At 43.8% G+C, this 60,948-nt stretch overlaps 1 protein-coding gene across 2 annotated transcripts; it reads right to left on the reverse strand.

Annotated features, from left to right (window-relative positions):
* Window positions 1–21,753: 21,753 nt before the first annotated feature.
* LOC147888064 (phosphoesterase) lies at window positions 21,754–60,318 on the reverse strand. Of its 2 annotated transcripts, none has more exons than XM_087393701.1 (12): window positions 60,159–60,318; window positions 59,847–60,028; window positions 56,934–57,018; window positions 56,704–56,799; window positions 56,508–56,585; window positions 55,420–55,473; window positions 55,026–55,102; window positions 54,763–54,844; window positions 39,820–39,936; window positions 22,201–22,316; window positions 22,031–22,110; window positions 21,754–21,931 (listed from the first exon to the last, which is right to left on the reverse strand). In XM_087393701.1, the coding sequence occupies exons 1-11, from the start codon at window positions 60,225–60,227 to the stop codon at window positions 22,056–22,058; spliced, it is 1,011 nt and encodes a 336-aa protein (XP_087249827.1). In that variant the 5' UTR covers window positions 60,228–60,318; the 3' UTR covers window positions 21,754–21,931; window positions 22,031–22,055. The 2 variants fall into 2 exon arrangements, with proteins under 2 accessions (XP_087249827.1, XP_087249825.1); XM_087393699.1 differs by having other exon boundaries at window positions 22,031–22,100; window positions 60,159–60,315.
* Between the last annotated feature and the right edge of the window lie 630 nt (window positions 60,319–60,948).

Consider the following 60,948-nt stretch of genomic DNA (forward strand, 5'->3'; position numbering starts at 1 on the left):
TAGTTGGCTCATGGTACCGGTTCTTGTTCCGTAGTGTATATTGAAGTCTCCTACTATGTATGTGTATGTTTGTGCTAGAACATGTTGTAGCATGTTTTGTAGGGTACAAAGGAGGCACATAGTTATTGTTTTTGGGGACTTGTATAGGTTCAAGATGGCCAGGTGTTGGTCCTCTTTGGCACAAAATATTGTTAGCATGCACTCGCAACTTTCCACCATGATTCTCTCAACTATTTTTAGTTGCGTTGTGTCCTTGCAGTATGTTGCAAGCTCGAGCCCGCCGTCGTCTGCTGCCGCTATTGCCATGAACCGTGGTAGTTGTAGTGGGCCTGCTCCGTTGCATCTTGTTTCTTGCAGGTAGAGTATAGTTGCATCTAGCATCTGGTCGCAGTGAAGGATATCCTCAGCGTGCAAGATAGTCGATCATGTGTTGAGGGACTGCAATGTGCCAACACAATTGTCTATTTTTTAAAGTCTGCCACTCAAAGCTCCAAGCACATTCTACTTGAAGGCATTGGACTTCTTCCTGCACCATTGGGTCGACCTTGATATGCTTTTTGTCAATACGTGCAAGCACGTATAGATGACTTGTGTCACCCTGGAGAGGGTTGTGTAGACAAGTCCGTGAGATTTGATTCCTGTTGGCTCGAATGCTAAGGCCTCCATGGTGAGACCCTGCGATCGATGTATTGTACGAGTGGCTGTTGGTTGGATCGAGAACTACGTTCAAGTCACTATGTTGAAGTGGTTCTTCCCTATCTGGAACTCATGTGTAACTTGCAGTATCAGTGTCCAGGATTGAGGTTGTCCATGTGTGTAAAGTCTTTTGTTTTCAAAATGGGATTTTGCCCCTGTCCGCGGGTCTGGAAATTAGAATCTAGATCCAAATGACTGGGTGTCGTTGGTCGTTGTTTCCATCCTTGAATGTGCCATATGCACTATTGACAATCTCATTAGCAACATCTAGGTTCCCTGAGCAGATCTTGACTATCATCCCTGGTTTCAAGTGAAGCTCCTTATGAAGCCCTGCTATGACCCTACTATCTAAGGGTATTTTTATGCCCTTGGAGCATGTCTTGTGTTTATTATCTGTGGCCGTGAAGATCAGTGGCTTTGTGTCGAGCTTGTTGAACACATACTCATTGTGTTTATCCTTTACAGCATTTGTGTAGAAGAGGTGAGGCACTTTGTGTTTCTGTGGTGGCTCTCGTAGGTTGGTTTTGTTTAGCATTTGCAGATCGTCTTCCGTCTGTGTCCCAGTCCTTATCTTATTTAGGAGTTGTAGAAAGTCTATATTTGTTTATCGCATGGGGGTGCATAGTTCATAGTACTTCATGTGCATTATCCAGAAATATCCTAGCAATGTGGTGCTTGTGCATCTTTCCAGAAACACCCAAGAGTCCTTCAAAAGAGAAAAAGAGAAAAATACAGGCTAAGTCAAACATAATATTGTGTAATACATTGAGATCAAGGTAAGACTAGCCTGTACTTCCATTTTGTTAGATCTTTTAAAAGGTTTCTCCCATCAATGGCCCCAATAGCAGGGAAAGGGTCCCTTGCCACACTAATGGCTATTTTCAAAGCTAAGCAATCCATGCTATGTTATAAAACATGTAAAGTAACTATCAGGCTTTTTGATGGTTACCAAATAATATGCGAACCGACAAGTCATGAGGGTCCTCCAGTGAGTGAGTGAGTGTGTGTGTGTGTGTGTGTGTGTGTGTGTTGCTACATGTTGACAGATTTGTGTAATCATCCTTAAAATAATATGACTTACACTCCTTGTAGAAAGTAATAAGCTCTTTCACTGGGGTCAATCATCATACATAACCCTATTACATGATTTCAATGGATGAATATTCTTAATTTCTAAATTTTACAAAAAATAATTCGTGTAAGGGAGTATAGTTCCTTGATGAAAATATTATATTTTACAAAGTCCCTTGAACACACATGATAGAGAGGGCTTATACATGGGATATATGATCTTTAATCATGTATCCCATGGCATACACATATGAGTCTCTACTGTAAACATTAGTGTTCTTAGGGTCATTTTTTTAAAAACTTGCCAAGGCTAGATTTTATTGTGTCTTATTGCCTTAGCCACACGTTATCCCTATCTAGAGTGCACTTCGCAAAATTAAAACCTTTCTTGTTTCACCAAATCAAAGCATCAGTACAAAAATGAATTATTTCCACTTGCAGGATAATGATCCTTGGTGAAAGCTAGCATTACAATGAAAGGATGTAGATCAAAAGGTCTAATGTCTGCTTGGTGTATAGTTTCTTAACAATAGTTGGGTAGCATAACAAGACATAAAAGTGTCCTTTTGATGTTTTGGGAAAAAAATCACAACTCGATATAGATGTTTTTTTTAATGATTCACTCTCCTGAGCTTAAGGTAGAACCACAGGACTATTTTTAAAAAATAGGAGGACAAAAAGCCATTACATGTGATTACAAAATGCTCACAAATGTATGGTAAGACATTTTTCACCCAAGTAGTGCTGAAATTTGACACTTTGTCTAGCATGCTTGAAAATAAAAAGGATTTTAGCATTTTTTACAAAGTGTTTATAAGTATATCAAAAACTAACAAAAGTTTTTACAGTGGATTTTGATAAAATTGCCAAAATTTGTTCTCTTTCCTTTTGTGCAGACCATTAAAGATTAAGATTGTAAGCAAGTAGGGAGTGCTTCAGCAAGTGAGCCCCAAGTATGTGAAGAAAAGCAGGGCCAAGTCAAGCTCCCCAACTGCTTAGTCCAAGTTATTCATTTGGAGTGGGCATCAAAGGGTTTCCCTAAATTACCTTTACAAAAGCTCTTCAAAATAGAGCAATTTCCATACGTGGACCCCCAACCCCAAAATACCCACTAGTACCCTTGTCATAGATGGTATTTGGAATTTATAGATCCAAGATCTTTCTCTTTTGTGTTGCTAGGAGTTCCATTTTTTAGGCAAACAAAAAGAATTACAAGTGTTGTGGCACCGTGAGGTTGGTCATTGACAATGAAGATGAAAGCTATTTTGTGACATTCATGTTTAACAAAATAAATATTCCACAAAAGCAAATTGCACTTCTTAAGATGAACTGTGACTTTGATAGCATCAAGCATCTTGCCTAATTACTTGTAAATATGTTAATTTCCTCTTGCTAGACGATGCTATAAGCTACTAATATAATCTATATATAAGGATTAGCAATTTACATAGCACCTTAGAAGAAAAAAGTAAACGTGAGATATCAACTAGCTCTTGTAATAGTAAGCATTGTATTACTGATGTAATTTTTCAACATCAACATCCACATTACCATCCCTATTTCAAAAGTTGTCAAGGGGCTTTGCTATTACAATTCTATGAATGTGCATGTGCGTGGACATCCAATTTCAATTGTTCTCTAAGCATGCATAACTATGTTGCAACGACCTATCAATTGAACAAGACTATCATAATGAAATAACTAGATGGATATTGACTATCAGTAGCCAGATAAAGACTATCATATTAAAAAAACACTAGAATGGGATGGACTAGATGTAGCAAAATAAAAGCCGAGTAATTGTATATTCACAGTTTTCCATCAAAATTCATGATCTTAGGGTGAAAATATGTAGTGTATATATGTGTGTGTGTGTGTGTGTACACACACACATCCAATTTCAATTGTTCTCTAAGCATGCATAACTATGTTGCAACAACCTATCAACTCAACAAGACTATCATAATGAAAAAACTAGATGGATATTGACTATCAGTAGGCTAGATAAAGACTATCGTATTAAAAAAACACTAGAATGGGATGGACTAGATGTACCAAATCAAAAGCCAAGTAATTGTATATTCACAGTTTCCCATCCAAATCCGTGATCTTAGGGTGAAAATATGTAGTGTATATATATGTGTGTGTGTGTGTGTGTGTGTGTGTGTAAACATCTAGCTTCACAGCGTCCTGCAATACTACATCAGCTCCCACCTACAACTATTGCTCCAGAAAATACTACCTCTCCAACTTATGGTCCAGGGCCTAAGGCAATGCCTAGCAAGTTGGGTGATGTGGCATCTAAATCTATTCTTCCCAAAGAAAGTGTGGTCCAGGTTTCAGCTAAGCAAAAGGATAAGGGAAAGGGCAAAATTTCAGGATCCCATGCCTCTCCTCAGGGTGCCTGGCAGCAACCCAAAAAGGTATTTGCGCTTAAGCCACGACCGTTACAATCTCAGCATTGGGATGCCTCTACTTCCACCCCTGGCAGGCCTCTACCCCTGCTAATAGCCTGACTTCTCGATTGTGGGTTGATGTGCTCAAGAAGGGCATTCCTGTATGTGACAATGATGCGGATGATAGAGATATTGATCCAAGAGGCCAGGTGGACATCGATGTCATGGCTGAGGCCTGACAACTTATACCTTTACTATGTCTCTTGGCTCGACTATACATATCTTCTATGTCTGCTTCAATTACTTGCATTACATACAATGTTCAAGGTCTTTGCAATGTCAATAAGTGGAGACTTTTTTGGCACTATGTACATAGAATGCACCCCGATGTAATTTCCTTACAGGAACACAACCAACACTTCTTGGCTGGCCAGCAAGGCCACTTTGCTAGTTATGACATCTTTTATGCTGGTACAATGCACTTTTCCGGGGTATGCATGCTGGTAAAACATGATATGCAGCCCACAATTGCTCACAACAACCCCCAGGGTCGATGGATGGTAATCAGATGCATCTGTCATGCTGATCTTTATGAAATAGCATCGGTTTATGCCTCTCAAACTTCTGCGACAAGAGCTCAAATGTGGGACTCCCTCAAGCAATATCCATGGCTATCTAATGCTTTTTTGTATGGAGACTTTAATAACTCGCCTGCCATGCAAGACAACACCACTCATCGTTCTCACATGATCCCCACTGAGAGCTTCGATATTGGGAGGATATGCTTTCTTTTTTGCATGCAGAAGATTTATGGCTCTCAACAAGGGATAGAGATATGGGTTATACATACCATTACAATGCTTTTACTCATTACTGGGCTCAACTTGACAGAAGGTATTTGTTGCAGGCTTAGCAGTATGCTAGTTTCACGTGTGCATTATGGTTGATCATTCCCTCTTGCTATCTGATCACTTTCCAGTATGCCTGACATTATCTATAGCACATTTGACAGATGATATGCCTTTTTTTGGTCGTCGCCTACTCCATGTTAATAGTGCTTATTTGCTTCATCAACAATTTCGGGACATGGTGAGAGTGGCTGTCCGCCCCCTCCTCTTACATGCTCAGGAGGACATGGATTTTGCTTGGATCAGGTCTTGCCCATCACTTGCAGGCTGTTATTCAAGATTATGGATGGAGTCACATGGAAAACCTCAGACTTAAGCTGAAATGGGCTCAATCTCACAAGCAACAGATGGATGCAATCAGCTCTTATAGGCAGCCACCTCTTCTGAACAGGATTCTTGCGCTTATGCAGTTCATATCATCCATCAAAATGATATTCGTAAATTAAAGAAGTGGCAAATCCGAGCTCGCATGAAACCCCTTTTGGATAAGGGCTGCTCCTCCAAGGCCTTCTTTAAAAGCCTGCATGTGGATAGGCGAAAGGAGGATATTTGCAGGATCAGGCAGGATGATGGCACCTGGACCACCTCTAAATCAGAACTGGAATCGCAATGCTCTAGTCATTTCCAGCATCTCTTTTCTCCTCAGCCTGATTCTTCGATGCAAGTGAACTCAGCTAGGTCTCAATTTCTTATGCATGTTCAGTCTATATTGTCTCGGGAACAGGCTCATGCATTGGAGCAGCCATTTATGCTTAAGGAACTAGATGATGCTTTGAGTCATTTACGTAAAGGCAGCTCTCCTGGTTGGGATGGATTGAATGTTGAATTCTTCCATGCATTTTGGGGTGATCTCAAGCACACTCTTCTTCTTATGATCAATCATGCTTGGGCAGAACAATCTCTTCCCCCTTCTTGGAAACATGGACTTGTCAAATTGATCCCCAAAAAAAGATTGTGTGAGACAATGGCTGATAGGCGGCCCATATTTCTTATGCCAGTCATCTACAAACTCATTGCATTGCCAAGATGATCGTTCTTAGGATTCGATTTATCTTGCAAGCCGGACTTCGTCCCAGGCAGTATGGGTTTGTTCCCAGAAGGCAGATTACTGACAATATCTCCAATGTTTTGCTTGCAATTGAGTATGCCAAATATTCTAAACCAGATGTTCTCATTCTCTGCAAGTGGACATTGCGAAAGCATTTGATACTGTCCATTGGGATTTTATTTCTCAGACAATGCATAAATTGGGATTTGGCCCTCGGCTCATTCATGTTATTTACTGGTTGTATTCTCGTGCCACTGCACAGTGTTTGCTTGGTAGTGGGTTGTCAAGGACATGGACTATGACCCGTTCAGTGAGACAGGGATGCCCTCTTAGCTCCCTACTGTATGCTATTGCTACTCATCCGTTATTGTTGCATATGGACCATCTTGCAAATACAGGACAGCTTCATGGCTTGCAAATTCTAGGGGCACAGCCGTTTCTTGCACAGGCATATGCTGATGATTCATATCTCATGCCCAGGAATTCTCAAAGTGACCTCTCTCATTTGATGCATACTTTGAATGATTTTGGCACAGCTGCTGGACTGCATATCAACTTTCAGAAATCAAATCTTCTAGCATTGAAAGAAGCTAATTGGCATGGACTTCTCTGGCCAGGCCACATTATTTCTTCCCATACCATTGTGAGGCATTTAGGGTATCCCATTGGCTGGAATATTACCCCTCAACAATAGCTTAAATGGGTGCTTCAAAAGATTAATAAGAAGCTGGAATACTGGCACTTGTCAACTTGGCCTCTACATGTTCCCAGTCTATCATTATGGCATATGTGCAATTTTACTTGCCTCTTCTTCACTGGTCTTTTAAGCATTTGGCTTCCTATATGTCCCAGGCTATCGAGATATTTTGGAAAAGCAAATCTCACAAAAAGGCTTTGCGACTACTTCCCATGCAGTCTGTTTGTTCTCCTAAGACTCATGGCAGACTGAATATTCTCAATCTTCAGTTTCATATGTTGGCAAGAAAGAGCATTATGATTGCTGATTTCTTTCAGCAAAAACAGCCATGGGCTATTATGCTAGCAGCTATGTTGACAAAACATGTGTGCCTCAGGATCTATGGAGCACTCTAAGGTGGATGAAACCTGTGTGGAAACATGATGAAGAGAGTGCTCATAACATGTATCTCAAGTCAATTAGGTTCCAAGATAGATTAGCTTGGACTCATAAAGAGAATCTTGAGATAGTGCAAAGTGCTTGATTGATTTACTTCAAATGAACCTCCCTTTTATAGGTGAGGGTACTTACATCCATTTGCTTGCTCACATGTGGGATATCTCCTCCATGCCATGTGGCAGCTTACCCTTTGCTCATACCTTTGCTCTACATGTGCTCATGGCACCACAACTCTCAACACCTCCCCTTGGTGCCATAATCCTTTGGCTACTGCAAGGTGGTCAGATGTGAGTTACAAATCCATCACCTCCCCTTAGTGCATACATTGCTACTTAAGGTGGTAAAGTGTGGTTTTTACATGTCAATACCTCCCCTGGGTGCTTTCATAGCTACTCTCAGGTGGTCAGGTTTGATTACAAAACATAATAGGCAAGGTTGGCAAGGTTTTTGCTTTTCAATACATTCCATTGATGTCACCTTTTGGCTCATGGCTTGATGACGACTCGTTTGCTTCTTTGTTTGGTGTAGCTACCTGCATGATGCTTTGTTCTTCCATGTGCCTTGATGCTTTATGTGTGGATGCCATGCTTCCTGCTATGGTCATCTCATGCACTTGTGCTTTTGGCATGCTTATGACAATAATGTGTGCATTCATGCTTTGATTTGTCATTTGTTGCAAAGGTCTTACCAATTGATTTCTTTCAATATTGGCAGTGTCTAATTGCATACAATGATTCTGACTTGACAGGCGCGTAGAGCTCGGAAAGACGATCACTTTTCCTTTTTGGAGCGTGTCCAAATTCTTCTTGGATTGAAAGTTACGGCTTGTTGAAGCTTTTGTGAAGAACAGGGGCCTTGATGATGTGGCTTGGCTGTTCACATGTTGCTTGCAGGACTGTGCTTGGCAAGGGGTTACTGTGCTGAGGTGGCCCTATGCCATGTGGCAATCTTTTGACCCAAATAAGATAACCCAAGGTTACTTTAACTTTATCTTGGTCCGCCTAAACCATGCAATTCAACCTAACCATAAACTAATCTTGGCTGCTTTCAATAACCCTAGTCATTTCTTATCTGCCACGTGGCATTTTGTGGGAAACCTTAAGCAATGTAGACTATTTCTAAGACCTGAAGCGTGATGGCAACGGAGCTTCTGTCGACCGTGATGGCGACGACGATGCGGCCTGCTGATTGGAGAAGAGACGAGCTACGATGTGAAGATTTGCTGCGTAGCTCGTTTTTTTATTTCCCGCAGCTGTATAGCTAGGCAAGGCTTGCTGGGTCGACGGTCACGGAGCTGTAGATGCGTTGTTGTGTCGTAGGCCGTATGGAGTAGGCTATCGAGTGGTCTGTCGAGCCTGAGTGCTAGTGAAGAGCCGCCACTATGAGGAGCCGTCTCTGGCGGTTCTGCATGCGCCTTGGATGAGCTTGGCCATTGTGGCTGAGAGCCGGACGACGTTCTATCTTCTCCGATTTGCAGCGTCTGGAGCAAAGGCGTCATTGTGCCTGAAGTCCTACTAGCGCTGCTGCTGGCTGAGTCACGCGTTGGCACGGTGAAGGCTTAGAGTCATTGCAATCAAATCGCGCTGAGAGCTTGCACTGGAAAGCGTCGTTTGATCGGTGTGCAAGAGCTTGGAAGACTTTGTGGCAGCCCGCACTGTTTGGAGGCTGGCTGGTGAGCAGTCTAGCCGAGTCAAGGGAGCTTTATGAAGTCTACCGTGGAGCGTGGGTGAGGCTTCACTTCAGAGGTCATCGCTGCTCGTTGTTGAAGGTGGTCGATGGCATTGGAGCAGTGCTGGCGAGGGCGCTGTTCATCAGGATTCGACTGTGGCAACTATGGAGCTTTGTTGCGTGCGGATGGAGCGTGGCTATCGTCGTTTGGAGCCAAGAGATCGCTGTCGATGCACAGATTTGTGCGGCTGTTGTTAACTCCACAAGCTATAAGCCTTGTGCGCCTCGACCCCCCTGTCAAAAGAGCTGCTCTTCCAACCGCGGCTGGTTGTAGAAGGCTGGGAGTCTCAAGGGAGCTCTCTTTGTGGGATGGTTGGTGCTGCAGCGAAGCTCGTAGTGAGTCGCATTGCTGGGTGTCATTTGTGTGTAGCTAAGTCAGTGGATGGAAGCCTTTGTGTCTCTTTGGAGCACCTTGGTCTAGGTGGCAGACTTTTCTCAAAGCTCTCAATAAACTGAACAATTAGAGACTCTCTTTCTCTCTAGCTCTCTCTAAGAAGAAGAACAACTCTTCACAGATCTATCTTACAAAATAGATCTCTAAAAAGAATAAACTTTCTCTCTCTCTCTCTCTCATTGACGGAATTCCCTCAATGCAATGGAAGGAATCAATGGACGGAAATTTTCTCTCAATCTAAATCTAAAACTAACCTAGGAGAAAAACATGAGCTCCTAAGGCATGCCTACAACTAATCTAGGAATGGAAGCAATCCTAGTGAACTACTAATGAGCTAAACTAGGAGAGCTAAACCTATGCTCTGATACCATGACAAAACATGTGTGCCTCAGGATCTATGGAGCACTCTAAGGTGGATGAAACCTGTGTGGAAACATGATGAAGAGAGTGCTCATAACATGTATCTCAAGTCAATTAGGTTCCAAGATAGATTAGCTTGGACTCATAAAGAGAATCTTGAGATAGTGCAAAGTGCTTGATTGATTTACTTCAAATGAACCTCCCTTTTATAGGTGAGGGTACTTACATCCATTTGCTTGCTCACATGTGGGATATCTCCTCCATGCCATGTGGCAGCTTACCCTTTGCTCATACCTTTGCTCTACATGTGCTCATGGCACCACAACTCTCAACATATGTGTGGAAACATGAAGTCCCATGCATATGGGCATTGGATTACAGATCACTGGGAAGCAGTCATGACCACATTTCAGGGGAAAATTCCTGGCTGTCCTATTTCTACTGCTTTTATTCATGACTAGAAGAGAATTCTCTCTTATGCTAAATGGTCAGGTGCTTCCTCCCATCATGGTAACTCTCTTCGTTTGGAAAGCATCCATTGGAGCAAGGTGTTTGAATCACCTCTTGCTTTACAGGCACCAATTAAAGCATATAATCTTATGAAATTGGGCATAAGATTTGTCGGAGATGTGGTGGATCAACATGGTTATGTGCTCTCATTTCCACAAGCTTGCAGGACATTCCCCTTGGGTCTGCATCATAGGCCCATTTGGAGAATACTTACAACTATGTTGCAGCCATTTGTTCCTGTTCCTCCGTTTTTTGTTCAGGACAAATTACTGGACTGGAATCTGATTTCCTTGTCTCCTGCTACCTGTTCACTTTCAATGCATAATTTGACATCTTCGATGGTCTACATATTTCTTCTTCCACCGCCATGGATTGATAAGCATGCCAACACTCTTTGGAATTTGGATAGGCCTTTATCTTGGTGGCAATCAAAACTCAAGAAAATTTGGAAAGCTAAATTGCCATTGAAACAGAGGCTTTTCCTTTAGAGATGTATAGTGGGAGCTTTTTCCATTGGGGTGAAATTGGAAGCATGTCGTATTGCTTCCTCTTCCTGCCCCCGTTGCTCTCATCACCATGAGATAGTTCCCCATTTGTTATGGTCTTGCCCGCACTCTCGAATATTGATCACTCATGTCTCTCATTTGCTACGGCTCCGGTTTCCCTCTATCAGATTCGGGAAACTCTTCTGGATGTTTGGATGCTTCTCACCTCAGATGTCTCCATTCCTCCTTTTCTTTCACTGGGCTCGCTTTTGGGTACTATGGACTATTTGGACACAAAGATTGCATTTTAGGATGGGACAACAGTTTCCTCAGGCATATGCTTTCTTCAGAATGTCCCTCAAGCAATCTTTATATGATAGTTATGCTACGAGGGACTTGGATGCTACTAGCCTTAAAGTGTTTTCTCACTGTTTTTGAGTTCTTTCATTAGGCTCTCCTTTGGAGTCTAATGTCATGTACATTGATTTCATGTTAATTTTATAGTCACTGGTTTCACCAAAAAAAAAAAGTGTGTGTGTGTAAACACACACACACATATATGCCTATTCATATCTTAAAAGCAACAAAGATATCATCATCATCTAGTTTATACCTACTAGTTTATATCCAAGGCATAACATTTCCTTGATAAGTAGGAAGGATAATGTACGTAGTTACAAAGAAAGAGGGGAGAAGCCACCTATGCATTTAGAGATATATTTGGGGATACTTTTTTACCCAAAAATTTTCCTATCATGTAATTCACAAGTATTGTGAAAAATATATAATTGAGGTACAGGCTCCAATTGTACTATAGAAGAAGGCTAGAATAAACACCTAAGAAAGTAGTAGTACATGCAGGACAATAAAAGAAAAACCATGACGTATCATGGCAAGCTTATGTGAGTAATTTGACATGAGACGGTTATTTGAATCACATTTTGGGCATTGACATAAATAGGAATGAAGCTAGGCTCTTTCTTTAACTAGAGAAGATGAATTGATGAAATGCTCAAATATTTTGATATATTATATTGAAAACTTGTTAGCACTCTTTAATTAAAATAGTTCATAATACTTTTGAAATTGTGAGCGAATAGTTCCGAGATGCCACCTTATATTGCCAAGCAATCGGCAAACTAATTTATTTGATGATAGCAACTAGACCACATATATGTTATTTAATTGACTTGGCTATTCAGTTATAACCCTATCTCATGAGAGTTTGTGATGCAAATTGGGTCGAATGTTTCTCCTCATGTAGCTCTCCATTTAGAAAGGCATACTTCATGTCCATCTAAAAAATTGGCCACTAATGGTCGGTAGCCAAATCTATGATGGTGCATATGGTAGTCATCCTAGCTATAGGAGCAAATTTCTCCCCATAATCGGCTCCCTCGGCTTGTGCATAGCCTTTGATGATGATGACAAGCCTTGTTTGGTACTTAGCCAAGGTCCCATCAAATGCATACTTGGCACAATAAACCCACATCAATGATCTTTCTCTTTGGACACGTATGGTTCTTCAAAATGGTCTCCATTTCTACTTCTATGGTAGCATGCTACCCTTTGCTTTCTTAAAGATCCTTGGTTCCACAACTTGCTGAATTTTTACCATCAAAGCGTAGCTCATGGTTGGAGATTTCTGATGCCTTTGAGATCTCCTTGCCTTTGAACTACTCTACGCAATATTTGTGATTCTTGATTCCTTCAAGTTCTTCAAGCATCACCTTGTTAACATCCTTTCCTTCCTAAGGTCCATTTGGATGGCTTAGTACTTTTGACTCTGATTCCAAATCTCTTGCATAATAAAAAGCTCACGTCTTTGAGGAGGAATAATTGGAGCCTCTAGTACAATTGCTGGTGGCTTGGACTATTTTTCTTGGAAAACTACATCTTTGTTCACCACGAGCTTCTTTGTCTTTGGGTCATATAGCCAATAATCCTTTGACTCCTTGCTACAAAGATGCACTTCTTGCTCTTGGGATTTATATTTCTTCTATATACATCCTATTCTTTGTAATATGACTAACAAAAAAGTACATAAATAACATTTTAAAGTACCTTTCTCTCACCTGATCCAATGGTGAATGGAATTCTCCCAATCCCTTCATGACTGAGCACTTCTTGAATACTCCGACAGTAACTACTGAATCTGGATATGTAGTCTACAATATCCGTCCCCATCCAATATCCTCAAACAATTGATTCTAGAGGCAAAGGGTGCATGATGTGTTGTTTGTTTTATAAATATCCTACAATATCTTATAGGCCTTCACTATCTTATCCACAAGTTGGATTTGAGGTATGACTGTATTTGTAGTGATACCAATTATCATGAGAGTGTCTCCGCATCTCTCTTTGTCCAATCTTGCACTTCTACTAGATCTATTGGTGTCACAACTCATCACAGATCCATCATGTCCTTGGGCTTCACCTCAACTCCTATAGTGATCTTCCAGATAAGCCTTGTAGCCAAATGACTACATAGCTTCACCTTTTATATAGGATAGTTAGTCCGAGATAATTTTCGACTTTCTTCAAAGTTGGGAATAGGTTTGTAAGAAGCCATTGCAATCACTTGAGAATGACTTGACAAATACTAAACTGAGTACAGCATACAAACAATAAATTGAAATTAAGCACCTTTCTAAATCAAAGTCCTTCCTTGGAGGGATGCCTTCCTTCAATTCATTGGAGCATATCATTGAAAGTGTCACCTTCAGCTCTGGTGCCATGTTAGACTTGAGGGACTATTGAAGAAATAACCCTACATAATGGAACAACTCAACACCTCTCTAATTTGTCTTACCTTGTTTGTGCACACACACGATGAACCCAATGATGGAACTGAAGTAGAAAATAGAGGAACTAAGACTTCATTCATCCACAACATGTGGAAAAAACTGCTTGGAATGAGCTAGAACATCTAGGTAAATGGAAATATGCTTCAATGGCATGAACTAAAGTGTGCCAAAAGACCCCTATTTTCCAGGGGTGGAGGGATTGGAAAACCCCCCAAACAGGGCTAATTCTTCAATCGACCCAATAACAAGTCAACAAAACTCGTTACAAACTGATAGGTCTAATACAAATGCATACATGTTTATAGCCCTTGCCAAGCCTATAAACAAGTCCTAGTCCTTTTGTCAGAACATTGTGTTGCACTCTTATAGCATTGCCACAACATTGTTTTTACCTGTATTCCTCCTCAGTGATAGCGGAAGTGAGAGAGGGAGAGAGAGAGGAGTGCACACGATATAGCTACTTGTACACTAAGTGTAGTGACAATGAACATGAAGATATACATGTGAATCCCTTAGGGTTAGGGTTAGGGTTAGGGTTTGCCCCTATGCCCTATGTGGATAGTGCAATTTACACTATCTTTAACACCCCCTCTTAAATTGCACTGGGTAAGTAGAGGGTGCATGAACAAGACCTTTTTGTGGATTTCGTTTGGTGCGTATGCTAGGATCCAAAACTGAAAAGAAATTATAGTATGTGTGTATGTGAGCACAGTGACTACGTAGCAGAAGCATGTACAATGAGTACATAATGTGGATTTCCCCCTCTTAAGTTGTGGGTCATCCTTCACCTTTGGGAATAAAACCCAAAAGATAGGACGAAGGGAAGAGGAAGGAAATATGCAAAAAGTCAAGTCCACCTAGATCGAAGACTGGTTGATCGAATGATGACTGTGCCAAGAATGGTATGTATGGTTGCATGCTGAACATGTCAAAGCTAAACGTCATAAGTCACCGTGGACTGTGTAGCTGCTCTAAAGAAGAGGCATCCGGATGTGAGGCTAGTTGATGTAGCTATGGAGAAACAATCCGGTAGGTTGTGACAAATCAGGTTGTCACCAACCCAAAAGAACTGACAGCAATGTGTGAGGTATGATGCAGTAGAAGTATAATCTCTGTCGAATGATGTGGGGTCGAAGAAGACCGCATAGTCGGTGTGGACAAAGTGATCCAAGGGTTGAAAATATGGGGCCGAGAAGGTCGTTCGATGTGTGCATGGCTAAACATCCATCGGTATGAGATGTAGCATCTGTCATAGGCTCGTCGAGAAGGAGCTGACAGTGTAAAGGCCTAAAAGCATGAAGTACAACTGTGAATGCGTAAGATGTCCCTGAGGCATATGAGGTTCCGAATGCTGATGTAGGGACTGATCTGTAATCGTAGATCCAACCACTGATCTGCATCAAGTATGGACTGTATACGACAGCCATAAGTGCATGATGAAACATTGAGTCTCCCTAGGTTGCGCTATGGCTACACCTGATGATGTCCGATGCATAGGTATCCTCGTGCTAAGGAATGATTTGCTTATCAAAAGTGGTGGTCATAATTGGATCCAAGGATGCAATGTAGCATGATTGAGCCGATGTTGGAATGCCCTGAAGACTGATGTGTTGATCTGTACTGCTGAAGGGAACTGAGACCAAGGTATGCTCTATGTCAGAGGTGAAAGCATCAGTGATGGATGTTGGAATGGAATCACTTGAAGAGCTAAATGCGCTAGGGCATATATCTCTGCATGCGGCAGAAGATGTGAGTGCCTCGTACTGAGGACTTGCCTACTGAATAATTGCATGATCATAGGTGAACTCCTGCTGAATATCTACATCTGTGGCAAAGGATGGAGTCGAATCCATGCATGAAGGTGATGGATGTGCATCACAAGAATCAGTCTGAGCTGATGTCGATGGGACTGCCTCGTATTGAGGACTTACCGTCAAATATGCCTCATGATGAGGGCTTACTGCCGAATGTGTCTCATGCTGAGGGCTTACCAACAAGAATTGTGCCTCATGTTGAGGACTTGCCGAGAAATGTGCATGATTAGAAACTGCGGGCTGATCCATGCTAACATCTGAAGCATCTGCGTCTGCATCTGATCTATCAAGGCCAATGAGGCTCGAGTCGGTATCATACACTGGAACATACCCTGTGGCAATAAATGGTCGAAGAAGGTTCTCTTTCCACTTACAAATCTCGTCTGGAGTCATGACTGGTGTATCATCAACTGTGTGATGAGAATAATTCTATGCTGGACGTAGTCTGGTGCTCTGTACAAGAGGCTTACCCGTGTACTGGCAAGAGTGTCTACCCATGAGAACACTATAAAAGAGCTGCCACTGGAGAGCTTATGCTAAACTGTCAGAACCAAGTCATGGTGGAAGAATTGCAATGTGCCAAGGATCAAGCCTGTAATTGAATGATGACAACTGTGTGTCGGGAGTAGCCAAGAGGTTGTACAAGGCTGATGTATATGTACGAAAACCAATGCAAAAAATAGTCAACAAGCGTGATTGTACATGGGAGGCATGTGTGCGAGCAAAGCTGCAATAATCTTAAATCCGAGAGGAAGATCACTGGCCAAGTGTCACACTGAGGCGCTGAAGTGCCAAATGCCAAGAATCCTGAACTGGTGTTAGATGTGTGAATTTGAATACCGATAGAACCGCATGGATTGACGCCGGTGGGAACTAATCGGGTAATGTGGCAATGGCTGACTTGGCTTGGTGGAGTTGGATCTCCTCTATGGCAGTGCTAGTCTATAGCCAGACTACATGTCAAAGCGTCAAATGCAGCAAATGAATTTTATCTTGATTCATTTTAAGTGCTGGGTACATTGCAAAGGATTAGGAGGTGGTTTCGATGACAAGGATTTAATGATGCTAACCTGTGGAAATGTCATATGGCATATTTGAGGTTCTCAGCGCGTAGAGCGCGAGATGGCGATCATTTTTGCTTTATGGATCACCTTTAAATTCCCCCTAGATCAAAAGTTATGGCTCCCGCAAGGATGACCAAATTTTGATTCAAGGAGGGGGTCCAAATTGATGATGTGGCTATGGAGGTCACATACAGTGTGTCTGTGTGGCACTGTGCTTAGAAGGCACATGGTGACTTGGCATGATGACTAGACACTGAGTGTCACATGCAGAATACAAAGTGTGCCTGTGTAGACGCAATTGTGCCCAAGAGGCGCTGATGACATGGCACATGGATAAGGCTGCCACATGGCACAATGGTAACCAACTATGCTAATTCATGGTTTAGCTGAACTTGACCATGGATAAACTTTAACTGACCACTGACTACACTTTAGGTCAATGTTGACCTAACCTCGGTTTAAAGTCATCTGCCACGTGTCAATTAAGCAAAAATTAGCAGGAGGCTTTGGAGCTCTGAGGACTCCCAGGCGATGGATGTGAGAATGAACGACGGCATTGAAGCCTCTCTGGAAGCGTCGCCGTTGATGGCTGTCGATGAAGCACACAACTGAAGCCACTATCGGTAGAAGGTTGAGTGCTCGATGGTTGGAGCCACGTGATCTCTCGGTAGAGCTGAAGCTCTGCTGTGGTGGTGGAAATCGTTCATGGCACTGAAGACGTCTCTGGGTAGCCGAACTGAGGCAACTGAGCTGTTAAGGTGCTGGCTCGTTGTTGTTGATAGCTCATTGAGGCTACTTGTGTGTTCGTTTTTTCTATTCTACCGGTCATGTAAGCGTGGAGTCGAGTCCAGGCATTGGCAATAGAGACGTTGGGCTGTGTGAGGTGTTGTAGTTGCAGTAGTAAGCGTTGCTACCTTGCTTGAGCTAGCTTGTGAAGGTCGGCTGTAGACAAATTGCGCTTGGTCAGTTGAAGGAGCTGCTGATGCCCGGTCGAGCCCATAGCCAAAGCTGTCTGTCGAGCCTGTAGCCAAAGCTATGGTTGTTGTAGTCTGCTTTGCACGTTGGAGAGTGCTTTCCATCGTCGTGGACTCGCTGATTCGTTTTTGCTGCTCATGTCAGTTGTGGCATAAACTGGTGCTGTAGGGTCACTAGGGGTTGAGTTGCCTGGGCGGGCTGCTTTCTCATGTAGTTGAGGATGGAGCCGCTTTTCGTTGCCTTAGTTGGAGCTACATGCAAGGAGAAGGCGCTGACAGCTACGGATTAGAGTGTTGGAGGCCGTAATGGTGCATGGAGTAGCCCGTGAGCAAGAGGATGGAGAGTCGTTGCGGCTTTGTTTGTTGAGGGAGACGTAGTTGAGGGCCTAAGTTGAGCCTTTGGTTTTTAGAGCAAAAGCTTGACAGCCGAGGGTTTGCAGGTTGCCTGGAGAAGAGGCTTGCTAAAGTTCTTGCAGTTCAAGTCACCTCTGTCTGCAGGTGGCCATAGAAGGCCATTGATGCCGTGAGAGGACGTTGAAGCTGTAGGGTCGTTGATGAGGCCTTTGCTCTAAGCTTTCTACGTCTTTGGTCGATTGAGTCGAACCGCCTATGTTCGACCTGAAGAGTCGCTTGAAGAATGGCCAAAAGAACCCCTTGAAGAGCTCTATCACGGGTACCAAAAGAAGAGCTGATAACTCTCTTAGAGAAAGAGTTGAATCTCTCTTCCCTCATAGAGAAATACGCCTTCTACAACGGTCATTCTCTTAAAATCTCTCAAAGAAACAGAGAACAACCAAATGAACATATCTCTCTATCCATAGCTCCAAATAGCAAGCTTTTTGAACTAAAACGGAGAGAAGATTGAGCTCTACAACGAGAGCTAGAGATAGAACGAAAATGCATCAAGCAGAGGGCTTGTGCCTGACTGAGCAAGGGCTTGTGTGCCTTGACGGAACAAGGGCTTTCACTCTCTCTGATGAAAATCTCTCTCAATAGAAGATGCCTCACGCAAGGAGGGCTTGACACTCATGAAGAGAGTGGAGCACCATCGGCTCTAATACCATGATAGCGAAAGTGAGAGAGGGAGAGAGAGAGGAGTACACATGATATAGCTACCTGTACACTAAGTGTATTGACAATGAACATGAAGATATACATGTGAACCCCTTAGGGTTAGGCTTAGAATTAGGGTTTGCCCCTATGCCCTATGTGGATAGTGAAATTTACACCATCTTTAACACTGAGCCAGTGTCATAGACCTAACCATGGGCCTAAAAAGTTTCTACCATGAGCCAAGTTACTACCGATGCAATAACAAGTTGACTAAGCCAGTTACAAACTCGATAGGTCTATTGTAAATGCAAACATGCTTACAACCCTTGCAAAGCCTATAAATAGGCCTTGGTTCTTCCATTAGAACAACATGTTGCACTCTTATACCATTGCCACAAGTTTGCTACTATTTGTGGTTCCTCCTCAACCTGTGTCACTGACCTAAACATGGGCCTACACTAGTTTCTACTACATAATCCTACCCAGGTCTATCGAACCCCATATAGGGGCTTACAGGTGGGTCAACCTCGTCTTACACATCAAGACTACAACAATATAGAATATTTTAAAACCATTACTCCACCTTAAGCACAAGGGTTTGTCTAAAGACCATTTCACGTCATCATTTGTTCAAACTTGATCATTTTTTGTCTAATACTCAATATAAGGCTAGTTGATCTTAGAAAGAAGCAATTGATGTTATGACTTCATTTATTCAACAAAATAACATCAACAATGAATATGAGATTTTAAGATAATGATTTTTTATGATAGCCATTGCCACATTTGGATATGTAGAGTCAGTAAGTTTGACAAATACTATGGCATACCAAATGAAAAACCACAGGTGTAGCTTATGATGAGGAGAATTATATTCTCACTAACAAATATGACCTTTATACATGTCATAAACCTTCCTCTTGTAACACAAATGTGGGAAAACTAGCATCCATCTATGATGGGAAGTCCGGGGTAAATAGATTGAACACAAGATGCACTTGACAACATGAGAATGGAGTGTTAATTGGAGATACATGGCTCTGACAAGAAAGCACACCTAACTAGATTCCATTATGTAAGTGGATGGAGATAGGAAGACAAAGCACATAATTGGTTTTACATTCCTAAGTCAATCAACATTGCATAGTGTGCACAAGCAAGAAGCATCACATAGTTGCTTTGTCAAGAACATTTAACATTATATTGCTTTATCAAAATATGTTTGCAAAACAATATGACTACGCAAGCTCTAAGTTAGCCCAAGAGAAAGCTAATAGGATCATTAGCAAGTAATCTACAAGATATGGAAAGGGAATGCACATTGATATTCCATCTAGCATCAAACAAGAGAGGAAGAAATTTGACTTATCTCTTGTATTTTTGAAGATCAATTCGTAAACCTAGGTTCCTCTTTAGTCAAACATACAAATACAAGAAGTTGTATTGCTCCGAGATAAGCTAGTCATTTGAAAACATCTAGAAGACAAGACATCAAGCCTTTCTACTATATTGATTCAAGAAAACTACATAAGTTGAAAACTTGAAAGAGGCATATCTCGAATGCCCTTACAATTCATTACTCATATGCTTTGCATGTCTTCACTTTTCACCACTACTTTTGTATGTTCCAATCCTACAACTCCTTGAAACTAGCTATAAGTGATCCAAAAATGCAACAAAATTTTTGTATTTTCAAAAATAAGTCAAGTATTCTCTACAAAAATGAAATTAGTTCCTAGTAAAATGATTCATTATAAAATAATGTCAAGCAATTTTTCAAATATAAATTCTAACAAAATAATAAAATATTTACTTTAAAAAACAACAAAAAGAAGTTTACTATTTGAAGAGAAGGGTCTACCAACTCCAAGTTTACTTAGGGCAAGAATCTAATACTTATCAGTATTAAACAAAAACAACAATGAATTGGTTTTAAGATGGGAGGAATTGTGCCATTAACCCAAATACTTGTTATCAATGTCAAAAGTTTAAAAAAAGGCTTTGAGAAAATTATAAAAGCGATGATTATAATACAACATACTAGCAAAATTTTAAATAGCACCTCTTCATAGTTACAAAGCTTCTTTGCCACTAAATCACAAAAGCTATTCGAGCCAAGATGTGGATGGATTTGAAAACGTAGTCATTTCCTTGATATGCAAGAGCAAGAGGTGATCACTTCAAGCATACCTAATAGAATTTGCAGTCATGTAAAGAAGTCAAAACTTCAAAAACTAAGAAAGTTTTGATTAATCTTGCTTTCTTGAAAAATACTAGCTTATGAATACCATCTTCATCACAGGCGTACATAGAAAGGTGAATGAAATCTTTGTGTTCCTCGTCTGTGGTGAGATACAAATGGACAATTAACCACCTGAAATGGCTAGGTGGTAAGCATATCATCATTACATAAGTTACTAATCACAAAGAGAATAGAAAAACTGTAGTTCATGATAAGTAAAGCCACTACATCTACCTAGAAGCTTCTAAATATAACAATCAGTATCATTAATTTACCTTAAGTCCAAACATCCATACAAATGATAGAATAATATTAGAAATATAGCAAAATTTTATTAGTCCTAAGAGTTGAAATAATGTGTGCGCGCGCGCGCAGTTGTATGTGCATGCGCGCCCTTATGGAAGTCCGCAACCTGAAGGGAAGGCTATTGAATGGGCTGTTACCATTTCAGTTGTGGGACGCACTGCTGACCTCAAACACTGAGGTTCAAAAACCGATCCTAGATGAAAATGTCCCACGCCATTATGTAAAGAGCCAACTGGTTCCTTCCCTGGCAGTGGAGGTAAAAAATGTACAACCCAGGTGGGTTCCTCTTCAGTCAAAGATAAAGATTGTATTGCTTAAGAATAAGATAGTCATTTGAAGACACATAGAAGACAAGACATCAAGGCCTTCTCATAGATGAATTGAACAAAATACGAGTTGCTGGAAAAGAGAGAAATTGAAGTACCCAGTGCGCGTACATGTGTTTGTATGTGTGTTGAGGGGGAGGGGGATTGGGATTGTTGAAGAATCCTGCTCATGCATGAATTGCAGATTCCTATCTTGCAAAATTACACATCATACTATAATCGATGTGTGTATACATGTGTATAAACAATACTTAACGCAAATGCAACCTGAAGCCCAAACTTGCGTCATTTTAAGAGATCATTGGTATCTCTCATGTTCCTCAAGGATCACATTACTTCCAATCCACCTCATTTCAGAAAAAAAATGGCAACAAATCAGGAAATTCAGCAAATTGCACAACTCTCTTCTCAATCGTGCAAGACTTCTCCCCAATGCTTGATGTATGCAGAAACACAAGCTAGCCATATGATGGACCTGGGAAGATTTCCAATTTTAGCTTAGAGCAAATTTTGGCCATGTTCGATAGGCATCACAGTATCCCATAAGATCACATTTTATTCTGACCAACCTCAAGAAAGACATCTTCTGGCAGCAAAAACTTCAACCCAATTGCCTGTGACAATAAATGGTCAATGCATATAGGCTGACAGCAAACGAAAGTCTTAACAGCACATAGCTGCTCAGAAAACACATGAACATTGAAGATACAGACCTTGGCGAACCCACTGTCTGCGTCACTATGGTCTTTGGGCCGTCCTGCAGCATCTCCAACATAGAAAGATCTGGAAATACCTTCATGCAAAAATTATCACTAAATGCCAAAAGAAAGTATATCGTAGTTTCTAAATCCCTCAGCAAGAATAAAAAAAGCAAGCAAGCAACCTCTCTTTGTCTATATGTACACCCTCGTTGAAATAACGTTCCATGAAAGCCCACATTCCATTCTTTGGTTTTCGGAATAGATCACCAGTCCCCTCTCTTCCGCAAGCTATAAAAACCTTCAAAATGAGAAATACAGATTTCAGCGCACATTCTTTTAAGAGTTGAAAGATAGCATGTAAATTGTTAGTCTCAACCAATAGACACAAACTTTGTACAAATACTAGCATAATATTAGTTTTTGTTTCATTGCTAATTAAGCAAGTTTTTGGTATGGTGTGCTTAAGACTTAGGTTACGTTCCCCAAAAAAGAGTCAGAGTCATAAAATTACCTCATTGTTTGTTTTTAAAGAAAGTCACATCCAGCTTCCTGTTATACCAACATGGAGGCAATGTTTTAATGACTGGATGTTACGAAGCACCTAAGTTGGGAATTAGTGCAAGCATAAGGCCTTGCCATGTGTCCACAGGATCTCAAGGCTTTGGGATGGCAAATTGAAAGAATCAAGACTTTTGTCCTATTTTTCAGAGTAGTTAAGCTCCAAGGAAAGCATCCTGGTGGAGTATGCTGTCTTAGCTCAAGGCGGCAAGCAGGGTCAGTTAAAAAACCCTATGTAGTCAAAATTTCATTAGCATGTATGATGCTTGTGTGTTACACTCAATAAGCCTGTGTAGGCTAAGGGAGCCTTATAAAAGTTAATGGCCCTTTAAAGGGCAACGTTCTGTAACAGATTTTCGTTTCTTCAATGAATACATATTTTTGGGATCGTAATTTTCAGTTGATATCAAAGCTTTGAGATCTGAGGATTTCAAGCTTCTTGTGCATCATGACAGATTTTGCTACAGCTGCATACTAGGTAGAAGTGATGAAGTCAGTTTAACGGTCAAAACTATCAATGCTTGGCAGCTGCACACACATATGGCAATGATCAAAGAGGGGCCCTGGAACGTAGTTGCTGGCTCTGAGCATCTGTGACTGTACCTGCATGGAGGGCTGCATGACATTTGAGCTGAGAAGGCCATGGGATTAATTGGTCTGGATCTGGATGAGCATATTCATATCTTGATGACAGCTGCAGAAGCATGGACATACGAGGAGAAACAATTTGGATCCAAGATGAAGAGCGCTAAATTGCATTTGAAGCAAGACTTAGACAGTTTGAAGATGCTGCCAGACAAAGGATTTCCTTCAATATTGAATTGGCTCAATTCTATCAAGAAGCAGCTGGTTGACATGGGGTGTACTGTTGATGATGATGTGTGTAAAACTGTTCTACTAACGGTGTTGCCACCTTAGTATTATTTTAAAAAAAGCAAAACTGTGTTGTACATATTATAGAAAGGATATTACAATATTGAAGGTGCGGTGAGGGTGAAGCAAACACAGCTGAAGGCAAGGAGCTGAAAGCTGTCACATCAACTATGAAGAATGAAAGTACAAAGTACAATAAAAGGAAAACCCTAGGACAAGGTGTCCTAGTGGTACCACTAGTACTAGGTGTCAGCTGGAAGTGGCAACTGTAGGTTGCTTTTTGCTGAGCCAAGAAATGCAGGAGTTACCAAGCCAAAAACAGTTGCCGGTGTGTGACACTCTAGTGTCAGAACAACCTGCCCAATCACTATCCGTGTTAACCTGCATGACAAGTGAACCCTGACTGATTTGTTCCTGAGTTGGAGGAGCAGCAACAGGGGTGCTAGAGGAAGAAGCATCAAGAGGAGGCCCCCCTGTAGGAGTGCCAGCATTAGGGGCCGCCACTGGAGCAGGTGTGGCTGGCCTCAAGTCAACTCCAGAAACAATGTTCCAGAAGCTCTTTGCTACAAGGACATGTTTCGTGAGATAAGACCACATAGGATAGTAGGTGCCATCCAACTTATCATCATTCTGAAGAATGCCAAACAAATCATTGTTGTTGCCTGCCATAGTGCCAAAAAATGCAGAGCAAAGAGCACTAACTGACAGTTTCCAAAACAAATGCAAATTTGTTCACAAGCCTCAAGGCTTTCCACTGCAAAGATTGGACTTGCTGTCCACAAAATGACTGTAAATTTGCAACTGTCCCAAAGTGTAGACCTGCAAGTAAAATACCAGAAGCAGCATGGGGCGTTCCCAAGGCAACACAGGACAGGGCCTTGTTCAAATACCAAATAAGCTGCAAATGGAGTAAAGAGAAAAAATTGCAGAAATCAAATACTGCAAGGGATAGGCTTCCCAAACTGTTGAAATAGCTTGATAACGCTTCAAACAGTGAAAGGGAGTGAAGGAGAGCAAAAGCTCTCCAAAGCCCTTTGATTTGAGCTAAAATTGTCAATTTGACACTTGTTCCAGATAATGTAAGGGAAATTTGCCAAAAGCCCCTTGATTGAAAGAGGGAAAATGCAAAAACTTAAGTGAAGATTTCAGCAGCCAAAAGGTCGGAACAGCTGGAACAACAGTCGAAGAGCTCTCACAATAGTTCGACCTGCAGATCTGAGAGGATTCAGTGGTCCAAATCAGCTGCAAACCTGTCGCTCAGCTGAGAGGAAAAAAGGCGACAGCTTTGGGGGCAAAAAATCTGCCGTACAGTGTGACATAAGAAGTAGGATTATGCTGATTTCGGGCGACAAACTGCTGCAGGAGAGCTTCGAACTGCAAGTTTCAACTAGAAATGGCTGAGAACAGGCGTCTGCTGCAGTCGTACAGTTGGAAACAGCTTGGAGAAGAGAATCCTCACGATAAATCTCCTTGGGGAAGCTGCCGGAACTGTTTGGAGTAGGCGCCCAGCTGAGAGCAGCTGGAAAAACTAGTCGACCAGCTGGAACTGATTGACGGAGGCAGGCTGAGTGACCAGGAGTGGCTGGAATCAAGGGAAAACACTGCTCTGATACCACTGAAGGTGCGGTGAGCGTGAAGCAAACACAAAGCTGAAGGCAAGGAGCTGAAAGCTGTCACATCAACTATGAAGAATGAAAGTACAAAGTACAATAAAAGGGAAACCCTAGGACAAGGTGTCCTAGTGGTATCACTAGTACTAGGTGTCATAGACACTAAAAGTACCAAGTGTCCTAAGTGCCAATAACTAATGCTACATGGCACATACCAGGGCCCAAAGGGCATCAAATGAAAGGTCTAGAGATGGCCTACAAATATGACTTCTACTTTACAGCTGGACCTGCCAGCAAGTATCTGAAGCATAGCTACATAAAAACTAGGAAAAGATTATTGTTCTCCAAAATGTTTCCCAATAACCTTGTATAGCTAGACAAGGAGGCCGCTGCCCAAAAAACAAAAACCTGTTTTCTCTATAAGAAAGTAGCAGCAGACTGGGCTGCAACCAGAAGCTTCAACAGCCATGGTACCATCAGAAGCCCCTAGAGTTCCAAGAGCATGTTTGGGGGCATCATCAACCAGCAGCAGCATTATCATGTTCAGTAACAGCGTGTACAGCAGCAGCAACAGCAACTGTACAACAGTATCAGGCCAGGCAGGGTCTGCATGAATATCTGCAGCACCAGCACCATCAGCATGCACAGTAGCAACAGCATTGTACAGTCCAGCAGCACGTACCACCATCAGCATGTACAGCAGCAACAGCATGTACAGGTCCAGCAGCAGTTGCAGCAGCAGCAGGTACCGAATCTCTAGTGTCAGCAGGTGCATCAGCAACAGGTACAGCAGCATGTCCTAAAAGAAAAGAACAGTAGTACCTCCTCCAGTATCAACTACATATGTATGTGGAAGCCTTTTGGATACCAGGTCTATTCCTTCTGTTAAGAAAAGATGCTCTCGCTGTCCAAATTGCCCAAGGAGCACACATATTTTGACTTCTGTTCATTCCTCTCTCCCGGTGCAAGAATTGCGAATGAGGATAGCCTTCCAGTTAATTGGCTCTCCCACAATAATGTGAATTTCCTCCATAATCTCCTTGTAGGTTGTCACACAACAAAAAAAGTGAAAGTCATCGTATGTTAGACTCTAGCATCTCTTGCACCTTCCATCTGTTTCTTGCCTATCCTCACTCCTAAAGTTTGTCCAAACAGGATTGTGAGAGATGAGCTGACATGTTCTCTGGTATGCTTTTAAGCCATATATCTTAAAATCTACTATGCCATGAGAATGAGGAGTGTGATCTAGACAATCTCTCATTAAGAGTTCTAATCAACTCAGTGGCATCAATTCTAATTGAAAATGAGCTGGGATCCACCCCTCCATATATCATTTCTTGACCACAGACTCAAGCTTTGACAGACAAGTCCCTTGTCTCTATTGTTAAGCCGAAACTCCCTTGTAATGTCTGGCCTTTGCTTCCAGTTAAGCTCAGCTTTATCCCATAGTTGACCCCACACCTGCAAACCTTTTTAAAAAAGAGACCAGGCTTGAGGAACATTTTCATTACTAAGCTGATCAATCTGAAAGATGGCTGAAAACCATAAAGAGTCTACTGCCATGAAATTACCCTTCCCTCACCAGACCAACTGGGCTTTGATTGCCTCAAAGGAGTTCCACATTGACAGCCATAAGGAGATTCCTTTGATTGTGCATGGTTCAGGAGGGAAATTCTTCCATTTATTTTCCTTGACTGGTCTGGCCTATTGAAAGTTTCTCAATAGGAGCTGAGACCACATCTCTTCAACATTGAGAATGGCTTTGACAACCCATGTTGCAGAAAGTTTGTGAGAAGAAGTTGTTGTGTCTATTGCTCTCAACATCTGGTCTCGACGTCTTCTTGTAAGGAAAATGCGCTTGCTTGTTGAATCTATCAATCACAATCCAGATCATATCATGTCCATGTGGCGACCTAGGAAAACATATAAGAAAGTCCTTAGCAATATGTTCCCATGGTGCCTCTAGAGCCCCTAAAGGCTGCAGTAACCATTGAGGCTTCAAGCGGCCATACTTAGCCTTTTGCTGAATAGGACAGCATGAAACATACTGAAAAACATCTTCCCTGATTTGAGGCCAATAAGAATACCTTTCAAGCTTCCCTAAGGTGGTGACAAACCAATGTCCAAGCTGTGACACTCCTTGATTACCTTCTATCTCATATCCTGTGTCACACACATTCTGTTTTGATTCTACAGATACCCATCACGTACATACTAATCCTTATAACCTCCTCCTTCACTCAAAATCTGTCCCAATACATAAAAATCCAGGATCCTCTTTTACCTTTCCTTCATAATCGATAGCTCCTCATGATTAGCTTTCGAAATAGCGTGAACCCATGGTCTTTGAGGGTAACATGTTCTCCTTTCTTGGATATGTTAGATCTGAAATTTAAATGAAGCTAAGAAATCAGCCTACCTCATGTGCTATTGGTAATATGGGCCTATGAGCATATCATTCAAATTTTCACATGGGAGATAGGATAGAGAGAAGAAAAAGAAAGAACGTCGACATCTGATCAGATGTGAATGAGGTACACCTCCTACTTGGCTACTTCCAAGCATATTTCTTTAGTAGCCAAGCATATTTCTTTATTACAATGATGCAAGGCTTTCATAATAGTAATTCAGATCCTCCGACAAAACCAAGGAAACCTAGAAGTCCTATAACATTAATATATTTTGAAGCATTACAATGGTCTCCCACATAGAGAAAAATAGGAGATGAGAATCCAAAGTTAAAACAAATATCGGAAAGAAACCACGGGCGTCTTGTTGCAAAGGGTTATGCATAGCAACATGGCATTGATTTTGAAGAGACCTTTGCTCCCACCTCACGCATCACAACCATACGGTGCATCATTGCTCTTTCGCATTACTGACTTCACTATAGCACCTCTCCCCCCAAGGGCTGATCATACATACCTTTTCTTTCGCATCTCCACCTCCCTTCGCACAACATCTTCCACCCCACTCAGTGCTTACTCCACCTACCACGATATACGCTTTGATCGGGATCACTCACCTTCTTCATACTTCTCGCTTATATTGACTTCATACCCCTTTTAGAGGATCGTGCTGCCCTTGTCACCCGCTCACTACACGAGACTGCCATTCACGCTTTTTCCCACACCACCCGCTCCACCCGCCTACCACCCCCTGGAACTGTACCTTGTAATAGTTGGTACGATGATGAGTGTAAGGCCTTACGCCGTCAACTCAGATTCGAAACCAAAAACAGTCTTCCAAGCGCAACAGATACGCTACATGAATACCGTAGACTGGTACGGAGGAAGAAACTAGACTTCGTTCGTCGAAACGAGGAGGAGCTACTAAACATTTTGTTTAGTAACAACTCTAAGGACTTCTGGCGGAGATTTCTAGAAGGACGGTCCCCTCCGCCACTCACTGACACCCAGATCTGGTTTGATTATGCACGCACACTTTATGACATCCCAAATCAGCTAGTCCCTAACCTCTCACACATGCCTCGTCCCACATCCTGCACCCTCTTCACTAGAGGAGGGGTAAAGGATGCCGTAATGAAACTTCATAATGGTCGAGTGAAGGATCATGAGGGGCTATGCACTGAGTTCATTGCATATGGGATTAACCTCCTAGCCCCGATCTTAGCAAAGCTTTTTAATGAAGCGGTTTGTTTGGAATTTCCACACACTTGGACCATTAACACTATCTCACCCATCCACAAGGCAGGGGATCCCATGAGCCCGGAGAACTACAGAACCATTATGATTGGACATGTCATGTCCGAGATTTATGCATCAGTACTTGACTCCAAGGTTAGCAAACTTGCAGAGTGTCGAGGACTTAGAGCAACAAGATAGGCCGGATTCCGGCGTGATCATGGAACCATGGATCCACCACATTCTCACGCTCAGATGTATCATCGAGGAGGCGAGGTCACGGAAGCAGAGGGTTTATTGTTTCTTTGTGGATTTCCGCAAGGGATTTGACACGGTCCCGAGAGCCCACCTCATCCGGCGCCTACAGGACTTGGGTTATGACCAGGAGATCATTTGGGCTGTCATGGCACTTTACAAGAGAGTTTCTGGCAGAGTTCAGACAGGATCCGGGTGGACAGACGAATTCATGAGTACCATCGGGGTCAAACAAGGGTGTCCTTTGTCGCCTACCTTGTTTGGCCTCTACATTGACAAGCTTGAGACAGTGATGCTCTTCCTCAGCAGAGGGGCTTCAGAGACACCTAAACGCACTACAGTCCTTTTGTGAGTCTCATGATTTGAAGGTCACCCTGGGTAAAACCAAGGTCATGATCTTCAATACATCTCGAGCCATCATGCGTCAAGAGCAGTTCACATTTATGGGGTCATCTGTTGAGATAGTTTCATCATACACTTATCTTGGGGTTATCTTCTCCGAATCGAGCTTCACTATGAGACCCGCGATGCAGGCACGCTTGAGTAGAGGGTATGCCTCATTGGCCAAGCTAGAGAGGCAGTGCTTCCGCTCGCACTTTCAAGATCCACGCACCAAGGGGTTGCTTTTTGACTCCTTAGCTCGCCCAGCGGGGATGTACGACAGCCCTTGTTGGGAGCCAGACTTGTCGGATACAGAGTGGGCCCGTGTGGAGCGGCTACAAGTTCTCATGTTATCACGGATGATTCGTGGTAAGTCATCCGTTCCTTACCAGATCATTCAGGCTGAGTTCGGGTCACCCCCTTTACAACTAGATGCTGCATTTCAGGTCATCACATATCTGTACCGAGTTAGGGAATATGGGGATTATACCTCGGGGCGTAGCAGGCTACCATGCATAGCTCTATCCTCTTCTATGACACTTGCAGCAGGAGAAGATCAGAGGTGCTAGTATGCACGTACAGAGAGATGGTTTAAGCGACTGGGGCTCCACATGGATAGACTACCTCCCTTCCAGTATAGCATGGATGCTCCGTTCTCTCCCCTCTTATCACACCAGGTCAACCAGGTTATCCGTGAGGATCTACTACAGCTACACACTTTTCGGACCTGGTTGGAACCAAGTGAACTCCCAGTGAAGCTTAGCTTCTACAGAGATCACTTCTTACATATCACAGCGGAGGGTTTCATTGACCCACCAGGATACACACAGATTCACCTACCCCACTCGCTGAGGATCTCTCTTGGGCAGTTTCGGGTCTCTTCACATAGACTTCGCATCGAGAGCGGCAGAGCAGAGCAACTACCCAGGGAGCGGCACATATGCACTGTTGGGGTAAAGGCACATTGCCACCCCTTTATTAAAGATAGGACACCTATGACTGTCTTAAGACAGTCATAGGGTAAAACCTAATCCTAATAAAACTAATGAGTTTGTGGTGTGGCTCATCACTTCACACCCGCACACTTAAGTCTTCTCTCTCTCTCACTCTCTCCTTCCGGCTCTTCTTCCCCCTTCAGTCCTTTCAACTGGTATCAGAGCCACCTTTTCCCCTCTATCCTTGCCTAGCCACCTTACCCCTCGACCTCTACCTAGCCAGCAAGCAGCAGCGCCGTACGGACGTACGTCGTCCGTACATCCGTACGGACGGGCATCGAGCAGCGACGGCATTGCATCGCGGGCGCGGGCACGGATCAGGGCGCGGGCGCAGGCATCGAGCAGGGCACGGGAGCTGGCGCGGGCGCAGGCATGGAGCTGGGCGCGGGCTGTATAGCAGCTGCTAGCTGCAGCAGGGCGGCGCCGCGTCACGCCAGCAGCTGCTAGTTGCTAAGCTCTCGGGCGTCGCACAGGCTACAGGTACACGACCGTACGGCAGTCCGTACGACGGGCTTCCGTACAGTACGGACGAAGTCGCCGCACCTGCAGGGAGCTGCATCAGGGGAAGAACTTCCGAAATTTTTTTTTCTTCTTTCCCTCTTCTGGGATTCCGTACACTGCGAAGGTACATCAAGTACAACAGGCAGTTTTTTTTTGTGGGAAGAAAAGAAGGAGAAAGAGCTCTCTGCTCTTGATTCAGGATCATCTTTCAGTTCACAGCACTGTGTTTTTCTTGAAAGTACAGCAAGTACCTTCATTTACCTCGTGCTTGAGGAGAAGAGAACCACAGTGTGTGGTTGATTGCACAGTTATCTGTTTTTCGTGAAGGAAATGCCTTGATTTTGCAGAGGACTCTTATGCTTTTACTGGGCTTGAATCTCAGTTTCCGGGTGAGCAGATCATAGGGCTTTTGCCTGGCAGTTGATGCTTTGTATGCCTTGAGGTAGTGTGGTGCCAGAGAGCACACATTTGCCTCGATTTCCGCAGTGTCGAGGTGACATTTTCTTGCAGGTCACATTTCTTGTGCAACACTCAGAGAACCTCAGTTGAGCCACGCTTAGCCAGGGCGCATCTAGTTTACTCGGTCCCTAACTGTCCATCGTTGACAGTGCTCAAAAGGTTCCTCATTGAGTGTTTGTACGTTGGGATCTGTGTATGTCATTTCTACACAGGGCAGTATATGCATTACACTGTTGGATGATTTTGTCAGAGAGATTTTCATATTGCATGCTACCTCAATGTTGAGGTATTCTTCACTTGGTTCAGGTGTCAGATCAAGGGGCTTTTGCCCAGACTTTGTTTGATAGCACTTGGGTTACCGACAGAGATCTTCAGATGCATTTTATCCCCTTGGCAGAAGGGTGATTGCTTGGGATTTATCCCATTTTCTGTTGCAGGTTTTGTGACAGGCTGAAGTGTCATTTTTTTTGGGGTGTTTGCCAAGTGGTTTATGCATATTAACTCAGTGCAATACCTCATCTGAGGTGGGAGAAGTGATCAGTACAGCCAGTACAGCAGTGTTTACAGCAGTGTTTGTGCTTTGTCAGCTGATTATGCACTGTTAAGCACTTGTTGAGCAGCTGCAGCAGTCTGAAATTACTGTTTTTATGCCTATTTGAGCACGGTACAGTGTTTCAGAAGGTACAGTAACTGGGAGAATTTTCTGTTTTGCTGCAGATTTCCTGACAGTAAAAAAAACAGCACTATTGTGAGTGCTCCTGGCTCTTGATAGAGCAGGTTTTTTCTGAGAAATCAGAATTTTTATTCTGTTTTTTTTTCTTCCAGGGAGTCAGGTACTTTCCCTATCTGATATGGCATCAGGGGGAAGTGAATCTTCAATTCTGAACATAAAGAAACTGGAAGGAGCACACAATTATGCATTATGGGCAGAACAGTGCTTGAATGTACTTCTGTTAAAGAAGATTTCTAAGCCCATAAGGGTGAAGGGTGTCAAGCCATCTGACATGGCAGCTGATGACTGGGAAGAGCTTGATTTGTCCGCAAGGGCAGCTATCATGCTCACTATTTCTGACACTCTTGTGTTCAATGTTCAGGCTGAAAAGACCTCTTATGGTCTATGGCAAAGGCTAGAAGAATTGTATGCCCAAAAGAGCTCAGCCAGTAAGGTTTATTGGTTGAAGAAGCTGGTTGATCTTCGCATGAAGGAAGGTACAGCTATGACCTCACACTTGAGTGAGTTCAATGCCATCTTTACACAGCTGATTGCACAGGGATTGAATCTTGATGAGGAGTTCAAGGCTACTTTCTTGCTGTGTACCCTCCCTGAGAGTTGGGACACTTTCAAGACCACCCTGTCAAATTCGAATGTCACTCTTATGTATGCTGATGTAGAGAGCTCTCTCCTTATGGAGGAGATGAGCAGGAAGAATAATGCGAGCAGCAAGTCTTCAAATGCCTTGCAAGTACAGGATAGAGGCAGGACTCAGCAGAAGGGGAGATCTGCTAGTAAGTCCGAATCCCGCAGTCAGTCCCGTGGCAAAAAGGATATTGAATGCTTTTATTGTGGCAAGAAGGGACATGTGAAGTCTAAGTGCTTCAAGTTCATACGGGATCAAAAAGCCAAGAAGGCTGAAACAAAGGATGCAGGCAATGCAAGCAAAGGCAAGGCAAGGCCAAGGCAGATGACTTGGATGCAGTGAATGTTGCAGCAGAGGACAGTGACAGTGACATACATGATGTTTTATGCTCTTCTGCTGTAATAGCACATGCTTTGGTTATTGATGGCCATGACATGCACACCTGGCTCTTGGATTCAGGTGCTTCTTTTCATGTTACTCCTCATAGGGAGTGGTTTACTTCCTACACAGGTACTCATGGAGTTGTTCATCTTGGGAACAACTATGCATGTCAGATTGCAGGGATTGGCAGTATACAGATAGTATTTCCTGATGGACGCATATTCATGCTTGATGGTGTCCGCCATGTGCCGCAAATCAAGAAAAATTTGATTAGCACTGGCTTATTGGATGACAGTGGTTACCACACCACATTTGGGGATTCCAAATGGGTAATTACTGATGGCCAGGCTGTAGTGGCTGAGGGTTTTAAGAGTGATACCTTGTACCCTCTTTATGTTTCCAGTGTGGGTAATCATGTTGTTGCCATAACCGAGCTGCCAAAGGTTTCATTGTGGCATAGCCGGTTGGGACACATGTCTCTTAAAGGAGTACAGAACTGTCACGTTTGGGTTATCTGCCGTCTCTTTCTTTTTCAGATTTGCCTACTTGTGATCATTGCATATTTGGCAAGCATTCTGTGACTCCTCATAAGAGGAGAACTCCCCAGAATAGAGCACCGCTTGATCTAGTGCACACTGATTTGTGTGAGATGCCACAGTTATCACTAGGGGGTGCAAAATATTTTATTACTTTCATTGATGATGCCACACGCAAAGTGTGGGTCTATTTCTTGAAGCATAAGGGCGATGCCTTAGATGCTTTCAAGAGGTTTGTCGCTCAGGTTGAGAATCGGACAGGTCGTAGGCTGAAATGCCTCAGATCCGATAATGGGGGTGAGTATGTGTCACATGCTTTTGTGCAGTTTTGCCAAGCTAAGGGCATCAAACAGGAACTCACAGCCCCTCATAATGCATCTCAAAATGGTGCAAGTGAGCGGATGAATCGAACTATTCAGGAGAAGGTTCGATGTATGTTGTCTTATGCTGCATTACCCCATGGCTTTTGGGCAGAAGCCGTGCAAACAGCAGTTCACATTATTAACAGGTCGCCAAACAAGGCTTTGGAGTTGAAAGTGCCAGAGGAGGTGTGGTCTGGCAAGCCACCTTCATATAAGCACTTACGTGTATTTGGCTGCGAGTGCTTTGCTCATGTACGCAAAGAACTACGCACCAAACTGGTTCCAAAGACTATCAGATGCATCTTTATGGGTTATGGTGACGAAGGTGAAATGGGGTACAGGTTATGGGATCCCGTTAAACGGAAGATTATACGCAGCAATGATGTCATCTTTAAAGAGGATAGTGTACACAAGGAACCCGTGCAACCTATGGAATACAGGAGGGTTATTTATGATGATGTTGGACAGCAAAGAATGCCCATTTATATGCAGCAGCAGGCTGCTGCAGATAACCCTGTTCAAGAGGGTATACAGGCTGAAAATCAGCCAGATAATTTTGCCAATGATGCACCACTGGATATGCCAGCAGATGGGGCTGTAGAACAGCCAGATATGGTGGTACAGCCACCCGTCATGCATGAAAACAGGCTGGACAGCAGCCTAATCCGGAACATTTTGTTAGAAGGAGCACCCGTGTACAATGGACTCCTGCCAGGTTTGTTCCAGGAGCCAATAATGTGGCTGATTTTATCATGCTAACAGATTGTGGTGAGCCTTCCAGCTTCAAGGAAGCTATGGGAAGAACAGAGAAAAAGAAGTGGGAGAAAGCCATGCAGTCAGAAATGGACTCTCTACTTCAAAATGATACATGGGACTTGGTGCAGCTACCTGCAGGCAGAAAGGTTTTGCCATGCAAGTGGGTTTACAAAGTCAAAGTGGATTCAAATGCTTTACCGAGGTATAAGGCCAGATTGGTTGCCAAGGGATTTAAGCAGGAGAAAGGCATTGACTTTGATGAGATCTTTTCCCCTGTGGTCAAGATGACTACTTTGAGAGCACTGTTAGCTCTTGTTGCTCATAACGACATGGATTTATGTCAGATGGATGTGAAGACAGCCTTTCTTCACGGAGATCTCCATGATGAGATCTATATGAGTCAGCCAGAGGGATATGCTGTTAAAGGGAAAGAGCAGCTTGTGTGTAAGCTCAAGAGGAGCTTGTATGGACTCAAGCAGGCGCCAAGAGAATGGTACAAGAAGTTTGATGCCTTCATGCAGTCCCAAGGGTATCATAGGTGTGAGACCGATCATTGCTTGTACACCAAACGTGCAAAGGATGGCAGTTTGATGCTACTCATTCTATATGTGGATGACATGCTTATTGCCAGTAAATCTCAGCATGAGATTAGTGCTTTGAAGAAACAACTGCATAAGTCTTTTGACATGAAAGACTTGGGTGATGCAAATCATATTCTTGGCATGCGGATTACTCGTGACAGGTCCAAGGGACTTTTGTTTCTGTCACAGAAAGAGTACATTGACAAAGTACTGCAGCGCTTTAAAATGGAGGGGGGGAAGTCTATTATACCCCGTTGCCTCCACATTTAAAACTCAGCAGTAAGGACAGCCCCAGATCAGATGATGATAAGGCTGAAATGGCCAAGGTTCCGTATGCATCTGCAGTTGGATCTTTGATGTATGCCATGGTTGCCACTCGTCCGGATATTGCCTTTGCGGTGGGAGTCATCAGCAGGTATATGGCAAATCCAGGCAAGCGGCACTGGGAAGCAGTGAAAGGTGTCTTGAGGTATCTCAAGGGTACCAAAGACTTGTGCATATGCTATGGTAGGCAGGATGCATTGGTGCATGGTTTTACAGATTCAGACTATGCAGGGAATGCAGATAACCGGAAGTCTACTACCGGTTATATTTTCACATTTGCAGGAGGTGCTATATCATGGGTGTCTCGGTTGCAGAAATGCATTGCACTGTCAACTACTGAAGCTGAATATGTTGCAGCCACTGAGGCTTGCAAGGAAGCAATATGGCTTACTCGGCTGGTGGGAGATTTGGGCATTACAGGAGATATGCCAGTTTTGCATTGTGATAGTCAGAGTGCTATCATGTTGGCAAAGAATCCAGTCTTTCATCAAAAGACCAAGCACATTGATGTGAAATATCATTTCATCAGGGAGGTACTGGAAGACAAGCGACTTGAGCTTGTGAAGGTGCATACTGATGATAATCCTGCAGATTTGCTCACTAAGAGCTTGCCTACAGAGCGGTTTGCACATTACCGCCACATCATGGGATTAGGATAAGACCATTCTTATTTTATGGTCTTGTATACAGTAACTGTATATTGCTGTATTTTTATTCTTTTCTCCCCTTTAGGCACATTGGCCTTTAGGTGGGAGGTTGTTGGGGTAAAGGCACATTGCCACCCCTTTATTAAAGATAGGACACCTATGACTGTCTTAAGACAGTCATAGGGTAAAACCTAATCCTAATAAAACTAATGAGTTTGTGGTGTGGCTCATCACTTCACACCCGCACACTTAAGTCTTCTCTCTCTCTCACTCTCTCCTTCCGGCTCTTCTTCCCCCTTCAGTCCTTTCATGCACACTGTGTGACATACAAGAGGTTGAGACAGAGGAGCATTTCATCTTCAGGTGTCCTGTGTACTATGAGATCCGAGGACGTTTCCACTGCCTCTTCAGGGATAGTTATGGGATTTTAGCCCGTTTCCTCTCCTACCCAGACCAGCGGTGTTTGGCAGGTTTCATTCATGAGGCACTTAGACACCGCAAGAGGATACTCCGAGCACAGAGACAGGAGCATACTTCTTCCTCGGTTGATCCCTCTCAGAGCTCTATCATGGAGTTCTTTCAGCTAGATCACATGGACCCCAACGAGACGAGGCCTCAACATGACCGTGACCCGGAGCCCGTGACCCGACAGCTCAGACAGAGGGTCGAACACAAATCACACTTGGAGACATCCCCTCCTTGTTTAGAGTCGGAGCCCGACCGACGGGGGTCACAGTAGCCCTGGTTAGACGCAGAGCTACGACCAGGAGATGTGCCAAGACCGCACCTCTGAGTGGCCGACAACACTCTATTGCCGACTTCATGCCTCCATTGCCTCATCCATCCTGATATCTTGCTGTTGCTGGGGATGATGATGATATTGATGATGATGCTGAGATTGGTATAGAGTCGACCATCGACATGACTATGTTGTACTTAGGACTTAGTACTGCCATTCTGCATTTTTGCATTTTGCATTGGTATGGATGCTCGTTTAGTAGCTCCACTACCACAGCTCGTTGTATCAAGATTTTCACAGTCTCATAGACCCATCGGTCTTCCGAAGACTTTAATAAACTTTCTTTCTTTCTTTCTTTCTTTCTTGCATCCCACAGACATTAGGAGGTGCATCAATGGACATTAAGACCGCCTTCCTTCAAAATGATTTACAAAAAGAGGTCTATGTCACTCAGCCTTCTGGGTTTGAGGAAAAAGGTTCTCAAAATCAGGTTTGCCGGCTCAAAAAGACCCTTTTATGGATTGAAGTAGGCACCCCGGGCATGGTATGCCAAGATACATGCATATTTGACAGCCCATGGCTTTCAAAATAGTCATACAAAAACAACTCTTTATATCCGAAAGAGTGCTGCAGAATTTTTAATTCCCATTCTTTATGTGGATGACATGCTTGTCACTAGGCCAGATAAGGACAAAATTGCAGATTTCAAAGCTCATTTGCAGAAATTGTTTGCAATGACAGACATGGGCTGGTTGCACTATTACTTGGGCATCCAGTTTGCATATATTGAGGGGGTAATAATAATGAGTTAATCTACGTACGTTAGACAGCTCTTAAACCGCTTCCAGTTTGAAGATTCCACGCCAATTTCTACACCATCGAAGCCTGGCTTTCGTTTCTCCTCCAAAGATGGGAGTGCACCCATTGATGCCACCCTTTATCATACCTGCCCCGATCTTCAGTACACAACATTGGCAAGTAGTGAAGCGGGTCTTCCGTTTTGAAGGCCACACAAATTTGAGACTGTTGTATGGTGATGAGTCTCCACTGGTCTAGCATGCTTTCACGGACAAATGACTAGGCAGGTTGTTATGACACGAGAGTGTCCCACAATGGCAACTGTTTCATGCTTGGATCTTCATGCATTTCATGATTCAGTAAGAAGGAGCCTACAATTGCTACTTCCACTTGTGAAGCTGAATACAGGGCAGCCTTCAAAGCTTCAATAGAGTGTGGCTGGCTCCGTAAGCTACTCGCAGATCTTGACATCAACCAGCCAGCCTCTACTACCATCTACTCTACCAGCCAAAGTGCTTTGGCTATTGCGAGAAACCCAGTGTTTCATGCGCGCACTAAGCACATTGAGGTTGATTATCATTATGTTCGAGAGCGACTGTCAGTTGAAGACATACAGTTTTGTCCTACGTTTCCACGGAGGACAACTTAGCAAATCTCTTCACGAAGGCTCTACCACCGCCCAAGTTTGAGGCTTTTCAACATGCCTTACACTTGGCACCATTTGTTACATGATGTTGATCTCCCTGTCCTGTCATAGGTTGCTATATCCATCTTGGACGAATATGTGCAACCATGATATAGTTTCCAAGTATACCTGAGATGTGTCCCAGGATACTTTAGCCATACCAGGGAGGGGGTTCGTTAGCACTTAGCCCTGGTATGGCCTTGTAGGCTAGTCTTAGGACTCAGTCAACCCTTAGGTTGACTTCATTGGCCTTAATCATGCAATCATGGTATCCACATTAGGTTCACCCAATTGCCCCCCTCATAAGCCAAGGACAACCTAGATCCATCCAAGCACCATGCTCTCAAGGTTTGTTTCAACGCGCCATCACTTGGCACCATCTGCAACCAAGAAATACACCTGAATAATTAGATCCCTGTGGCTATTCCACAGATCCCCATCACCACATGTGCTTTCAGACATATTGGATCATCCCCTAATCTCTAGACACAAGCTCCAAAATGAGCTCCAATCTAAGTAACCAACTGGTATCTATGTGCCAGCCTATACATGCTATACAACTGACCAGTACAGCCTATAAATAGGCCAAATTGTATTGTCAACTGCCCCTGTACCAGCAACCTTCACCCTGGCTCCTATACCCTACTGCTACCAACCTGCATCTGCTTCTGCCACCCTTCTGCTGCCTATTCAAGGTCCTGACCAAGGCATCTTCTGGCCCCTTCTCTAGGCCTCATTCCAGCCTCTCCCTAAATTGGGCCCTCTTATAGCCTCAAATCTGCCCTCTTCTAGGACTAGATTAATCAGCTTCTTTACCTTCTCTCTCACATTGTTCCCTAGAGCAGCCTCCTCCTCCTCTGCCTACACAACATCTCTCTGAATTCATCATATGCTGCAAGTACAACTCCCCCATGTCCTCATGTGGGGGCTCACAAGTGGGTGGCTGATCTCTAAACTCGAACAATTTCAACATGATTGTCACGCATGTGGTATTGCGATCCACATGTTACATAATTTAAAAAAATCTCTCTCAAATTGTCCATGGAAAAGCACCATAGTGACATCGATTCCAGGGTAGATCTTCCAACAAGTTGAATAATTAGAGAATGTTTAAATGAAAAGATTATGTTGCTTCCAAATCAGAATGGTATAGTTTTCTAGCATGTCCTCCATTACCCATTTTACAACTTCAACCAACATGCAAACATTAAGATTCGCCAAAAGCATCAAGCCCAAAAAATGGTATTGATTCTAAAAGGGCATATTTCACACCCAATCACAATCCTTTTTTCAAAAAAATAAGCAAACATAGATGAAATACATATTGTTTAAAGCATTTTGCATAGGTTTGCATGTACCTGGATCGGCACATTAACGAGTTTCATGAACCCCACCAGACGTCCAATCTTGGAATCCACCGCCTTTTGTCGGCTATTTTTCCAGCGCTCGATGTTCGATTCATTTGTAAAAATTACCTACGGACCAACAACACCACATTAAACATGATCATAGTTTAAACTTCCAAAAAAGAGACATGCATGACTAATTTTCGAAGAGTGGTTAGTCAAGAATTCTTGGGGATAAAACTTCTAGAAAAGTTCTTTTACACCATAATTTTCCTAAGTTCTTTTGCCAACATAAAGATATTGTTTATCGTATTGATTACCACCCTTGGTTATTGCATGCTGCAATGGGCGTAAGGCAACATTGGTGTTTCAAAGTTTAACACGCACCACATCACCTCATTGAATTGCAAGCGTTTAGAGTTCCCCCACAAACTTCACACCATCAAATTACTATAATTGTGATGGTTATGTGTACATACAAGGGTGAAAGAGTGTGAAATTGATGAAACTGGTACATAGCTCTATGGTTTTTCCCTACTCTTTCCCTTGCCTTCCTCATGACTATGTATCCTATACTTGCCTTTGCCCCCTATAATTCTTTATGCACAAACCTATCCCTTCATAGCCCCTCCCTTCGCACGCAAATTTAGCCCTTCGCGAGCAAGCCTGACTTCCACAACTAAATGGGGACTCCCTCACATCCACTCACCTTCTAAGAGCTCAGATAGATTAGCAAGCTCCCTAGTGGATTGTCTCAGCATCATGCCCCTTCTTTTCCACATGCACCTCCACGAAGTGTCCATGACCCCCATCTTCTCAATTGGAATCCTTGGTCTTGCATCATTCCATCTTCCAAGGCCCTCTCTACCTTCTATTGTTTTTGTCCCTCCTCCCGGTTGGGTATTAAAGTCCCATTGAAAAAATCAATGGGAGTGTTGTAAGGTACCAAAATTTTCCATTCCGACCTCATAATCATTGATATCCTAAAAAACTCTCCCCTCGCCCCCCTGCACACCTTGCTCCCCCTCCGTCAGTCTGTCATTCCCCGCCCTGCTCCCCCTGCCTCAACCTTGTTATAGAAATATTAATCTCTAAGGTTGTGGCCAATGTAATAAGGGGCTAGAGGCACTTTTTCCTTTATAAGGTTCATGTCCCTAACCTCAGTTAGAGGTTGAGTTTGTGTATGAGTTAGTCACCACACATGCTTTGACCCTAGTTAGGGGCAATCTTAGGGTTTTGTCTTTTTGACTATCTAGTGTCGTATCTCATTCCCATTGCTGCAATCTCACTTTAGCTTTGTCTCTTTGACTATCTAGTGTCGTATCCCATTCCTGTTGCTGCAATCTTTGACCCTAGTTAGGGGCAATCTTAGGGTTTTGCTGCATTCCACACCTGAGTGTCAGTGAGTGGTGAGGGGGACCGTCCCTCTAGAAATCTCTGCCAAAAGTCCTTAGAGTTGTTACTGAACAGGATGTTCAGTAGCTCCTTCTCGTTTCGGTGCACAAAGTCAAGTTTCTTCCTGCGTACCAGTCGACGGTACTCACGTAGCGTCTCTGGTTCGCTTGGAAGACTGTTTTTGGTTTCGAATCTGAGCTGACGACGTAAAGCCTTACACTCATCATCGTACCAGCTATTACAGGGTACGGTCCTAGGTGGTGGTGGGCGGGTGGAGCGTGTGGTGAATGCAAGAGGATAGAAAGAATGCTACATGAGATTCACAATGAAGGGGGATACCCCTTCATTAACGTCTCTTGAGATCACTTAAGTTACATGTTCGCATTAACGCCTATGACCCATGCATCTACCATTCAATGCACTCTAATGCACCCTCCCCTTTCCTATTGCCCCTAGGACCTAGACACGTACGTGCATATCTTATAAGTATTACATGTTCAAATTTGGTGCCGTCTGAAACCGTGGCTCTAGCTCGACGGGCCCTATCTACTTAGATGATCCATCACCATCACAATATTGGTCAATGTCCATCATAAATACAAATACATATCGCACATCAAATTGGTGCATCATTGTAATAATGTTCTAATGTCTATTAATCACAAAATAGTGATTTCTCTTGTCATGACAAGAGGAAGCATGGCGGGTCCTCACTAGAGATCAGCACATTGTGATACGCTGCACAAACACCCAGACTCGACTTGCGGGCTCCATAAACATGCAGCTCTCCTTTCATATGCATGAGGGTTGCAAGTAGAGGAGAGGCAAGCCCTCCAACAACAACGAGATGTCACTGAAAGGGAGGGGAAGGGGGCAACGGTACACTGCTATTGATAGGCCCTAGACAAGGACCGGTTGGCATCCCTACATAGGGAGATGGGGTCCGTGAGACCCATAGGACCGGAACCCTGACCTGTACCATTTGGAGTTGTAATGGAACCTTATGGTTAGAGCCAAGGAACGTCTCGAAGCCACATGCAAGACAAGACATTGTATCCTACACAAAGACTCATCAAAGCCCGGAGCGCCAACTACCACAAGTTTGAGGGTACACATGGGAGTCAGCCTACCAAATGAGACTAGAAGGCGGGAGTAGTATGTGGATCATTGTGGGGTCGCAGTTCTATATTGATCATCTCTCATGGGAAAAATCACTGTGGAACGACACGATCCACATGCTAGATTCCTCTAGATTCAAGGGATACCTTCATTGATGTATGCAACGTTCCCCTAGAGACCTCACATTTTTCCCAAGAGCTCCAAGAGAGGGGGAGGCATCTCCTATAACCTGTCTTATACCTAGATATCAAGAGAGGGGGAGGCATCTCTTATAACCTGTCTTATACGTGGATCATTGTGGGGTCGCAATTCTATATTGATCATCTCTCATGGGGATGATCACTATGGAACGACACGATCCACATGCCAGATTCCTCTAGATTCAGGGGATACCTTCATTGCCATTTGCAACGTTCCCCCAGAGACCTCACAGCTCCAAGAGAGGGGGAGGCATCTCCTATAACCTGTCTTATACCTAGATATCAAGGACTTTTCAAGTTGTGGGGAAGTCCTGATTCTTGGAGATTTCAATGCCAAGACTGCCAACCGCCAAGTACGATTATTAATTTTCAGCACAACTCAATTATGTTGCTAGACATTGATTTAGATGATGATGGTATCTCCCGAGTCTCTATAGACCCTATAGACCATCACTTCTTGCTACACTGGACCACATTTTCACCCCAAGAGCTGTCATTGAGGAGGCCATAGTTTTTTTCATACGTTTCCATACGGCATATGCATATGGGTATGGAAGTATGGAATAAGTATGGAAAGATGCACCTAGCTGAACCATACATGGCCCTAAACTTTTTCATACTTTCAAAACATAAGGTATAGAAAATGTTATTTACAAATTCAAGTTTTGAGTTTCAACTACTTAAGCATTCCAAAAATATTAAACCATTAAATAGATGATAGAATCTTCAATCTAGATATTTCAAAAGTATGATATTCAAAACATACTCTGCCAAATTTTGGGTCACATATGATATGCCATTTCATACGTATTTTTTTCAGATGTTTTCATACGTCTGGAATGAACCATACACATATGGAAAAACTATGGAGAAGGCCCGTCCACGGAAGCAGAAAGTGTATTGTTGCTTTGTGGGCTTTTGCAAAGCCTTCAACACAATACCACAAGCCTGACTATTCCGTCGACTACTAGATCTAGGATGCAATCAAGACATGATTTGGGCAGTTTGGACACTTATGAGTGAAGGCACATGGTGGAGAAGGGAGAGAGAAAGGGTAGGCTAGGGAGAGAGATAGTGATACTCAAACAGAGACATAATGAACTGGAAATGAAATGACTAAGCAATGAACAAAATGAGAGTACTCACATGTAGACCAAAGAGCTTGTACCTTGATACTTTATTGATTTAACACTAGACAAGTACAGCTCTTATATAGAGCACACACACACATATGAACACCAATGCATATGGGATAACTCCCAATGTGACACGTGGCATCCATAGGATGCACTAGATAGAACTCACACTAGAACACACCCAACTAACTCATCTCGGCTTCATATTCTAACACCCCCCCATGAAGGCAAGGTGAGAGACTACTAGAATGGAACCAAGGACAGAACATGACAATGATGGTATCTACTACTCTGTGCAATGTCTGAATTAGACATGGCTCTCATGCTAACTAAGAGGCTGAAGTCTACCATGGTTCATAGGTTGGACTGAGCACTCACATGGCTTTACGTCCAAAACATGACTCAGAGGCTTATGTCTCAACATGGATGCATGACCAACTCAGCGGTCTAGAAAACCAATGCACCAACATCCTGGAACTCATATGCCAGGCCTGATATCTAGACCATATCAATGCCAATACATGGTTTCGACAGTACATCCCCCTCTTGACTCCAGGGACTAACTAGGAACATCGAGCCACACACCAAAAATATAAAAGAAAATACATCAATTTAGGAGGACTATCCAAGGCAGAGGACCTTTATTGACTCCTCAAACATTCATTTTAGAGGGACTACTCAAGGCAAAGAACCTTTAACCCAAACATATAAAAATATCAAAGATTTCATTCATTTTATGCATAGCAAGGGTAGAGAACCCATTAGCCCGAAGTAGCTACCGCATAAGAGTGTGCACATCCTGATGCGAAGAGGTGTGTCGATGAAGAACTAGGCGAGGATGCCCTTGAATAATGTATCGATGAAGGCCATACGAGCAACTACCAAGGGTGATTAGGCTACACCATGACTCTCAAAATTGGAGATGTTGAATTACCAAGGTTGGGTTGGAAACTGTAAATTTGGGTAGTTACGCACAAGAGGGACAAAATTCCCAAATGAATGTACAATATAGTGATGAAATTACAAATTCTTTATGAAATCTCCAAATGTCTACATGCAGGAGACTTCAGTACAGCTCAAGGGATACAAAAAGCAGAAAAGCCCTAAATTTGGAAAATTAGGGCTTAGTATAAAATTAGGGTTCAAAATAATTTGGGGCTTTTTAAAATTTCTTGTATCAGAGTGTTCCTACAGCACTCAAGAACCCTCAGAGCATAATATCACCCAAAAAAAATTAAAATCAGAGCAAAAATTACAGATGGCATGTTTTAGGGTTTCGAGGACTGTGTAGGTCAAGAAATCAGTCTATGGGCAAGGGCGGCTGTTTTTGGACGCATGTAAAGATGAATGGCGGTTGAATCTGGGCAGGTCGGAAGCTCCCCGTGATCAAAGCAGTTGACGGAGCCTACGTCCGTCAACAGCTCATGTAAAGGCGTCACAGGTGTGTGTACAAGATATACCACATGAGCAGAGGTGATGAAGATTCAGGTCACTGCTTAAGTATTGTTGCAAGTCGGCGTAGAGCAGCAGCACAACGAGCTAGTGACCTTCAAATGATTGTTGATCAGCAAAATACGCAGCAGGAGAGATTGCGTTGCAAATGACGCAGGTCACAAGTAGTGGATTGGAGGTGACGAGCAGCACTGAGCAGCTCATTGACTACGTCTGCTGCATCGTTCCCACACTTGAATGCCGTTTGAAAACAGCTCGTCAATCAGACATCTTTTCCACTCCTTGCTGGTCCATAGCAAATCGTTGCTTCACCACGTTGCTAGCTAGGTAGCTGATGGCGAGGAACCATGGCGAGGCTAAGGGGCGGCTTGATGTAGCTCTGTCAGCTCCCAAGGTGAGGCTAAGGATTGGAAGGGAGCTCTACCTTTGAGGAGAGGGAAGCTTCCATTTGCAGGCTTCTCTCATCCTCTAGGCAGGGTGAGAAGAAGGGGAAAGTGGAAATGCTCTAATACCACATGAAGGCACATGGTGGAGAAGGGAGAGAGAAAGGGTAGGCTAGGGAGAGAGAGAGTGATACTCAAAGAGAGACATAATGAGCTGGAAATGAAATGACTAAGCAATGAACAAAATGAGAGTGCTCACATGTAGACCAAAGAGCTTGTACCTTGATACTTCATTGAATAGACACTAGACAAGTACATCTCTTATATAGAGCGCACACACACATATGAACACTGATGCATATGGGATAACTCCCAATGTGACAAGTGGCATCCATAGGACACACTAGACTAGAACTCACACTAGAACACACCAAACTGACTCAATCTCGGCTTCATTTTCTAACAATGAGTGGGTATCAAGGACAATCAAGACTGGGTGACCAGGGGAGACTGCAAAGCCTTCACCACAGTACCACGAGCCCCACTATTCCTCCGACTGCTGGATCTAGGATGCAATCAAGACATGACTTGGGCAATTTGGACACTATATGTGTGGATATCAAGCACAATTAGGACTTCAACGGGGCGGTCAGAGGAGATATGAGCACGATTGAGGGCAAACAAGGTTGTCCTTTGTCATCAACCTCGTTTGGCCTATACATCGACCAGCTCGAGTCCTTCATCACGACATTGGGAGGGAGCAGGTTCACCTTTAGCTGGTGGTTCCCTGATCCTAATTCTACTATGCACAAATGATGTGGTTCTACTCTCCTCATCAGCAGCAGCTGAGGGTCTCCAACAACATTTGGATGCACTCCAGTCTTTCAACTTGAGTAAACCAACGTTATGATTTCAACACATCCTGGGCAGCTGCACATCGAGAGTAGTTTACCTTTGACAGGGCACCACTGGAGATTGTTGCATCCTATACGTACTTACATATTCTGCTTCTTGCTCGTATGATCCACAGCAAGCTTTCAGTCCCATATCATACTAGCAGAGTTCAGGGCTATCCCTCTACAACTTGATGTAGTCTTTCAGGTGGTCACTAATCTCCATAGAGTTAAGAAAAATTAATACCAGAACATGCAGACGGCGCAGATTGCCATGGCGTAACATTCGACGGTTAATGATCGTGTAATGTGCAGCAAGACCTTCTTTAAACCTTTATGTGAGACGTATGCGTATGCACCATAAGAGGAAGAGAGAAATTGGGATTAGAGAGAGAATGTGGATGACACTAGATTGGGTCCCTGTACCCACTCAAGGCCCCCTTCCCCAAATAGGGAAGAATTTGCTTTATAATTGGAGAACTGCAAAAGATACAAATAACACTCCTTCAGAGAGTATGGGATGCAACTCGGGGAATGACCCTTCGACACTAAGAGCTGACCCACAAATGCCTGAGAAGCAACCCAATCTCGACCAAGACCACCGCTGCCCACACGGAAGATGTGGACCACTGTGCAAGGCTATTGAAGAGGCTTGTGCTGTCCACGGGCATGCAGCAGAGCTGCGCGAGTGAGAGAGATGAAGAGAAGACGGAAATCTGAGATATAGAGCTTGAGAGATCTATATGAAAGCTGAGAGGGATGGAGCTAAAGGGAGCTGTGAAAGAACTGTGAAAAGAAATGAACACTGTAAAAGAAAGCTGCTGAAACATGAACCCCAAACCTCTACTCCGGAGTCCGAGCCGGGCTATGGTGCTGCGTGGACACCTTCCTGGATCACCCTTAGGGACTGTTGAACTGATGGCTGTTTGCAAGGGATTTCTGGAAGGGCTAGGAGCTGCACCGGGCTGAGCTGGACGGGGGGAGGCTGAGAACTGGAGGGGAGCTGAATGAGGAAAGATGGCAGCAGGCCCCTTTTTAAATAGGGGGCTGCGGGGTGAGCCAACCAGCCAGTCGGCTGGTTGGCTGCGGCTGGTTGGGCTCACATCCCCACCCCTTGCTGCCTAGGGAGGGCACAGGGCAGCCTATAAAGGCAGCCCTTCCCCAGCCCACTTTCCCTTGATGGGGAGCTCCTTGGTCCAGCCCTTTGGGGGCCATTATGGGCTCCTAACCTAGGTTGAGACCTGGACCTGCGGACGGAAACACTAACCTACTAACACTAGCCAACTGATTGTATACCTCTATTTGCCCGTCAGTTTGCGGATGAAAAGCACCGGACATCTGGAGTTTGGTGTGAAAGCTTTTGACCAAGAGCCCTCCATAGATGTGAGGTGAATTTGGAATCTCTGTCCGTGATAATGGTCTGTGGCAATCCTCCAATCAGATACCAATACTTGATAAACAAGTGGGCTACGTCTTCTGCACTGGTTGTTTGCTTGCACGGAATAAGCATACAAAATTTGCTAAAACGATTAACAATAGTTAGACATTGAGTGTTTCGCATACCTGCAGATGTGGGAAGGGGTCCCACAAAATCCACCGTGATGTCTTGGAAAGGACCTTTCAAGGATCAATAAGGGCTGAAGCAATCCTGCTGCCTTCTGATGGGACACTTTTACCTCTTGGCAACTTTGGCATCTTTGCACATACCTAAAAACCTCCTTCTGCATTTTGGGCCAATAAAAATATCGCTCTAGTTTCTCCAATGTACTATTGATGCCTCTATGGCCACCAGTGAGGGCGTCATGGGCATCATGGAGCACAACCTGCCGCTTGTCTTTGAGCACACAAAGTCTTTGCTTGTAGAATAGCCATCCATCTTGGATTGTAGAATAACCATTGAATAACAGCCAAGCGCAAGAGTCAAGGCAAACTAGTATTGAGTGCCAAACTTTGCGGAGTCCGCTTACTGTGTTTTCATAGAGTCAAGGTCCTTCCCTTGAATCTCTAGTACAGTGGCCTTTTCTATTATGGCTTTCCTACTGAGAGCGTCAGCGACGAGGTTATTCTTTCTAAAGACATATTCAATCATGCCCCTGAACTGCTGGAAGATCTGACTCCATCGGGATTGCCGCTCGCACCACTCGGTAAGGCTTGGTGGTCTGTCTTGATTGTGAAGGTCCGTCCATAAAGGAACGGCTTCCAGTGTTTTAATGGCTGGATGATGCCGAGTAATTCTCTGTCATAGACCAAGTAATTCTTTTCAGCCAGGTTAAGCTTTCTGCTGTAGTATGCCATGGGTCTTTCTTCTTGCCGTAAAACTGTCCCAATGGCTACATGCTTGCATTGGTAATGACCAAGAATAGATCATCCCAAGATGCGATTTTAATTACCGGAAATGTCATGGCCAATTTACAATTTAAATAAATGTAATGCATTATGTGAATTATTCATCTTGAATCAGCTTCTAAGTTGGTTTACAGAGAGAAAGGTGTTGAGCTTCAAAACTTACATTAGTAGCATCACGAGCTCTAGGCATCTCCTTTTGCATCACCATTCCCTTCAAGTCCTGCATCACCTCTCCAACAACTTGCAAAGATGTGGTTGGTGAACGAGAGTAGCCGAGCCACAAATGACAATCACTCAGTTGGGTTATGAGCAATTGATCTCAGAACCAACACATGAGCTTAACCTTGGACCTTGAGAAGACCCACGCACACTTGTTGTCAATGCATACTCAATGGGGAACAACTCCAAGAATTCAAGGATTTGTTCCTGCAATTAAAATATGTTTTTTTCTGGTCATGGAAGGCCTGTAAAGTTGCGCCAATCACATATATCTTTTGCCCGCAAGTCTTCACCCCTTTTATCGGTTAAGGGTGCTGAGGCAGTGGACAATCCGGGCATATGTGAATTGTAGGCCTGGCAAAGCCCTACGAAAGATCGAATCTCATGGGCTGTCGTGGGGACTACCCAAGATAGCTTGAATTTTTCCATAATCCAAGCAAATGCCATTGGCGCTGATGATCTAACCCAAATATTGGATTTCCCTCAGGCTGAACTCACTTTTCTTAGCATTGAGATATGATTGATTATTGCGCAAAGGCTGAAGAGCTTTCCGCACATCCTGTATATGCTGCTCCGCTATGGCTGAGAAGATTAAGATATCATCTAGAACAAGCACACTCCTATATGCTCATTAAACATCTACGACATCATCTTGTTGAATGTTAGTTATGCATTTTTGAGACCGAACGGCATGACTATGAGCTCGTAATGAGCTCGCTCTGTCCTGAACGTTGTCTTTGGAATATCAGCATTGGATATGCACACCTAATGATAACCACTCTTAAGGTCTATCTTAGAAAAATACTTGGCACCGTTTAAGCGCTCTAAGATGTACTCTATGCGGGGCATTGGAAATTTATTGTTGATCGTGATTTTGTTGAGTGCCTTGTAGTCGACACATAGTCGTGCCGTCTTATCCTTTTCCTAGACAAATAGAATTGGAGCCGCAAAGGTGATGAGGATGGATGGATAAAGCCAACGTGTAATAACTAAGTGAGCTGTTGTTCTAACTCTGCCTCCATAGACTTAGATAATCAATAGGGAAGCTTATTGGGAGGCATTGAGTCTAGGGCTCATTCGATCCAATGGTCCCCGGGTATGTGAGGCGGAAGTTGAGGTGGTAGATCGACTGAAGCATAATATCTTGGAGCTTCTGGATTAGATTGGCCCTGGCATGTCCCAGAGGAGTTGGCTGCACTGAATTTAGCTGACAACGGACATACACCAATGCACATACTACGCCTTTGCGAACAGCACGAGCTGCTTGGATGTGGAAGATCAAAGGGATCCCAGGAATGCTTCTGTCCCCGTGGATTATGGCTGCTCAGAAGTCCTTCGGCAATTGTGAAGGAATCTTGCCGCCAATCAGGCCATGTTAATATTCTCGGAACCGCTACATCCCCAGTATCAGTATTGTGAAAAGAGGCCTTCCCGACTATGAAAGAAAAAAATTCGCCCTTGTGTGTGATCCGAGTGCGTAGTCTAGGTCTAAACCTGTCTACCGCAAGCTCATGAGGCACTGAAGTGCACCCCCTCTTTTTTGCGAGCTAAGGGGAGATAGCGTCTTCTGAACTCCCCATGTCGAATAAGACAACAAAATGTTGTCCATTAGCTATGCCATAGGCTCTGATGAGGGCCTTCTTTTGCTCATCGAGCATGCCCTCCTTCTTACCTTCAAAGACCACCGAGGGTACAGCGTTCAAAGCAAGTACAACTGCGTTTGTAGTTGAGTTGGGATTGCCAAAGCAGTGGCGACGGTAGAAGTTGGCGCTTTCGCAGCCTTCTCAGCCAACCATTTGGGGCAATCCTTCTATCCATGCCCTGCAATGTGGTGGCAATGGAAACAACGGTGCTCCACGTGGGATTGCTTCTATTTGTCGAGCTGTACGTATCCTCCCGTAATGCCCGCCTTAGCTTTTTCATCTGGAGTCATCTTGGACTTAGACTCCATTTTCTAACCAATTGACTGCTAGTTCTCCTTCTTCTGGAACATATCGTCCTTTGACTAAGGGCCTATACCCACTGGGGTTGTGGACTGTTGCGGGGCTTTGGCTCTTGGTTGGACCTGCTTAGGCTTTCCCCTGTTCAACATCATTTCCTGATTCTGAGCCAAGGTAAGCGCATGCTCGTACGTGAGCGGGTCGAAGTTCTAGACAGAGAAGCGAATGTTGGAGTCCAATCCCCTAATGAACTGCTTGAGCTTATTGGTCTCGGACACGCCTAACTGCTCGGCCAGGGTAATAAGCTTATTTCTGTAGGTTAACACCGGCAAACCCATTCTGGGCAATACAACATGTCTTCCAGATTCAACAAGTACTGAAGTGACAGAAACCGAGATTTTAGGTCAATCCCAAACGTATCCCACTTGAAACTTGTGACGTGTGGTCGGATGAGTATAATTACTAGACCAATGTTGCCACCAGGTCACCACCTCACCGGTTAGATGAGGGGCGGCAATGTGGACTTTGTCTTGTTCGTCCTGACTTTTTCGCCCAGCTCCCATGAAGTTTCTTCAAGCTAGGCCAAGAGGAGTCGATTCTATTCCATGAGCTTCTCTAACATGGCTTGAGTGCTTAGCGGAAGCGTACTTTCTTTGTCTTCCTGGTAGTCAAATTTTTGCTCTTCTTCTCTCTGTTGCTCCATGATGTTGGTCTATGTGTCCTTTCAAGACCATGCACTCGTGGTGGATTACAGACCAAAGCTTTAATACCAATATAACATGCAATGGTTAATGATCACATAATGCGCAGCAAGACCTTCTTCAAACCTTTATGCGAGGCATATGTGTATGCACCATAAGAGGAAGAGAGAGATTCGAGTTAGAGAGAGAATGTAGACGACACCAGATTGGGTCCTTGTACCCACTGAGGGGCCCCTTCCCCAAATAGGGAAGAATTTGCTTTATACTTGGAGAATTGCAAAAGATACAAATAACACTCCTTCAAGGAGTTTGGACCACTGTGCAAGGCTATTAAGGCTATTGAAGAGGCTTGTCCTGTCCCCTGCACCGGAGCTGCGTGAGTGTGAGAGAGATGAAGGGAAGACGGAGATTTGAGATATGGAGCTTGAGAGATCTATATGAAAGCTGAGAGAGATGGAGCTAAAGAGAGATGTGAAAGAACTGTAAAAAGAGCTAAAAACTGTAAAAGAAAGCTGCTGAAACATGAACCCCAAACCTCTACTACGAGCCAGGCTATGGTGTTGATGATGGCTGTCTTGCAGGGGGTTTCTGGAAGAGCTAGGAGCTGCACCTGGCTGAAAAAAGGAGGCTGAACTGGAGGGGAGCTGAATGAGGAAAGAGGGCAGCAGGCCCCCTTTAAATAGTGGGCTGTGGGGTGAGCCAACCAGCCCCAAATGAGCCGACCAGCCAGGGAAGGGCACATGGCAGCTATAAAGGCAGCCCTTCCCCAGCCCGATTTCCCTTGATGGGGAGCTCCTTGGTCCAGCCCTTTGGGGGATCTTCTGGGCTCCTAACCTAGGCTGAGACCTAGACCTAGCTAAAAACTTAAGACGGAAACACTAAACTACTGTCCTCTAGTGGGTACTAGTGAACAAGGCTTGATTTCTTACTTGACCTAAGGCTGAGAGACTGACCCACGTAGCTCGTGCCTCACTGTCCCTGGACAAGGGCTCACAATCATAGGAACTATCTGCACTTTGTCGATGAAGCCACTTGTCACCTTGCACCCAAGTGCAGGGGTGCATGTGACACATGGCTAGCCTTGACTTCATCTACGGCCTTGGAGGTAGAGGGGGAGCAGAGGAGCTGGAATGCTCGGACATCCAGACGGTTTGCAAGCTTGGGACTACAGATGGACAGACTGCCACCACTTCAGTATAGCCTTGAGGCTCCATCCATTCCGATCACCTACCACGAGGTGAACCAGGTCATCAAAGAAGCTCTACACCTACAGGACTTGGCTAGCACCTACTCAGCTTTCGATAAAACTCAACTTGTACAAAGGTCACTGCTTATGAGTCTCAGAGGAGGGGTTTACCGTACCACCGAACTACACCCATATTCATCTCCCACATGCACTAAGGATCTCGATTGGACACAGGCTATGAATTTAGCATCCCACGTGAGAAACGGATCTGCACTTTATGTGATATGCAGGGGACCGAGATGAAAAAGCACTTTGCATTCAGGTGCCCTATATACTATGAGATCCATGGACGACATCACTGTTTTTTCAGCAGCAGTTTGGCCCACTCATACAGTTTTTGGCACACCCTGATTAGCGACACGTGGCCATTTTCCTCCTCAAGGCCCAAAGACAGAGATCAGCTCATACGGGCGCAGAGGAGAGCATAGGAGGGACCATCAAATCCCAGCCAGAGGATGATCATGGACTTTTTCTCCGGTGACTTAAGCCAAGGGCAGTAGGGGACTAGATGTAGCAGAGACCTAGAGTGCGCAACTCAACCTCAAGTGGACACTCACATGAAGATTGCAGACATCTCCTTTCTACTCTTTGACGTGGGGAGCAAACATCTCTCTACATTTTGACTGCAGACATCTCTCTACTCCAAGACCGCAAGAGTGACAGTAGCACTTGTCAAACGACAAGCTTCATCTCGGAAGCTATAGAGGAGGGAGGGACTAGGACAGTCTGTGCATGCTGACAGCAGCAGTGATCCATCACCGATTTTCTTCCTTGACAACGCCAGCCCTCACCGAATCTAGAGCCATTGCTAGACGAGCTCATCTTGTCTATCCTCAGCCGACTGCTGGAGTTGGTCCCATAGACAGTATACACAAGTCCAGTCATGCGGATGGATAGCTGATTTGTTGGTTGCTAGCCAAGGGCCTCCCATTGTTGCCCTTTACGTTTGGGTTCTCTCTCACAGAGTGACAGCGTGATGTATTTATTTTCTTGTCTTAGACACCAGCCTTGGGGTATGGGTGCCCGTTTTTGCCCCACGCCTTAGCTTTCATTGTATCTGGTTCTTTTCTGTCTCATACACCCTTCGGCCTTTCGTAGATGTTCATAAACTTCCTTATTTCTCACTCTCACATTAATCACATACTCAATGGCCAGTGGCCACTATCCTTGAACAAAAGAAGCACCTCTAATCCAAGGTTCTTTTCTGTCTCATAGAGACGTTCATAAACTTCTTTATTTCTCACTCTCATGTTAGTCGCATACTCAATGGCCACAATCCTTGAACAAAAGAAGCACCTCTAATCCAAGGTTATAATAGCCCAAGATTGAGACCTAAGCTCGCATGAATTATATCTAGTCATCTCACTTAGGATTATCGTAGTGAAAACAGTATAACAATGACCATGGACAGTATCCTAGGATTAAGATAGCTGACACTATTTAAGCCAGCCTAAGCCTCCCCCCCTTCTCCCTGCAGTTGCAACAAATGTAACACAACCCAAATGTTTTAATGAATACTTGGAAAGGGGGAGCCAGCTCATCTGTGACATGAAAATTCCATGTCATATTTTGTGGAATTAAGAAAGGTACACAGTCATGCGGATGAATTCCATCCGCAGCAAACTTGCGACAAGCAGGCTGCAATAGCCTGAAATCAGTGATCAGCTTAATTTCCAAATAGATAGAACCAATGTATTTGTGGAATTAATAAAGCCTAAAGGTAGACAATTAGTCATGCAGGCGATTCCAGTTTCATTATCCTCTGCAAATCTGTGACAAGCAGGCTGCAATAGCCTGAAATCTTTGGCCAGCTTAATTTCCAAAGAGGATAGACTAGCCAAATATTGTACTTTAAATGGAATAAACCTAAAAGAAAACTGTCCAGCCAAATCCCAAAAGAAAATTGGTCTGAAGTTCCTGCTGACCAGCTTATAGCCATCACAATAATAGTCCTGCAGTTTCTTTGGAATAGCTGGATAAAGAAGCGTCCATGCATCTGCACCAGGCCTGAAATCATCCAGAGCTTCACTTCATTATAGATTAAAGATATAGTTCCAATGCCTTTTTCATGTTGAATATTTAATATCCCCTACTAAAAATTTTGCGCATAACAAAAGAAATCATAATCTTTTGAGAGTAATTGGCACAATGTGATAGTCAGCAACAAGTTTTGTTGTTTGACACTGACCGGCGAACAGAAGTATTCACCAGACATCCATCAAAATCAAAGGCAGCAATCTTTACCCTTGCCTGTAAATCATCTGACTGAAATATCGCCCACCAAAATACAGATACATAGACTGAGCATAGGATCCAAAGTCATAACAGAATCAATACTATTTCAGAAATATCGACTTGCAGAAAATGAGCTGTGTCAACAAGGATTCATCCACTTTTGAAGAAAGTCACCAAACAACACAAATTCGGGAGAAACAGTCAGCTCTATCAAAAAATGGTATTCAACAGTCTAATCACAGAGAACCTGCGTGAAAAACAAGCGATAAGACATTTTGAAAATAATCTTTCATTGGCATAATGTCTCAAACTTAATAGACATACACAATAATCAAGTTTACATGCACCTGTCCAAATATGACTGTCGAGTAAGATTTCCATTGATCAGGCAAAACTGCATCCTGGTTTTTAAAAGAACATACAAGATCAAAACTGGAGCCTCAGCATATTCCTTTATGTAACAAAAGTAATGTAGACCAAACAAATCTATCAGAATTGAAATATGGTTTTAATCAAACATATAACATCAAAACTGGAGGCATCGATAGCATAACATCCCTCCTGGAAGTAAAATAACAAGTTGAATAGAATTCATCAGGCCTGCCTGGGCAAATTGAAAGCTGAGAGAGAGAGAGTATAAGAAGAAGCAGAAGAAGAAGAGAGAGAGAGAGAGAGAGAGAGAGAGAGAGAGAGAGGGGGGGGGAGGTAGGGGGGGGGGGGGGGGGGGGGGGAGAAAATGAAGGGGTCATAAATGGAAATTTAGCTTCAAGCTGAGTGTGTGTGTGTGTGTGTGTGTGTGTGTGTGTGTGTGTGTGTGTGTGTGTGTGAGAGAGAGAGAGAGTATAAGAAGTAAAATAACAAGTTGAATAGAATTCATCAGGCCTGCCTGGGCAAATTGAAAGCTGAGAGAGAGAGAGAGTAAGAAGAAGCAGAAGAAGAAGAAGAGAGAGAGAGAGAGGGGGGGGGGGGGGGGGGGGAGGGGGGAAATGATGAGGTCATAAATGGAAATTTAGCTTCAAGCTGAGAGAGTGTGTGTGTGTGTGTGTGTGTGTGTGTGTGAGAGAGAGAGAGAGGGGGAGGGGGGGGGGGAAATGATGGGGCCATAAATATAAATTTAACTTCTTAGAGAAAAGGCCATCAATTAGGCCAATGCCCCCAGGGGCAGGCCAAAAATCAACAACAACTGCTACCATCTTGGTTCAATTATATGAATAAGTACAAAATCATAAACACAAGCACGTCACCTCTGGTCTTACTTTAAGTTAAGGCATCTGAAGATGAATAATGGGACATTTGGACCAAAATCAAGGAGCATGCTAGCAAGCATAGATGAAGGATACTGCATTGGACAGTCAATCTTCATAAGCATTCCAAATACTTTGGCTAAACATATAATCCATATTGCATACATCAAAAGAAGGATTGAAGAGATCACCCTGTATCTACTTGTAAGCTGTGAATGGCTGAATGTGCTTAGAATCGTCTCTAAAGCATCCACCTTTGAGCATTCTTCCTAAGAGGGCAACAAAACCAGATAATCATTTTGAAGCATTCATTGCCAAGAACCAAGGGGAATATTGGATATCAGCCTCAAATTTATGATATGAACAATGATATGCAGAGATACCTACCTTGTCTCCATCTGTCTTCAGCCGTTTGGCAGAAGTTTCTGTGGAATTTTTCTCAAGACCAGCTGCAATGTTTTTTAAATCTGCTTGATCGACTGTCTGCATTGAACAAAATTGTGATCAGATTTTGCATACTAGTCCATAAAGCTGCTGCCACAAAAACTCCAGTGAATCGCCTAGTTTCAACCCCTAAAACCTGACTTCTTCGCACGAATCGCACCAAGAGAACTTACTTTGAGGGTTGCAAATCCACTAATCTCCTCAATATTGTATGTGTCCCCATCCAAATGGCTTTTTAAAAAGCAGCTAGGGTGATGCCTGCAAAGAGTAAGAAACATCATGTGCCACTTGGAATACACTTTATTCCAATCACACACAACACCAAGCCCAGATGACCCATTTTGTATTTTGTTAATTTAAAAGTTTGGTCCAGAAGCAGCCCCAAAGCAAAAGGACCTAGGGAAGGATATGTAGAAGGTTCTTTGATGGCAAAGATGGGCAGGCTTGATACTGGAAAACAAAGACATATCCAGGCAAGACATCCCAGTCATTCAACAGTAAAGGTCTTGCAGTAAAGTTGTCCATGAAGAAAGGCCTTTATACAATGCTGAATGTAGATAGCAGCCCCCTTTCTTCCCAACCCAAAAAGAAGGGGCCTGCTTACCTTCGATATCTGTGACACACATTCTGGCTGAGTTTGGGTCATTTCCACCACAGCTTGATGCAGCATTTCAGGTTATCACCTACCTATATCAGGTCAGGGGGTACGGAGATTGCACTTCTGGCTGCAGCAGATTACCGTGGCTAGCATTGTCCTCCTCTATGACACTATCAGCAGCAAGTGATCAGAGATGCTGGTTTGCACGCACATAGAGATGGTTTGAGTGACTGGGACTCCACATGGATAGACTCCCCCCCTTCCTCCAATATAGCATTGACGTGCCTTTTTCCCCTCTCATGTCTCATGAGGTCAACCAGGTCACTCGTGAGGATCTTTTGCAGCTACACACATTCAAGACCTGGCTGGGACCAAGCGAGCTTCTAGTGAAGCTCAGCTTCTACAAGGATCATTGTTTACATATCTCAGCGGAGGGTTTTATCGACCCACCAGGATATACGCAGATCCACCTACCCTACTCACTGAGGATCTCTATTGGGCAGTTTCAGGTCTCTTCACATAGACTTCGCATCGAGAGTGGCAGGGCTGAGGGTTTGCCCAGGGAGAGGCGCATATGCACATTATGTGACATCCAGAAGACTGAGTCGGAGGAGCATTTCATTTTCAGATCGCCAGTATACTATGAGATCTGAGGACACTTCTATTGCCTCTTCAGAGACAGTTTTGGGATATTGTCCCGCTTTCTCTCCTTTACAGACCAGAGATGCTTAGCTGCCTTCATTCACAAGGCAGTCAGACACCGTGAGCATCTACTTCGATCACAGAGACAAGAGCAGACCTCCTTGATAGACTCTTCTCAGAGCTCAACCACTGAGTTCTTCCAGCCAGACCATGCAGGCTCCCACACCACGAGGCCCCGCCATGATCGTCACAGAGCCAGCGACACGACAGCTCAAACAGAGGGTTGATGTACAGATTACACTTGGGGATATTTCTTCTCTGTTCAGAGTTGGGGCTCCACCGATAGGGGTCACTGTAGCCCTTATCAGACGCAGAGCTACGACCAGGAGACGACATAGGACCACGTCCGCGGGCAGCCGCCAGCACTCTATCTCTGACTTTATGCCCTCACTACCTCATCCCCCTCGATGCTTTGATGATGAAAATGTTAGTGTTGTGTAGGCGATCATCATTCTGACATGACTATGTAGCACTCAACACTTATCATTCTGACATGACTATATAGCACTCAGCACTTATCATTTGCATTCTGCATTGGAGTGGATGCTCCTTAAGTAGCTCCACCCACACAACTTGTTTGTATCAGGATTTTTCCGAGTCTCATAGACCCATTGGTCTTTCGACTTATGCACCCACCCTATGCAACATCCCAAGCAACCTACACCACACATGCCACAATTACCTCGCCCCACCTCTTGCTCACTCTTGATATGAAACACGCAACTCTCAAGTTAAGATCATGAGGGTTATGTACTAAGTATATTGCAGCCGCAATCTCAGCAAGGCTATCCAACAGAGGAGTTTGAACCAGTTTCCCCCATACCAAGAGTCTCAACACCAGTATCCCGATCCATAAGGCAATGGATCCCATGAGCCCAAAAAACTACAGGACCATCATGATCAAACATATTATGTACAAGATTTATGCATCAACACTTGGCACTCATATTAGTCGGTCTGCAAAGTGTGAGGGATTCATAGCTATAGCAAGCTACCCGATAGATCATGCTTCACTGGACCACATCTTCACACTAAGAGCTGTCATTGAGAAGTCTCGAGCACAGAAGCAAAAAGTTAACTGTTGCTTTGTGGATTTCTGCAAAGCCTATTGAGAGACAACACGAGCTCAACTATTCAGGCGACTCCTTGATCTAAGGTACAGCCAGGACATCATTTTGGGCTGTCCCGACACATTATGAGTGGTTATCTCAGGTGCGGTTTTGGCCCACTCAAAGATACCCTGATCAACGGCACATGGCCAGCTTCCTTCTCGAGTCTTTACGACATAGAGAGCAATGATCTTGAGAGAAAATATGCAAAAATGTACAGGTAATCTTTAGGCATGTGATTGTGTGTCTTTGATAAAATTATTTTGTGGTCCGCTCTTTAATATGATTGAATTCATAGGGAGAGTTGCAGGCGTGCAATTTAGAGATTCAGAAAATTTCGTCTTCGTCTCGCAGGTGGACTTTGCATCATGCATGCTGCATTTTGTAGAAACCAAGCAGCATGTTGCATTCACCTAATGTCACCTAGCATTTTCAGCACGGATTCTTACCAATTTCCGATATTTATAGATCATTATGTTCCCCCCTCCTCAGTTCTAGCTTCCCTACTTCCTTAAAGTCTCCTAAATGACTCGCCATCTCTTCTGATTGATCTCCTGTAACCTTTGATCAAAACGGAACACTTCCAGCTCATGCGGCTTTAACAGTAAACTGCAAACACGTAATGCCAGATAGAACACGCCCGATAGGCATACACAGACCATTTTTTAAAAGCGTACCACCGTGTAACGTCAAAACCGGCTTCTGCTTTGCTGATCGAGCCAAGCCGAACAGAACCCTTCGCCACGGTAGCTCCGCAAGCTTTACATGTTGCCCTCGCGGACTTTGCGTACTCTATGACCAACCTTGTGGGCATGGTATTGATATTGTTAAAATGGACGCTTAAAGAGTTAGTTCGTCGCTGCACAAGAAGAGAGGAGGCACGATTCAACTGCAACTACAAATTCAGCGCGCACCCAAGTAGGCAAAAGCTATATAATCTGGCAAAGCAGAGAAAACCCAACAGTGAGTTGACAATAGCGAATGCTTACAGCTTCTATCACGACCGTCCACAGGAATTTCCAACTTGAAATTTCAAACTGGGGTCGCAACACTTGCATAGAGACAGTCCTGTTTAAGGTGGCAATTTATACAGATAGTATGTCCCCCCAGACATTGATAGTACTATTCTTTTCGTATAGTTGAGTTTCCCCCAACTCAACGAGAGTGAACTCAATTTGCATACAAGTGTGTGAATTCCGTTTGAGGGTGATGAAATTTGAGTTGTTGGCCTGCAATGATAGAGGGAGGCCTTAGTAACGGATTGTGGCCAGCCTCAAAGCGAAAATTAAATTCACTTGAATTAACGTGTTCCGTCATTTTGCCCTCGCGTGATTGGCCCACGTCCACGTGTTTGGTGTGTCCCAGATGAAGTACATGGGAGCTCACGTTGGACAAGTTGTTCCCACTTGGTCGGATACCAAATGATGTGGAGGTCGTGCAGCTTGTCTGAGCATTTGCCAAACGAAGCTAATCCTGTGCATGGTATAAATCGAGGAAGGAAGCGGCCTGGTGGGTGTACTTTACGATTTGCGCAGAACTGGAAGCAAGCAAAATGTCTTTTCCCAACGAAGGACATTGCCCTGACACGATTGCCGCTACTGAGTCTATGGATACTGAGAGCGGTAACTTTGTGCGAGGTTCGTAAGCTTTCCATTCATATTTCTATTTCCCATCTTTCTTCGAAGAATTATGTCATTGTTGAAGCGTTTGCACGTACATTCCAACGCCCAGAGTTGGAGAAATTTGAGAAGCCCCTGGTACCATCCTGCGACGAAGAAG

The sequence above is a fragment of the Dipteris shenzhenensis genome, chromosome 22 (assembly GCF_047967505.1).
Source record: "Dipteris shenzhenensis isolate YYH24624 ecotype China chromosome 22, Dip_SZ_1.0, whole genome shotgun sequence".
NCBI lineage: Eukaryota > Viridiplantae > Streptophyta > Polypodiopsida > Gleicheniales > Dipteridaceae > Dipteris > Dipteris shenzhenensis.

What these genes read in the sequence shown, in the direction of transcription:
- LOC147888064 (XM_087393699.1), bottom strand. Translation starts at nt 60,227, where the DNA reads ATGCAAGTGTTGCGACCCCAGTTTGAAATTTCAAGTTGGAAATTCCTG. An exon ending in GGTTTTGACGTTACACGGTG is followed by an intron (nt 57,019 to 59,846) that starts GTACGCTTTTAA and finishes TACTCTTTGCAG; the next exon opens with GCATCACCCTAGCTGCTTTT. An exon ending in TCGTTAATGTGCCGATCCAG is followed by an intron (nt 22,317 to 39,819) that starts GTACATGCAAAC and finishes CTCATTTTGAAG; the next exon opens with GTTTTTATAGCTTGCGGAAG.